General features: G+C 39.2%; 1 protein-coding gene across 4 annotated transcripts; it reads right to left on the reverse strand.

Annotated features, from left to right (window-relative positions):
- Window positions 1–2,844: 2,844 nt before the first annotated feature.
- Window positions 2,845–49,677, reverse strand: WDR35 (WD repeat domain 35). Of its 4 annotated transcripts, none has more exons than XM_039338550.1 (28): window positions 49,091–49,677; window positions 45,287–45,404; window positions 42,230–42,298; window positions 38,352–38,444; window positions 37,582–37,710; window positions 35,955–36,085; window positions 35,266–35,431; window positions 33,953–34,098; window positions 32,790–32,915; window positions 32,216–32,401; window positions 31,110–31,142; window positions 23,945–24,005; window positions 23,182–23,326; window positions 22,670–22,739; window positions 22,262–22,315; window positions 21,315–21,424; window positions 20,772–20,982; window positions 19,949–20,029; window positions 19,712–19,848; window positions 14,761–14,964; window positions 13,696–13,842; window positions 13,122–13,254; window positions 12,097–12,207; window positions 9,570–9,734; window positions 8,545–8,685; window positions 6,702–6,858; window positions 6,016–6,256; window positions 2,845–4,142 (listed from the first exon to the last, which is right to left on the reverse strand). In XM_039338550.1, the coding sequence occupies exons 1-28, from the start codon at window positions 49,112–49,114 to the stop codon at window positions 3,989–3,991; spliced, it is 3,543 nt and encodes a 1,180-aa protein (XP_039194484.1). In that variant the 5' UTR covers window positions 49,115–49,677; the 3' UTR covers window positions 2,845–3,988. The 4 variants fall into 4 exon arrangements, with proteins under 4 accessions (XP_039194484.1, XP_039194483.1, XP_039194486.1 ...); XM_039338549.1 differs by having other exon boundaries at window positions 42,230–42,301; window positions 49,091–49,675; XM_039338552.1 differs by lacking the exon at window positions 45,287–45,404 and having other exon boundaries at window positions 42,230–42,301; window positions 49,091–49,674.
- Window positions 49,678–72,089: the final 22,412 nt, after the last annotated feature.

Genomic DNA, 72,089 nt, shown 5'->3' on the forward strand with positions numbered 1-72,089 from the left:
TCTGTGTGCTGCCTGCATCCCACAGATGGGGCTTTGCTTGTTTGTGTGGACCAGTTGTTGGCATGCTGCAGCCCGGTACCGCTCCACGCACCAGGGGTTGGGGATCCCTGGCCTAGGGTATGGTCAGAGAAGAAACAGTGTAGCTGTATAGAACAAGATGTGCAGGAGGGACCCTGTCTTGTTTTTTGGGTGATGGCGGGAGAACCTACTTTCAGATTTGTAAAATCCTATTAACGTAACTTACAATAAAGTAGAATTAGCTTTTGCGGTCCTGTTTCCTATTTGGTCTCCCTGTAAGGTTGACAACGGCTATATTTTGGCTGCTTCTTTATTTGTGTGTGCATATGCATATATTTAGCTGCTTCTCTGACAGCCAACTGGTAACATTTTAATTTCAGGAAGCAGGCCAACTTGAAGATAACATATGGCAAAATATTGCCATAAATTTAATTGTTTCTCTTCTGTCATGAACTAGAAGAAAAACAAATTAAGAGACATAGGTTGTCAGTATATCTTATTTCCTGCTGATGCAGCCTTTTAATTGGTAAGTTATTGACCTCTGAAAAATTGAAGTACGTAATGAAATAGTGACATCTTGTAAATCAAATGGGTTGCTTAGGTAGTGAGGATTGTAATTATGGGGACATAAATATTCTTCAGCTATTCCTTTGCAAGAGCAGAGGCAAGCCACCCGAAACCACTGTATGTCATGGAATTAACTATTGAGAGGAATGACATCCTTGAATTTTGGTTGTTCTGATACTGTGCATTCTCCAAGTTATCAAAGGTAAATACTACTTTCATTTATTATTTCTTTGACATTTGTGCTTCATGCAAAAAAGAAAACATACTTGGTAGAGCTCCTATTTAAATTATATGTTTATACCAATAAAAACATCCACACTTGAAAAATATAGGCTGAGGCCCAGAATTTGAGGGAAAATTTTTATAAAATGTTTTATAGATGGCATCTGGATCCTAAAAAGCTGTCCTGTATGTACCCAAACCTGCAACCTAAATGTTGGAAATGTGGTTCCTTGGATGCAATCTATTTTCATGTTTGGTGGACTTGTAAAGTTATTAAAGCCTTCTGGATTATGATTTGGTGGAACATTCAAAAGGTTTTTAAAAGGAAGATTAAGTTTACTCCCCAACTGTTTCTTTTGGGAATTTTTGTGAATTTTAATATTAAAGAAACTATTTTAATGTTGAATTTAATAACAGCAGCAAGATTACTGCTGGGTCAATATTGGAAGAAGGATACTCTGCCTTCTTTAGAAGAATGGGTATTTAAGGTTTCTAATTTAGCAGAAATGGCTAAAATTTCTGCTTATTTAAAGGACCATTCACAAGAGGATATTTTAACATATGGAGAAGATGGATAGAATATGTTCAGAAGAAATATGGAACTACAAAGTTTCACTTATTCTATGAGTAATGATTTTGTTTATAAACTTACGTTAAAATTTGAAGAGAGTTAAGGGTTTTTATGATTTTGTTCATTGTATAATTAGTAAACTTAAATAGATTATGTTTAATATGTTTGCATAATCCTGTATTTTGCTCTGGGAAGTCGGGGGGAGGTGGGTGGGGGGAGAGGGGTGGGGGCTGGATGGGTTGAAGTTTAAGTAGTTCAGATAAAGTAGAAATAGTCTTATTGCATATAATATTAATGTTTTAATTTTGAGAGAGGAACTGCTCGGGCATTTCCCCTGGACCGCATCAAGAGGGAGAAGAAGGTGAGAAGTAAGTAGGAAGGTGGAGGTGAAGGAGGAGAGGGGGTGAGTGAAGAAAAAGAGGGAAAGAAGTAAGTTGGTTTGAGGTGGGATGCGGTTTGGGGGGAAATGGGCGGGCAAGACCGAATGTGGCGTGTATCAATTTGTTTTATTTTTTATCTGATTTGTAAGATTGTTATGTATTGTAAAATTGAAAATAAAATTTTTTACAAAGATATATAGGCTGAGTGCAGTCTTTCTTAAGCATTCCAATTTTCTCCTACGTCTTGAGTACTATTGAGAAGGGCTTTGAAGATTCTAACTTCTATCGTCAGTCCCAATGATGTTCTGCTGTTATGAGCAGAGAAAGGGACACCAAGACTGGATCCCCTACCTACAAGATCAAAATATCATTGTTCTTTCATCTTCCGCTCTATAGAATCCCATTTTAGGTTCTAAAGCAGTGGTTCTCAACCTTTCTAATGCCGCGACCCCATAATACAGTTCCCCATGTTGTGGTGACCCCCAACCACTTATACATCACCGGGTGCCAGGGGCGTGGCCAAAGAAAAGGGGGGGAAATGGCGGACAGCCTTGTTTGGCGACCCCCGTGAAATGGTCATTCGACACCAAATGGGGTCCCGACCCACAGGTTGAGAACCACTGCTCTAAAGCTTTCCATTCAGCTTCTAACGATCTTGCACATCTTAAAAGTTCATCATTAATGCACAGTAGCTAAATTGATTTCTTTTGGGTTTTCATTAAAAGAAATTCCCAAGCTTTGAGTTATTTCTGTCCCCATGATCAGGAGGTTATTCTTACCATGTGTCCAGTATAGGCACCTATGTATTTCCACAAAGTTTCTACCCCAAACTAACGCTAACGTTATTAATGTAGAAATATAGGACTGCTACAGACTGTTAGAGAGTTGGGCCTGAACAGTAATTATATAGCAATTTAAAACATAACCACTGAAAGTTTTAATAGTAATTTTCAGTAGTTATGTATTGCTCAATAATATGTAATCTGATATAATTTACATATAAGAGAAATAATGGAAGGCATACACAGGAATTCCTATTTTCCATTAATACATTCATTGTGTAAACAGAAACACAACAGGTTTTTATGTTTAATTTATTGAAAAATGAACTCAAACAATACATACAAACAGAATAGGAAATTCAGAATATATCTGGAAATTATTTTAATTATTAAATAAATTATTTCCAGGGCGATATGGAATGATATTTTATGTAATAAAGCATGCATTTGTCCATACCACTTTTTATTTTGATTGATGCATTTTATCATTTAGTTTTCTACAGTTACAGTTGTTTCTTCATGGAAAAATATAATACTGTATTATTACAAAAAAGAAAGGTAGGTTATATAAATATTGCTTTAAAAATAAACAATTCTTTTTTCATATAAAGCAACAAACATAAACAAAATTCTGGAGCAAGTGGTTATGTACAAATGGATCATCTTTTCCATGTAGGAAATGTGTTTCTATTAAACATTCAACTGATCAAGAATTTAGTCTCAGCTTTTATACAAAATTACTGTTAGCTATGCTGTTTTACTTCAGTAGTTAATGTTGCACAATTCTTTGCTGCTTTTGGAGATAATGTTATGAAAAAGCAAAGTGCTGAAGGAAGGGTCAGAGTAGGAAAAAGGGAGCAAAAAGGCTAACAGGCTTTGAATATTCTGAATCAAGCATTTCCTCTTGTTATAGTTCTCTCCCAGACTTTTCCCAGAAGAGGTTATGCCTTGAATTTGACCGAGAACCCTGCATGTAAAATCTAAGCTATTTCAGAAGGCTTGGATTTCTGCCATCAATGCCCAAACAGCTGATCAAAGAGACTGTAATATTTTGATAGTGCTTCAAGTGTAGCACTAACCAACCCACGCATGTTATTTGGGTCACGTACCCATATTTCAAAATTGTAGACTAAACTGTGATATCTTTTCAGCGAAGAGCTGAAAAAGTGGCATGCCTGTATTTATTTTGTACACATATTACTGTGAACGTCAGTGCAAAAGTGACCATGACTGTTGCCAAGACTATTAACGGTAGTTCGTTCCCACAAAACTTCAGCCCTGTTTTTCCCACAATCTTTTCCGAAAATGCTCTACTTCACTTACAGAATATAATGCTCGCGCAAAGAAATATTGCAAAGCTCTGCAAAGAATAAATCAAGAAAGCAAATATTTGTTTATATCAAGTACCCCCAATTAAAGGACACAGAGGGTTGCTTTCACCTCAAAATTTAATAGGCCACTGAACTGTGGCAGAGTGGGCAGAAGTTATAGTTGCTGATTTCTTGAGCTTGGACACAGTGCTTGCATATATTGCACATCCAAAACTGATATTCTGTGATGGGCCTTCCTGTAGCAACACATGTGGGAAGCTTTCCTTCTCCCCTAAAAAATGTAAGGAAGAAAAATAGTATCACAATATGCCAAGGTTATACAACTACATTAGTCATTCATTCAAATTTAAGATTACAAGCGCGGGTTACAAACATTTCAACAATATACAACAGATCAAACTGATTTAAAAAAAGAAACTTGCACAGCAATAGAATTATTTTTAAAATTAAAAATGCAATGTGCAGGTAAGATGAAGGCTCTCAAATGAGTATTATTTCTAGATCAATTTATATTATGAGAGGGATTCCAATTTATATATGTGACAAATATTTCCAGGAAATAATTTTTTGGGTTTAGAAAAGCTGTATCATATGCTTATCTATTGTTAAGCATTAAATAATGAACCAACAATTAATGTTAATTTTCCAAATTAGACAACGTTGAATATACATATATAGCATTTTTGATTGGATGTTTTGGGGGAAATTAGCAGGCTATATAAATGTGGGACAAAAGCTAAAATTTTGGAGGAGGAAAAAGCATCGGTTGTCTACAGAGTACACTGCAAGGATTGCCGTTGTAACTACATGGGAGAGACAGCCAAACAGATAAAAACCAACCAGAATACACGAACACAAACTGGCCGTCAAAAGGCAGGAGCAGTACTCCCAAATATGGACACATATGGTCAACAATGGGCACTCGTTTGACTTCAAGGGGGCAGAAGCCATTACCCAGGATACCTCCAAAGGAGGACGCCTATTGAAGGAGGCCTGGCTCTCGAATGCGGGTTCAGTTAACCGACATATAGAATTGCGCCCGGCATACCAGGCATTAAAAGCATATGAGGAGCAAGCGATGATGCGGATGGCGCTCACAGGGGCAGAACTGGTGAAGGCAATTATCACATGGCTAGGCAAAAAAGGGATTCGGAGGGAACAGGGCCAGTAGGGATAGATAGCATAAGACCAGAACAACGAATGGATGGATGAGATAAAAAAGGGGGGAGAGTAACAATGGAGAATTATCGATGGTGCTAGGCTCGAGCGCACAACCCAGAACGATCACGAGGGTCGGGTTAGAGACACATCAATGACGACGACGCTAGGAAGGATAGGGGCAATAAGGATGAGAGAGAGGGAATCTGGGAGGGAGTCAGCAGGCAGCTTAGCTGACCATGGACAGACGAGGTGGGGCAATAGGATGCGCATAGGGAAATCAGAAGAAATAGGGCCAGTAGGGATAGATGGTGGAAAGCTCGACGAACGTTTAGATCAATACCAACTGGGGGGGGGGAATAGGAATGGGAAGGCATCTGGCATGCCGGACCCAACCGTACGACCCAAAATATGTAGAGGGGTAGGAATGGAGGGTGTATCAGGGACAATGACACCAGGAAAGATAGGATCAGCAAAAAGGGGGGAAGGTGGAACTGAGGCAACAGGTGGTTCGGTTGAGCATGGACGCATGAAGCAGAAAGATAGGACGTGGCTGTGCACACGCAGGGCCAGGCATGCAGAAAGTTCGGAAGCAATGGAGCCCGGAGGGACGAACAGGGGGAGGTTAAAACAGCGAGTGGATCAACAGGATAAGACAGAGAAGGAGCTGCGAAGGTTGTAAATGCAAGGACTGGGTTGCAAAGTTACTTTTTCATCCCTGTCATAACTGTGAATGGTCGCTAAAGGAGGACCAACTTGTATAAAGAAAAATTCTCAACATTGTATAAGAAGGTCTTTGCAAAGGGAGAATCTTCTTTTCTCCTTCTCCCATTTTTCCCCCCCTTAATCCAACTAGACTTTGGGAACAGGCAAAATTGCAGGGTAAAAGAGAATATGTACCACGTACCATGCTTTTTTCCTGCTGAACCACTGTTTCCCACCAAACCCAGGATATTGTAATGTAATTACAAGAACACCATGCTTACTCTTCGAGAAGGCCATCCAATTCTGACTTTTTGCTATCTTTAGGATAGTGTTTTGTGAATATTTGCAGGGCAAGTTCTTCATATTGCTGCTTCTGGTCTGGACTAAGATTTTCTAAAGATTCCAGTTTAACAAAAGCTTTTGAACAGGTACCGAATGCTCTGTTAGCACATGCACAAAGAGCCAACAGGGAATAGATTTCTACTGCAGGAATAACGTCTTCGTAATCCCTCAAGTGAAGAGCTGTTAATGTAGAAAGCAATAGATTCAGAACATATCCATCTGTTAAATTAAATAAGCAGTTTTGTTACATGAGTACTGTTACGTTAATGTATTGAAATCATTGGCTGACACCCAATTGTTGTGATCCACAGTATGAAGTGGCTTAATGCACACAACAGGAAAGATCTACATACAAGAGAAGATTTATACTAAATCCCCAAACTGGAAGAAATATGTTCAATATCTGGAATACAATAGTTGACTACTTAAGTAGTCAATAATCATAAATGATTCAGGCTAAGAGTTTTAGATCTTTAGTGATTTCAGCGAGGGTTCTTTTGAGGAAAGCGTTTCCTCAGATATACAGAATATAATAGGAACATTGAAAACATTTGCTTAAGGACTGGATATGTAATGGAAAAATTGCCCCATGAATCCAAAGTGAAAAAAAAAGGCAGCATCGTACCTGTTTTCATTGCCGTATCCACATAACCTTCATACAGCTGCCTTTGGGCAAGTATGAAAAAATGGTAAGCCTCAGCTCCCCGCCAAGCGTTATCGATCAGGCGACTGTCTGTGGAAAGAACATCTTCCTCTAGCAAGCCAGCTAGGGCTGAAGTAGCCTGGGATAAAAGATGTAATCAAAGAAAATAAACAAGTGACAGCATGCCTATTATTTACATTAAGTTAGTATGCATTTCATGCATTGCAATAATGCACTTCATGATACGTAACAATGTTAAGTTGTACAGCAGTGAACTATAAACAGGAAAAGCTTTTAAAGGGAAGTAAGTCCATCTTTATTTCTTGAATTGCACGTTCATCATAAAAACCAAACATATTTAGCAATAGCACTTAGACCAGGGGTTCTCAACTTTGGCAACTTTAAGACTTGTGGACTTCAACTTGCTGGCTGAGGAATTCTGGGAGTTGAAGTCCACAAGTCTTAAAATTGCCAAGGTTGAGAACCCCTGACTTAGACTTATATATTGTTTCATACTGCTTTACAGCCCTCTCTAAGCAGTTCTACAGAGTCAGCGTATTGCCCCCAACTATCTGGGTCCTCATTTTACTGACCTCGGAAGGATGGAAGGCTGAGTCAACCTTGAGCCGGTGAGACTCGAACTGCCAAACTGCTGGTAGCTGGCAGTCAGCAGAATTAGCCTGCAGTACTGCATTCCAACCACTGAGTACCACGGCTCTTGGATAATGGTCCGATGCACAGAACTTATTCATTTCAGAAGGGGGAGGCCACATTGTATACAATCAAATATCAATAACAGGGACCAAGAAGCTGCTTTACCCAAGGTTTTCCTCCTACTAATTAGAATTTTTCTTAAAGGAAATTCTGTGATTTTCCTTTGTTCTATGGAAGACGTAAACGAAGGAAAACTGTGTGAGGAGCAGCATTGGCTTCTGAAAGATGGTGAATATGGAATAAGTGTTTTGACTGTGCATCAGTTGTCACAAGCATGCACAAAAAGGGGCAGGACATGGTCCATAATGCTGTGTCCACCACCTTGCAGATACTAATGTCAACGCTGCAAATATTGTATATTCTTGCTTTTGACAATATGCAGAATTGTCTGGTAACTATGGGGTTAATAAAGAGCAGAAGGGGCATTGGGGGTAAAGCCCGGAAAATTGCTCAGAGGAAGAGAACTTAGATCCTACCATCCCTCCTTTGTGCCTGTGCCGACATTTTATTTATTTATTTATTTATTTATTTATTTATTTATTTATTTATTTATTTATGTGACTTATATACCGCTTTAAGTACAAGCATTCTCTAAGCGGTGTACACCAGTAAGCAATGTATATATATATATATATTTACATTGCCCCCAACAATCTGGGTCCTCATTTTACCCACCCCGGAAGGATGGAAGGCTGAGTCAACCTTGAGCCGGTGAGATTTGAACCGCTGACCTGCTGAACACAGTCAGCTAAAGTGGCCTGCAGTACTGCACTCTAACTGCTGCGCCACCTCAGCTCATTTTGTAACAATAAAAGACTTTTAGGAAAATAAATGCCTGGAAGTTCTTTGGAATGTTTGATTAGCCGGAACCACATCAACTAACCTCTCACTCCAAAATGCCTATGGTGAGGTATATATCCTATTTTAACATATAACTTTGACTGGATACATTTGTAAAACCATTTCCCAAAGGGTGTTCTAAATATTTTGGGATAACATTGATAGGAAATATGAGCTGGAATGTGAGCATTATGGAAACACTTCACAACTCCATCTTGATAGGTATTCCTTGCAGTCACACTGGAAATGATGAAACCGTCTGAAACTTTACCTCTGAAGTCTTTCCTTTGACCTTTCCTCTCTGCGAATTTTTTATTTGTTCATGGTATTGTTCAACAAGTAAAGCCGACATGACATATAGCTTTTTAACCCGTAAAGGTTTGGTCTTCTTTTTAGCTTCTTCATCTGCAATCTTTAAAAGGCAAACATTACAAATTAGCTTTATTTTCTAATTACAAAACTAAAGCAGTAAAAGTGTTTTGCACATCAAATAGATTTATATTCTACTCAGACATCTGTAAAAAACTGACAATACTCCAAGCTGTTTTCCCCTTAATAATTTTCTCTCTTGCCTGAAAGTGAAGGATTTCTTAATAAGAGTCTTTTTTGCATTCTTATTAAGTTGAATATAACCCATAAGAAACACGGTTGCAGAATGGAAAACTGAGCATAAGATGGATCTCTTTGAAGGGAGTGAGAACATCTCTCCTTTTTTTTTTAGTTAAGAACTAAATGCTAATTTGGGTGTGAAAAGTAAATTTAATCAAGTTTCATATCACAGGCATACAACATTAAATATATCTTCATAAGCCTTCATCCCCAAAAGTGCATATCAAAACCCCACATGTGGTTAGTCTTCATGCTCCTGGCCTGGAGTCTCAGAAAAATATAGGAAAAAACAAACTGTAAAAGTAGCTTCTAATTCAATACGATACAACTATTGCTGAACAAACAGATAAAAGCCGATTATGTGCTCCAAATCTCCTTTAAGCATATAAAGGCTCTAATAGATAAAATATATAGTACGACAAGAGAAATATGTATATTTATTCCTAGTAATAGAACCATCAATGGGCAAAGTGAAAAATCTACCAGGAATAAAAACTGTCAGCTTCTTAAATAGTTAGCATCGAGCTACTGTATGCCAGTATTACACCAGTAGGCTTTTGTATCCACCAAAACATGTCCTAAATCTTCTGCAGCAGAAAGAGAAGAATCTATTCCATCAGATATTTTTGGAACATCATTCTTTACACCATCTCTCTCTTTTTTCCAGATATCCTTTAACAACAGTACCTTGAACATAAGTTTCGCAGCATCAAAGAAATAATTGGCTTTACGATATAGTTCAACAGCATCAAGAGGTTTATTCTTTTCCAATAACTGAGACGCATATCTAGCTAGAAGAGAACCAATCTCTTTCATATTGTGTTCCTTGGCTAGTTCAACTGCTTTACTCCACTGGAAGAAAAAGCAACAGCCATGAATCAATGCAAATCCAAATTTAGGAACAAAGTCTTAAATAAATGTGCTCTCTTTATCAGAGAAAATAATCGAGGGGACTTTAAGATTACAGTACTAGGACATGGGTACATTTCATTTTGTAGGGATGTATTGGGACTGTAATCTTGTGGAACAGTTGCCACAGTTATGGGAAAGTAGGCCTAAATTAAATTAATTAATGTTTCAACCTAGAGCAGAAAATAAGACAAGTACGTGTGATGTTTCTTCAGTGGTTAAATGTATTTATGTATAAATATTAAAAAATGATAATGATGATATTAAAGATATATTTGTCAGGGACAGGAATGTACATATTGAATGCAAATGATGCCATGTTGTTAGTCAAATGCTAGATGCAACAAAGAATATGGATCTGAAAATTAACTTTTAGTCTGACAGGAAAATGGCGTGAACAATTATCAAAATTATCAATAGCGAAAATAGAGGATAGGTAGTCCCCGGCTTACAACAGCACTTGGGACTGGAATTGCTAAGTAAACTGGTCATAAAGCACAACGCCACATGACTGTTGTTTAGTGATGGCAGTTTTGCCGTTCCAGTTGTTATCATTAGGTAAGGATTACACATGACCATAACTTCCGTCTTCCTCCTGGCTTCACCACTGAATTTGCTCGTGGGAAGTTGGCAGGGAATGGTGGAAATTGACACTCAGTTCTCAGTCACGTGCTGCAGGGATGCTGCGACAACCAGAGCTTTGAGGACTAGTAAATCCCCCTAGTTCAGCACCATCGTAATTTTGAACAGTCGCTGAGAGAATGGACATAACCCAAGGATCACCTATATTTGAATTAATTTGTGTACCTTAGCAGAATATTTACTAAATGCTGGCAGAAAGGATGTTTATCAGAAGGAGGGGGAAAGGTTGCCTATAATAGCCTGTTTGTCTGTATTTTTTATATGAAAATCGGAATTTGGTAAGCTAGGAAAGACATAACGGCAAGATGAAAGCAGTGAATGTGCGGTGCATCACATTTGTGTGTAATAAAACAAGAAGAGAATAGTGGGTGTAATAAACTTAAGGAAAATAGACCCAGAGTGAAAGAGAGTGTGCATTGTATGTATGTGTGTGAGTGACCAGTACAAAAGAAATACATTAAGGTGGTCTAGAGACATATACAGAGAATGAATGAAGATTGAATTGCAGAATAAATATACAGAGAGGAGAATGAGTTGAAAGGAAATGAAAAACCAACAAATCTATGGTTGGATGAAGTAATGGATATTCTCAAAAGGAGAGCAATGAGTTGCTTGAAGAAATTTAATAATAATAAAATGCCCATGAGAACCAATATATATTTGTGTTGCTACTGCATTAATCTCTTTGCTAACTAACAAAGTAATTCCAGCTCTAGCTGAAATCTCCATTTTTTTTTTGGTATTTGTCTATTCATCTACCAGTCTAATACTTGCTGTAGTACCTACTTTTGAAGGTAATAATTTTGTCACACAGGGAAGCAGGGACATGGTTGATACAATCATTAAATTTCAGCTGCTTTATCGTTTAGGGAGATGAGTGTTTTTAAGAGGTGAAATTGGTTCTTTAAACACTTTCTCCTTTAGCATTCCACATCAAATGGGGGGGGAGCCTAAGTTTGGGGTTATTTAGACAGCAAAATGGGTGCTTTTTCCTTTATATTCTTCCAACCTCCACAACAATGGGTTGATTAACTATTTTGTTCCCACTGACTCAGCGAGTGTACTTGAGGCTGCAAATGGGATGGAGGCAGGAAGTTGCATATGATCCCTGGATTACCTTCCCATAGTTTAGCTGCAGTATCTTTTCTTTCTCCCCAACAACATATTTTAAACAAGTAGCCAAACCAGACAAGAGATACCTAAATTGGACCTCCTTTATGTTTCTAAAATTAGTTGTGCAAGAGCTTTTGAATGGAACCATGGAAGAAGAGAATTAATTTCCCCCCTATGTTAATTGTCTGAGAATCTGTGTAGTCCCCTGAAAAATAGCTGGAGTGTGTATTTGATATTTGGGGATTGGCCCGTGGGAAAAAAATCAAGTTTTTCAAACTGGTCCCTGATGAAAACTGTGTTCCCCAATCATGCTACCTCTTTTTAGACAGCAGGAGATCTGATTATACATTTCTTATGTAATTTCTGAATTGGCCATTAAAGACACAGAACTTGAGGACACATAAATCCCTAGGTAGATATATTTGTTATATATTCAATCTCTTAGTTGCCAGCTGAAGCTGCAAGGGAAGTTATATTGAAATCAGCCATTCCATTAATATGAACAAGCTCCCCTCAAATAATGTCTCCTATATTATGCTTATATTTTTACCTGGTTGAGATTAACACAGACATCTACTGCATCCTTTGGTCTGTTACATTTCAGAAAGGCAGCTACAGCTTGTTCACACATCCCCACAGTAACAAACTTATGGCTTATGTCCTAAAAGGTATGGAAAGGTATTATTACATTCTAGAATAGTAGCAGCATACAATATCAAAACTCCTTAATTTCTAACAAATTGACTGTGGCCACGTGCTGGCAAAGAACCTCACTTGGCACGCAAGAAATACAAAATATGAGATAGTCGTAACCCAGATTAATCAGGGTAATTATTACTACCATCTTTTCCAGTGTTTTATTGTTTATATTGTTGATATATCTATAGAAATATATCAAGTTAACATAAACATATCAAGTTTTAGAAATTTGAAATGTAAACTATGCTATACTGCTTTTGCTTTGCTATGTACAGACGACCATTTCACAATCACAGCCCTTTTGGGTATTTAGTCTTAAAAATGTGTTAAGAGTATGGCTGAGGTTATTCTGTCCTAAAGGTCATATACGATAAGAAATATCATTTATTATATGGCATTATATTTTTTACCAGATTTTCCTTTCAACACGAGAAACAGCCTGATTTTTAAACTTTCCTTTTATGTCTTCAGTATGTTACCCTCAGTAGAATCAAGGATTTATTTTTTCAGATAAAAAAACTTGCCCAAATCAATAAAATAGAGAATACAATCATAAGCATATGTAACGAGAAACAAGTTTCCCAGAAATTAGCAATAGCACTTAGACTTATATACCGCTTCACAGTGCTTTACAGCCCTCTCTAAGCAGTTTACAGAGTCAGCATATTGCCCCCAGCAATCTGGGTCCTCATTTTACCGACCTTGGAAGGACTGAAGGCTGAGTCAATCTTGAGCAGGTCAGGATTCAACTCCTGGCTGTGGGCAGAGTCAGCCTGCAATGCTGCATTCTAACCACTGCGCCACCAGGGCTTAATATCATCCAAGATAAGCAGCTTATAGTAACTAATCCCAAGAAGCAGCTCTTTTTATACTCACTGGAAGTAACTTGTTATTTTCTGGAAGCGAGTTAGCCAAATTTTCTAGTGCTTGATAGTCTTCCAGCATATAATAACATTCAGCCAAACGTTCATGGTTTCTGCCTTGTACAAAATAGGGAACTGCATTCGCCCTACAATGGTGAAAAACAAAGAGAGAGAGAGAGAGAGAGAGAGAGAGAGAGAGAGAGAGAGAGAGAGAGAGAGAGAGAGAGAGAGAGAGAGAGAGAGAGAGACAGAGAGAGAGGTGGCTGATGATCTGTGAATATTGTTAAATGTGTAAGGAACACTCAGGGTATAATCAAGCAAAGGCATGGTTTCTGAAAAAAATGTCCGGTTATTTATAATTCTGTATTGTCAGTGCTTGAACAGAATTTTAACAGATGTTGCACTAGGGTCATTTTGTACTTCAATTTCCCCAAAGAATATTTCTCTATTTTCCTGCAAATAATGTATTTAATTAAAATCGCAGTCAAAGGAACACATGCACTATTCCAGTTTCATCCTTTGCACTGCAAAATGCAAACATGCTCCATCTAAGTAAGCCGCAATCGCAAGTGGTTACAACCGCATACCATTTCTGTCTGTCTGCAAAGTACTCTCCAATTTCATTGTGCGCTTGTTCAAGGAGGCTGTCATCTCCGTGGCCTGAGCCTGTTTGCAACAGCTGCACTACTCGAAACCCATTGCCTAGTTTCATTCGTAGGTCAACCGCAAGATCTCTGTAAATGTGACAAATATGTAACTTTAGCAGCAGAAACAGTGCTATTTCATGTTTATCTTAGTGGTCAAGGCATCAGACTAGAAACTGGGAGATCGTGATCTCTAATCCCGCCTTAGGCACAAAGCTCCTTGGGTGACCTTGGGCCAGCCACTTTCTCTCAGCCCTAGGAAGGAGGCAAGGGCAAGTGACTTCTGAAAAACCTTGCCAAGAAAACTGCACCGACTTGTCTCTAGGCAGTCTCCAAGAATCAGATATGACTGAATGGGGGGTGGGGTGGGAAAGGGTAGCAAATATTATTGATTCAAATCTCATCTCAATGGAGACTCAAGATCTCATCTCTTTGGCTTTGGCATCGTTTGCAATAACATGGTCTGTTTTATATAACAGAAGTCTTAGAAATTAGTGGATTTCAGAAATGCTCTGAAATTTTGTAAAGCTATGTCAAAGCTACAGAAAATATTCAGTTTTAAATAACAAAGCTGATAATCAAGGGGGGGGAGGCGACAAATGACAAAGGCAGTGTTTATGTTGTTGTACCACAACTCCACCTGTTCTGTACATGAGTCAAGATGTCACACAGATGTACAAAAGGAGCACAGCCTGAAGGGAGAAACAACATGAAGCTGCTTCTGTTATTCAGACATCTCTGGACACCTCTGAAAACAACTTTATGTCAAGCAAAAAAAAAAAAAAATGAATGCTGCAAATTGAAATTGGCTAGCTTGACCTTTCTGCAATCCTTCTTCATGCTTCATGTTCTTATTAGTCTTTCTAAGGAGTCCAGTTTGGGAAATGTAATTTATGTATACACTAACATTTTTAAATTAATCAGTTCAAAAACATGTCTTCCCACCATCAAATGCTATTATATACTTGAGATTTTGTACTCTTAACTGAATTTATCTAGGGCAATTACCTTCTATCCATGTCCAAGTACATTCTTTCAGCTTCTTCAAATTTTCCAAAATAAACCGCCACTTCAGCTTGCCTAAGTGCTTCGCTCTGGAGATTGTGAAGGCGTTTTACAAACTTAATACCCTGATAATTTTTATAACGTACAAAAGCTTGCTCAGCAGTGTGAAGATCAAGTTTTTGGAGAGCTGTTTCAGCCAGTAGACGCCTGTATAAAGTACACATATTTTATATCTATATAGATATCCTCTTTATTAGGAATACAGATAGTCCTTGACTTATGAACATTTGTTTAGCAACTGTTCAGAATTATGATGGTGTTGAGACTTATGAGCCAGTCCCCAATGTTACGGTCTTTACAATGCCCCCACTGTCATGTGATTAAGATCTGGGCACTTGGTAATGCAGTCACACTTACAACTAGTTGCCAAATGTCCTGTGATCATCATTTGCAATCTTCTCTGCTGGCTTCCCCAGAAAGTCAATAGGGAAGCTGACAGGGAAGATCACAAGCCAGTGCCACTTTGTAAAAAGATCCCTCCTGTCTTTAGGGGCTAGCTGAAAAAGCTCTGTGCTGAAATCCGGGAAGAGTTTGGCATCAGGGATTTCAGCCAGCTGAATCAAGAGTTGCTGAAAATCAAGAAGGATTTTTTTTTTATTGAAAGTTTTTAAATTTTACAAAACAAATCCCTTCCCAAAACCCCCACCCTCCCATACCCTCCCCCATCTTCCCCAAACCTCCCATACCCTCCCTCAATCTTCCCAGAGCTGAGTACAGGCTTAATTAAAATTTTCAAGGAAAATAAAAAATAGAAAAAAACTTAAAACACATATAAATCCTAAACAAATCTAAATACCTTAAATTAAACAAATTATCTTCTCTAAAACATAATAGTTGCAAATATTAAACACACATTATAATATACTTTAAACATTTTCTAGTATTGTACTTATATTATTATCCATCATTCTATATAGAATCCCCAAAACACAAATTTAAACATTACTTTCTTTAAATATCCATACCTACAATATAAGATCTAATCTCCCTCTTTCTTTACTCTAGAGCACAAAAATAAGCATATAAACATTCATTATACCATTAAGACTGGATACTCTTTTGAATAGTTAAACTAAATACTTATATTTAAACTTCTTATCTAAAATTTTCATTCAATCTCCATAATCTTCTCTCCTATCAAGAAAAGAAAAAACTTAAAAAACATATAAATCCTAAACAAATCTAAATACGTTTAATTAAACAAATTAGCTTCTCTTAAAAATAATAATAATAGTAGATCCCATAAACATAACTTAAAACATTAAAATTCCCTTATACCTGTTTAAATCTTTACCAATAACAAATTCCTCCACAGTAAACACATTCCTTCTCTAACCCATAAACTTCTTAAAGGTAATTCCAAAAAGTTTGTAAATCTTAATTCTCCCGCAATCTCAATAGTCTTCTAAATACTTAAACTAAGTACTTAAACTTAAACTTCTTATCTAAAATTTTCATTCGATCTCCATAATCTTCTCTCCAATAGCCAGTTCCATCCACTGTAAACACAATCCTTATCAGTCTCTCTTGTCCATAAATCTCGAAAGAAGTACTTTAAAATCTGCCCTTAAAGGTAGCTCCAAAAAATTTGTAAGTCCTGGTTCTCCCACAAACTCAGGAACCAATACTTGTGAGGCTTCCTTAACCTCCTTCTTCTGTTGGTCTTTCTCTTTACGTTTATATGTTGCACAAGTTGTCCTCTGCTCTTTCATCTCGACTTGTTGAGGCCCCTCAAACTGAAATTTCCCATTTTTAATTAATATAGGCTCTTCACACTGCAATTCTGCCCTTAAAGGTTGCTCCAAAAAGTTTATAAATCCTACTTCTCCCGCAGATTCAGGAACCAATACTTGTGAAACTTCCTTGACCTTCTTCTGTTGATCCTTTTCTTTACAATTATATATTACACCGGTTGTCTTCTGCTCCTCCATCTCTACTTGTTGAGGCCCCTCAAGCTGAAGTTTCCCAATTTTCATAAGTGTAAGCACTTCAGATTGCAATTCTGCCTTTTTATCTTCCAAAGCTTTAAACGTGATAGGTGGCGATGAGCATACCCCCAGGACCAAAGTATAAAAGTCTTTTGCTTTAGAAACAGTATTAAGACTATAACGTATCCCCAGGTAATTCACCACCATTCCAGTCGGAACATCCCATCTAAACAAAATTTGTCTCTTTTTAAGTTCGTCTGCTAAAAAAGCAAACTCCTTTCTTCTTCTTAAAATTTTAGATGGGATCTCCTTTAAAATTATAACATTTTGTGAAGCAATTTGAAACCTCTTCTTATAAAAAGCTTGTATAATTTCATTGCGCAGGGATCTTTTCCCAAAGTAAATTACCACATCTCTTGGCAAATTCTTTTGCTCTGCCACCACAGAGTTAACTCTAAATGTCTGTTCAATTTCACTAAGTATTTCCTCTTTTTCTCTATTCAAAATCACAGCAAAGTCCTTTGCAACCATCTCTCTCAGATCTCCTTGCACAGACTCACCCAAACCTCTGATTCTTAAAGCATATTCCATTTGTTTATATTGAAGCATAAGAATCTCATCTTGAAAATTTTTCATCTCTTTTTCCATACTTTCAAATTTTTCCTTCATCAATTCCACTTTTTCTACTACTTCTTCTACGCGAGAATTCAACTTTTCAAGAACAGAGGCAACTCCTTTCAAAGCCAAAAGTATCTCTTGCCTCAAAGTCTTATTGTTTTCCTCTAGAATCTCTTTCATTTCTCCCCTAATTTGAAGTATAACATCTCCCATCATATCTTGCAAATCCTTCACCATTGTTGACTGTGGCAAAGAAGAAGATGAGGCTATTAATTTAGGTTGTTGCGCTGATGATGGCACTGAAGAAGAAGCCACTTTAGAAGCTGTAGGGATTACTGGACGCTTTGGAGCCATCTTAAAAAAATCTTTACTCCTTCTTAGAAATTGCAAAAATTAAACAAAGGAAAAAAAGAAGTTAACGCCATAAAATAAAAAAAAAATCCTTCAAGAGGAGATCATTATAATAAAAAAGGGAGTTCAAAAAAAAGAAAAGAGAGAAAGAAAAAAGAATAATTAAATAGAAAAAATCCATTCCATTTTTTTAAAAATACAAAAAATACAAAAAACAAACCAAAAAAGTACAAAAATAATAATACTAACACTCCATTCCAATCATTAAAAAAAACAAAAAAAAGGAAAAGGGAAAGGGAAAAAAGAAACCCCCAAAAGCCTGCCGGTCGCCATTCTACCTTCCGAAAAAAAAACACCGAAAGGCTTGCCGATCGCCATTTTACTTTCCCTTTCAACAAAGGAAAAAAAATAAAAAGAGGGAATATAAAAGTAAAAATAAATCTTTGAACTTAAAATCCAAATAAAATCAAAGAAAGCAAAACCTAAATCCTCTACTCAGCTCTGTCCGCTTCTAAAAAAAACTCACCAGTTAACTTTAATCGCGGAGGTGGTTGCAGTGGCTTGTTTTGTCCCCAGGGACAAAAGCAGCTGGGAAGCGGAGACAGTCTGAACTCCGTGGGAGCACTCTTTTCACCCCCCCAAAAAAAACTTTGGGGGTGCATAAGAGGCTCTACCACTATTCAGACACCTCTCTACCCCCCCCCTTTGCCCGGGAGGGGGTTTTTGAACCGCTGAACAGCTGATGTCCGCTGTTCATAGCGATTCAAACACTTACCCAGGAGGACGGCTACAAAGTAGCCGCCATCGCGCGCGCAGATCCACCGGAAGTCCAATCAAGAAGGATTTTCAGCCCTGGAGGATTTTCAGTCCCAGATGGAGAGGCTTCAGAAGCAAGTGGCATGATGACCTACTGATGAAGACATTCACCTCCAACTTGGAAGATTGAGTTCAATCCTAGGTAGCAGCAGAATTTTTTTCTTCTAGGGTGCAAAGAAAAAATATCTGCTGCAAACACTGCATGGCATCAGGAAGGGCATCTGGCTAGTAACACTCAGCTCCATCCAGTCGCCCTGACTGTACCCTGAATTAAGGGATTACAGGGTTGTAAAAAGGGAGGTTTTTGTTATGGAGAAGCTTCAGAAGCCTCTTGGTTCTCGGGCTGAAAATCCAAGAGGCACTGAGGCCCTTGCACACAGAGCCTGACACTCCCCCGTACCCTTGCACATCGTCCCCAAACCATGCTTCTGCACCATACCCCTATCCACTCTCCCTGACCTTCTCATGTACCCCCTTGCTCCCTCCCTCACCCAGCAACGGGTGGGGTTTGCATCTTGCTGCCGGCTTCCCCACTGCCTTGATTGTGGGAAGCTGGCAGGAAGTTGCCTCGCTTAATGGCCAGGGCATTCCTGGTGTGCTGTTGCTTAGCGATGGCAATCACAGTATTCCATGAAAAGCTTCACTTTAGTATTTCAAACTTTTTTAGTTGAGCTCTACCTCTGGGGATGCAAAAGCTAACTGTCAAATTTGAAAAAAAGAGTGGCATGCTGCAATAAGTACCTAAATATATTGTGTGTGTAATTCTTCCAAACTTATTTCCAAAGCATATATAGTTCGATTGAATTGATCCTTCAAAATCACAAAACTGTAAGAAGTCTCAGAAATTTTCTAGTGTACAATTTTCACCTCTGCACATTGTACCCTTTCTTTTGTTTATTCTCTTTTTCTTTTTAAGTGGGATAATTTAAGTTACTGGGGGGAAAAAAACCTCTGCCTGCCAATTAGAGAATAATGGATAGTCATTATAGAATAACTATCCATAGTTTAGGAGGAATAAATAGCCCTCCAAATTTTTCCATAATTTCTCTATGTCTAATATTCTCTGCTAGTAATGCTTATTATAAGAATGTAATAGGAATTACTACATAACTACTATTATGAATCATTATACTGATAACACATAAAAGCTGTAGGAAATAAAATGGAAATAAATTTTTTACCAAAGTCTTGGATGTGAATTTTCTTCAATGAACTGGGAAGATTCTGCAATCCCTGCCTCTTTAACAATTGCCTGAGCATCTCGTAGCGATCTAATATCAAAATGTATTATGCAGTCCTTATTAGGGTGTTCAGGATTCTATTCAAATAGAAAAAAAAATCTCTTATTCATTTCCAATCAAGCTATTTTCTTCCCGCACATGGCAATTTCTTCGACTAAAAGAATTTTTTTTACTTACCTTTAATATTTCATCCAATAAGACAGATTTGATTTCTAAATCTTCAAAGTTGCAAATATATCCAGACGTTTGAATGGGCTCCTTAGAATACATAAAGGTAATTAATGGTTTAAAAAAAAACTTAAATGCATTTTGGAAGTGCTACACAAAGTCTCTTTGAATCCTGCTTAGAAGATTTTTATCCAGGCTACTATAGTTTCTACACCTGCAATTAGAGTGCTCAAGGGGTTGAACACCTTGTGTACAACTCCCCTCCCCCAAATATTTGAAACTTTTTACTTTTAAATCAATGACTAAGGGAGATCTATGAGAATAAAAAGTTAAAACAGATATGACTGTAATTGTTCTGAAGGGTAATCAAAGATGACTTTAAAGACAATTCAGGCAATTGGAAGGTATTCAATTGGTAATAGCCAAAAGATGTGAAGACAAGTTAATTCTTTCTTACCACATGGTTAGGGTAAAATCAAACAGAGAAATCACCTTTATACTTTACTTATGACCTTCTAAATGATACACCTATCTTGAAAGTTACACAATGCTATACCAAATGTTGCTATTGTTCAGTACTCTTATGTCCAACAAATGAATGTTTAATTCATTTATCACTTTATAAATGGTCAGGTAGAGGGGCAAGAAAGGGGTGGCAGTGGCAAAAATCAAAAGAACAATTCCTTGAAAATGATTATTTCACTGAACTTTTAGCCCATTTAAATGAACTTCACTTATTTTCTTTTTGGGTCCCCATTTGAATTCAAATTCAAATATGATGATCGTGATCATAATTAAATTAATATTTTTCCATTATTGTTAATTACTCTACCTCAGGATCCAGGTTTCTAAACACATACATTCTTGTTTTCTCCATCATGGCAAACAAATCTGGATTATCTTTGGCCCATTTCATATCCCAAACATCTCTGCGTTCCAGTTTGAGTTGTTCACCAACTCCTTGGCATCCTGAACCATCTGTTACTCGTGTATCCAAGTCAAAGAAAACCAGCATTCCTAACATGTCTATGATAGCAAGACGACTACAAACATAACAAAGGCAGAGTAGAAAAAAAATACTTTTGATTAATATTTCAGTATTAGATTAAAAACGAACATTTTCTCTGGATACATCTTCAGCAAAAAATGAAAAGAATTTTACACTGAACTTTGTTCTGTAATACAAATATAGAGACTGGGAATATTTGTTTAAACAAAACCTGTCATTCCCATCAGAGTTGTTCTTTACCTGTTTTATAATCTTGTTTTTAGTATAGTACATTATCTACAATCCTTCAAGATCCTTTAATCAATTTATAAGAACTGTAAATAAAAAATTGAGAATCGTTTTAATAACAAACCTTTCTTTTCTTACCTTGACTTGCAATTCAAGGACATTTGATAGGGCCGGTAGTTTAGGAGATATTTTCGAATTAAACCAACATTGGGCAGCCTGTAACTCTGAATAGTGCCCGATTCTCTTCCCTAGGCAAAAATAAATAGCAAGGCACTATGAAGCAAAACGTTTCCTCATTAGAGGCACTTAGTAAGGCATGTAGTATATCATGTCATTTAATAAACTTTTGCTGCACTTCGGAAAGGCTTCTGTATTAATATTCTGATTAAATTAGTAACTGGCTAAATGAACAATTGGTGGATTCTGGCAAGCATGTCAGCCTAACAAACTGACACGGGAGATCTTTTGCCTGCGCATCTATCATTCCTCTCTTCAAAATCCATAATATTATAAAGGCTATTTTAATTAAAAAATATAGTTATTACATTTGGTATAAGTCAGGTTCTTAAACTACAAAATGCAAAATGGTTGTGCAGATTTTCTCTTATAAAACTTAAGTTAGTTCCCTGAACTGGGTCACTGTGTTTCTCTTCTACGTTTTCTCTATCAATTTCTCTATATACAAATAATGCATAGCTCTAATTCTGTATTTCTGAACTGTTTTTTAATTATCATCCAGAAAAATATTTAATGTGTAAAATTCTTCATCTAAGTGGTTGCACTGTGCTTTTATGTAAGATGTTGTAATCTCTGCTGGAGTTAGGCGGGAACACTTGCCCTCCAATTTTCAAATGTACTATACTTTGTGTATGTGTGTTGTTGCAGATTACCTTTCATATAATTTTCCCCTATTCCTATCCTACTACAATTGTTTTCTTATGTACAATATATAAATTCAAATCCATCACAGCCAGATACACTATTTATTTTAAACTAATTTTACTCTTCTCAACTACTTTAAGATTTATATTTGAAAAGCAAAGAACAAATATTGTAAAACAAAAAAAAAATTCTCTATTACTTACAATAATCAGTGTCTTATCCGATGCAGTTATTGCACAAATAGGATCCCTTGTGCCCTGAAACCATATAAATAATAACAGTGCAATAGCCCAAATTTAACTTATTTCTCTAGAACAGGGGTGACAAACTGCCGGCCCGCGGGCTGGTTGCATCATACAGAGGCCGCGCCCACCACAGCTCCAGCAATGCAAAAAAAGTCGCAATACGTCACAACACGTCAGATGACGCGTAGAACAAAATGCAAAGCAAACCACAAGGTTAAATGAAATAACATTAAGAAATGTTGATGAGTTATAAAACAGAATGTGTCTTTTTAAATTAAAAAGCGACTTCACATTTAAGATGGAAATAGTAATCCATAAACAAACTTGGCATCTGGAATTCAGCTACGGATTAAAAGGGAAACTTACTTGTAGGACCTTCGCATAGTCAAGAGCTCCATCACCTGCTCCAGAAGGACTATCATCCACATGGTAAATCCTGAAAGAAACCAAGCAAATATTGCACTGAAGTTACACTGAAAAAGTGTACCACAATATGGGAAAACTTATTTCAAAAAAAGAGTTTTGAATTCCAATTATTATTTCTGGCATCAGCATACTTTCATTTTACAAAAGAGATCAACTTACAAGTAACACATTATTTCAACTGCATTAGCTCTTATTCATAAAACAGCTGTTTTAATTGTTTTTAGAAAAAAGGTAAACATTCCTTTAAGATGCTTTTGCTCTGTGGGTGACGACATGGACACAGTCACGTAAGTTCTTGGCATCAATGTGGGTGTGATTTTCTGCAACCTTTTCTTAGAAAGTATTTTTTTTCCTTCTGACAAGATTATTAATCAAATGTCATAAAATCACTGCTAAGTGGTAAGATATACAGCACAGGAAAAAGAAGTAAAAAAGCAAAACAATGGACAAACCTTTCTTTGCCTTCTTTTCTGGTCCGTGCTACCTGATTAATTTCCATTGCTGTGAGCTTCTTGTCTACACGATATTGCCAGATATAAAATGCTTCTTTTGAAGCTGCTATGACCTGGGTTTTAGTCATTGTAACAAACAGTGGGGCTATTATAAAATCCAAACAAAAAAAAAAACATAAATTAAAGAGTCACCCTACAAAAGAGATGGGTGGCATAAATATTTAATAATGAATAAAATAAATAATAATTAGCCCTTTCAATACTTCGATGCAAATTCATCTCGCATTAGATGTGAACAACAAACAGCAACACTGAATAGTTTTGCAAAATTGTTCTGCTTAAACAAACATATTAGGCAGCATAAGTTCTTTTAAAAAGCATAAATATTTTTGTAGCCAAAGGGCTGAGTTGCAGTTTGGAAAAATAACCTGTCATTTCATCTTATCCACCAATTCATAAGATTAGTGTAAATGATATTAGCTATATCAGAACCTGTTGACAGGAAGAATGTAATATTATTGTCCATCATTATTATTATAACTTTATCTAGTTTATTCTATACTGAATATCATGTACTGTGTCAGTTTTGGAACTGGGTCTAGGGAAATATATTTAAAAAGAATGCAGAAATCAGAAAAAAACCTAAGTAAAGCAACTTGTAACTTGCAACAAAAAAGTCTACCAAATAACTAGTGTTAATGAGGACAGAAGACTGAGAATGTTCGTACAAAAATATGCAGATATACTTTAAATATTTGCTTACCAATATCTATATATTTTGGATCCAAGGGTGTGCCAATGGAATTACAAAGAACAAGTACATACTAGAGAAAAATAAAAACACATACAATTATCACAAGACAAATCCAACACTCTCTAATATAAGGCAAGATTCTGGATGGATTATATAAAGATGTATGTGAACAATTTATTATTTGAACATATAGTCATATTTTTAATCAGTTAGAGAAGAAAAAAAGCAGCAATACCTATACTTTTGTATTACGTTACTTTGTATTACGTTAGAGGCTTTTCAAGTTAAAAAATAACCACAGAATGAAAAGACTCCTTCTCATACATAGAAGCACCAGTATTATGTAAAGAAAGCCATCAGCCTTTTCCTTTGTACTACAATATATATAATATATTCTTGCACAATACAAAACCCCCCAATTTTCTTTATCGGTTCCATAATCGAAAGAAGTATAAAATCTCAAATGACAAAAATGAAATCTCATAAAATATGACAATCTTGCAAAGTGGAGGCTTTTCCAGGATTGTATTAATTTCAAGATTTCCCCACCAGAGGCCTTTCACCCCTTCTCCAATGGTGGGATTCAAATAATTTAACAACTGGCTCTCTCTGAAATCACAGAACCCTTTAAGAGCCAGTTGTTAAATTTAAGAGGTGCACACGTAAAAACCAAGTCAGGGCAGGGGTGTGTGGGGGGGGGTGGAGCTGCCCCACGGGCCTCACACCTGCTTACTTCAGGGCCCATGCTCCCAGGCCACTCCCCACTTGGTGACCTCCCCACTCCGGTTCAATGACCTGGCTGCCTGCCCGCCTCTTTCCTTTCACTCCCCTCCTGAGCTGGACTGCCACGCTACACAGGATGGACCTTACCCAGTCCCTCTCCGCCGTTTCGGAGCCAGGGGAGAGTGATGGTGAAAGGCTCTGCCACTGCAGTGCAACAGCAACGTCTGCCACTGGAGGGGCTTTCTTTGGCCTCCGCCACTCCTGCGTCGCCCCACAGATCATCTGCTTGGCAGCAGCCACCACCTCCTTCTCTTCCACCAACTCTCCCGTGGCTTGCACCATAACCGTGTGTGTGTGTGCAAGTCTCCCCTGCCACCTCCCTCTGTCACAGCCACGGTGCTCCTGCTTGCATGAAGCAGCAGCCCATATGGGCTGCCTTCTTCCCAGCCAAGAAAGAAAGGCGGCTTATGGTAGCTTCCTTCACCTCCCCAGGATGTCCTTAAGTCTTCCTTTCTTCCTTCTGCTGGTCAGCACTTTCTTGCTGCCCTACATCTCCCTTCTCCATTCTGGAAATGGCAGGTCTGTTTTCTGCCACTTTCCTCCCGGCAGAAGGGAGGGAAGGAAGGACACTTTGTATGGAAGGGCACTAAGCTCCGGGTAAACTACTCCAGCTGGAGCTGGGCAAGGAAGGCCAGGCTCCCCTTCCCCAATGGTTCTGCAAAGCCCTTGAGGACGAGATCCGTTTCCTGCAGGTTTAGCCTCAGTACCCTCTTCGGATGGCAAACAGAAGAGCTTTGCTCTTTTTCTCCAGGCTCTTTGAAATTGCTCCTCACCCTCCCCCCCCCACACACACCTTCGCTTTTCTGCCTTAAAATCCAGAGCAGACACTCAACTTCTTAGGAAAAAATCATACCGGCAGCTACTGTATCCTCAGCTGATCGGGAGGAAAATGTGTCTGTTCTGGATTTTAAGGCAGAAAAGTGAAAAGGGGGGGTTCAATTTCAAAAGGCCTCCGGGAGGAAAAGAGCAAAGCTCTTCTATTTGCCATCCAAAGTGGGTGCCGAGACAGCCATTTGTCTAAAATGGTATAGGGCAGGGGTGTCAAACTCAATTTCACTGAGGGCTGCATCAGTATTGTGGTTGCCCTTGGGGGGGGGCGGGTGGGTGTGGCCAGAGTGGGTTCAGCCTACTAGGTGGGCGTGGATGGAGTGGGTGTGGCCTATTGGGTGGGCATGGCCAGTTCTACATCATTCGCATCAAGGGTGCCTGTGGGGGCCTGGGCAGGAGTGGGACAGATCTGAGGGTCTCTGGCAGAAAGGGGTGGGACCGGAGCAAGTGCCAAGATGGCCACCACAAAATTGTACATTGGCTCCCGGCTGGCCTGGGCCAGGCCCAAGGCAGTGGGGGCCGTTCCCTCACTGTTTCCAGGTTGGCTTCGCGGGCCACATGAAATTACTTCGCGGGCCGCATCCGGCTCCCGGGCCTTGTGTTTGACATGTCTGGTATAGGGTTTCCTGCCTGAGCAGGGGGTTGGACTAGATGACCTCCAAAGTCCCTTCCAACTTTATTATTATTATTATTATTATTATTATTATTATTATTATTATTATTAATTATTATTGATCATCGCACAGTCAGCCAGATGTTCAGACTGGATTTGGCATTTTGTCTACCTATCGAGTCCTTACCCAGGACCTGGGATAGGCAGATGTGGATGGTTGATGGTATTACAGATATCGTCGCAGGATGGAAGCAGTTCCTAATAAGGCCGCCTTTTGCAATTGACTAATAGCAAATTTGTCAATGCCAATGGTGTTCAAGTGGTGCTCCAGTTGTTTTGGGATTGCACCCAAGGAGCCTATTATTATTGGTACTACCCTTGCTTGTTTTTGCCACAGTCTTTCTATTTCTATTTGTAGGTCTTTGTATTTTGTTATCTTCTCCAGTTCTTTCTCATCTATTCTGCTGTCTCCAGGCACTGCCACGTCCACTATCCAGACTTTTTTGTCTTTCTTATCGACAATTGTTAAGTCTGGGGTGTTATGTTGCAGGTGCTTATTATTAATATTACTATTACTATCAATCATCGCACAGTCAGCCAGATGTTCAGACTGGATTTGGCATTTTGTCTACCTATCGAGTCCTTACTCAGGACCTGGGATAGGCAGATGTGGATGTTTGATGGTATTACAGGTATCGTCGCAGGATGGAAGCAGTTCCTAATAAGGCCACCTTTTGCAATTGACTAGTAGCAAATTTGTCAATGCCAATGGTGTTCAAGTGGTGCTCCAGTTGTTTTGGGATTGCGCCCAAGGAGCCTATGACTATTCGTACTACCCTTGCTTGCTTTTGCCACAGTCTTTCTATTTCTATTTGTAGGTCTTTGTATTTTGTTATCTTCTCCAGTTCTTTCTCTTCTATTATGCTATCTCCAGGCACTGCCACGTCCACTATCCAGACTTTTTTGTCTTTCTTATCGACAATTGTTAAGTCTGGGGTGTTATGTTGCAGGTGCTTGTCTGTTTGAATTCTGAAGTCCCAGAGCAGTTTAATTTTATCATTTTCTATGACTTTCTCTATTTTATGATCCCACCAGTTTTTGCTTACAGGCAAATGATATTTTTTGCAGATCTTCCAATGCACCATTGTTGCTACTTTGTCATGCCGCTGCTTGTAATCAGTCTGTGCAATCTTCTTGCAACAGCTTACCAAGTGGTCCACTGTTTCTTCAGCTTCTTTGCATAGGCGGCACTTACTGTCTGTTGCTGTCTTCTCAATTTTGACTTTGTATGCATTTGATGGTATTACAGGTATCGTCGCAGGATGGAAGCAGTTCCTAGTAAGGCCGTCTTCTGCAATTGACTAATAGCGAATTTGTCAATGCCAATGGTGTTCAAGTGGTGCAGTGAGGCATTACCTTGACGTGGTTGTGGGGCTTGTGTACTCTGAGGAAGATGAGAGCTATGCCAGAGGTTCAACCATACTGGACAGGTCTCATCAGAGGAGTCAGACAAAGAGTGTCTCTCCCATAAAAAATATGGTGAGACGTAAATTTCAGAATGCCATACCGGCTCGGACGTCGCCCGGGTTAACAAGGTCCGCGCTAGATATTGGAGTTCCTGGATATCTGGTGAAAAATGGGTTACAGGACTCAGGACTGTTGGCTGAGCAACCAGGGCCAGCAGCTGCAGAACTACTGGAAGAAAAGGTGTTTACCCGTCGCAGATACACAGTGATGGAAAACAAAGAAATAATGATCTGTTACTACAGATCAAGTCCAACAAGAAGAGGATATCTAAAACGAATGCACCAATTCTGGAAAGAACAACATCCAGAATCAGAAATAACAGAACAGAGACTAGCAGATCAACGCCGATTTATAACACGAAATAAAGTATTTACAGAAACAGAATTGGACGAACTGCAAAGGTTTACCCAGGGCAAAGAAATCAAAGCCTTACAAGAAGTAATTCAGAATGTAGAGGCAAACCAGGGGGAGTTGGCAGTGAAAGAATCCAGTAGAGATATACAACTGTTCTCATTTGGAAACCAGGCACCTCTTCCTCAGGAAGAACAAAACCCTCTAACTAAAGAAATAAAAGAATTGAAACAAAGAATAACTGAGCATCTAGAACAGCACAAAAACAACAGAATAAGGCTGCCTGCATTGAAGCTTGTTTCAAAGAAACAGCTAGCACAAGCACTAAAAGATGCAAATACTGCAATAGCAAGTTTAAGCACCAATTCACTGCAAGAAACAAACCAACTAATGTACAGCACAGCTGCAGTTATAACAGAATACCTGGGATGTAAAATCAACAAAAAAGAAAAACAAACAAACAGTGCACCACAAAAATGGAAGGTTAGACTAGAAAATAAGATCAGCAAGTTAAGATCACATGCAAGCAAGCTAGAACAGATGAAAGAAAAGAAGCTGAAGAACAAGAAGACCAAAGAATACCTAATCAAGAAATACCACTTAGAAACAAGGAAGATCAAGGAAGCACTGGAAATAATAAAGCAACAAATAACAGCTATAGCCAGGAAAATCAGTAGATATGAAGCTCGAATTGCAAACTATAGGCAGAACCTCCAATTTCAATCCAATCAGAAACGTTTCTACCAATCCATCAATGGAGAAACTGCAAGGAATCAGTCAGTACCTGACAAGGAAGAAACAGTGCAGTTCTGGAAGCAGATATGGGATAACCCAAAGAAATACAACAAGGATGCGGCTTGGTTAAAAGAGGTGGATGCAAATAAAACAGAAGTTGAAATGAAAGAACTAGTAATAACAACAAAAATGGTAGAAAAAAGAGCAAAGAAAATCAAAAATTGGTCAGCACCAGGTGAAGATGAACTGCATGGGTTTTGGTTGAAACATCTAACTGTTATACACCCACTCATTGCCAAGCAGTTCAACAATATACTACAAGGAGGAGAAATTGAAAAGTGGCTAACAACTGGGAAAACCTACCTAATAATGAAAAATCCAGCAAAAGGGGCAACACCAGGTAACTACAGGCCAATTACCTGCTTACCAACAACTTTCAAATTACTAACTGGTGTGGTAGCTGATGCAGTACAACAGCATCTAGTTGAAAACAATCTCTTTCCACCTGAGCAGAAAGGAAACCGCCCCAATAGCAGAGGAACAAAAGATCAACTCCTAATAGACAAAATGATCTTGGAAAACTGCAAGAGAAGGAAGACCAACCTGAATGTGGCATGGATTGACTACAAAAAGGCATTTGACTCTCTGCCACATGATTGGATAATCAAGTGCCTAGAAATAACAGGAGTCAGTAGAAACATCAGAAAATTTGTGCAAAGATCGATGGCACAATGGAAGACACAGTTGCAGATCAATGGTGAGAAGCTGGGAGAGGTTAATATCAAGAGAGGAATATTTCAAGGAGATTCATTATCACCATTACTATTTGTTATTGCACTGTTTCCTCTGTCAACAATACTGAATAACTCAGGACATGGTTATCAAACATCAAAAACATCTGCTAGACTATCCCACCTCCTTTACATGGATGATCTGAAGCTGTATGGAAAAACATCATCTGAAATAGAATCGCTGCTCAACACTGTCCGTATATATAGCCAAGATATTGTAATGGAGTTTGTCTTGGACAAATGTGCCACACTTACTATCAAACAAGGAAAAATAATGAAAACTGAAGGAATCAAGATGCCCCACGAAAATAACATTAAGAGTCTGGATGAGGAAGAGTACTACAAATACTTGGGTATCCTTCAAGCTGACAACATCAAGCACACTGAAGTCAAGAAAAAGATTAGAGGTGAATACATCAAGAGAGTGAAGAAGATCTTAAAATCCAAACTCAATGGAGGAAATACCATAAAGGCAATCAACACCTGGGCAATCCCAGTCATTAGGTACACAGCTGGAATAGTGGACTGGACTCAAGCAGAACTAAAAGCAATGGATAGGCAGACCAGAAAAATAATGACAATGAATCATGCCCTTCATCCACGCAGTGACATTGATAGACTTTATCTACCAAGGCAAATAGGTGGGCGTGGAATGCTACAAGTACATCAGATGGTTGAAGAAGAAAAAATGGCTTTGGAAGAATATCTGAAGAACAATGATGAAGATGCACTGAAATTAGTATATCAGGAAGGCTTACTAACTACTGGAGAGACCAAACTGGCCTACAAGAAAGACCAAATGAAGAACAGAATAGAGGCATGGGAAGACAAAGCACTACATGGCCAATACATGAAAAAAATAGCTGGGAAAGCAGATAATAATAAAACCTGGCAATGGCTAAGAGCAGGAAAATTGAAGAAAGAGACCGAGGGACTAATTCTGGCTGCACAAGACCAAGCCTTAAGGACTATTACTATTATTATTATTATTATTATTATTATTATTATTATAACACGGTGAACTAATCCAACACACTGTCCTCCTCCTATTTATTTCACAGCAACATTGTGAGGAGGGTTGCGCTAAAAGAGAGTGATTGGCTCAAGGTCACCCAGCTGGTTTCATGGCTAAGGTGAGAGTAGAATTCATGGTCTAAAAAATCATGTCTTTCTGATCTGTATATTATTTTGTACTTTGCTTCTTGTTTATTTTGCTGTATTTTATTTAGAATGTTTATCATGAAACAGTCTAGAATACTTATTCTGAAGAATTAAAATAAAATAAACAATTTTTACAGAGAACTGTAGACAATTATATGTATATATATATATTAGGACTAGGTATCATTTCAACCCATTTCACCCCACGTAAGTAGATAGTCATTTTTCTCATCTAACAGCTTCTATGAATAAAAAAGAAAGCAATTCCAGAAATTACAACAGTGATATAATCTGTACTAATTACATCCTAAGAAACTGTTATTTTGATAGATATATTTTCATATAACTCTATCAGTTAAGGCATCATTTAAAATCATTGCTTTACCATTCCTCCAGCGGATTCTGTTTCATCCTCCTCCTTTGTAAGCATTGTACAAAAGATATAAGAAATAATGAGGGTTTTTTTCCCCAGAAGATAAAGCAAGTATAGCAGAACATTCTTGCCTGAATCATTTGGATTTCTGAAGTGGATGCTGCTGTATGTGGTAAATTTTACAATTTTCTAAAATGCTGTCACGTACAGAAGGAGTGGACTTGTATTTTGTTGAAATCAAAGGTAGTTCAGGCTGAACACTAGGAGGAATTTCACAATGATAAGTGCAATGTTATGCAGTAGCAATTTGCCTAGAACAGGGGCAGGCAACCTTGGCTCTTTTATGACTCATGGATTTCAACTCCAGAATTCCTGAGCCAGCATGGCTCAGCTTGGAAACCTCTCCCTTTCCCCTCAGCACTGCTGGCTCAGGAATTCTGGGAGTTGAAGTCCACGAGTCATAAAAGAGCCAAGGTTCCCTACCCCTGGCCTAGAAGAATGGAACAGCCTTTGCTGAAGAAATTGGGGTAAGATGGGCATCCATCAAAGATGGCTTAGGGCAGTGATGGCGAACCTTTTAGAGACTGAGTGCCCAAACTGCAACCTAAAACCCACTTATGCATTGTCGAGTGCCGGGTGGGTGTGGCCCATTGGGTGGGTGTGGCCAATTGGGTAGGCATGGCTGCAGTGGTAACGTCAGACTGGGTGGGACTAAAAAGTTCAGTTAATCAATTCCAACTTTGCAAGATTTTTTTCTCGCGAAAAGTTGAAATTAACTGATTGAACCTTTTTTTTTTTTTTTGCACACAGCAGCGGAAGCCTAATGCGAAAAGGTTTTATAAATCCAGCTGAAGGCCTAGGACTGGGGCGATGGCGCATGTGTTCACAGAGAGGGCTCTGAGTGCTGCCTCTGGCACCTGTGCTGTAGGTTTGCCACCACTGGTTTAGGGGATTTCTATACTGAGTGAAGAATTAGACTAGGCAACCTATAATATCCTTTCCAATTCATGTGTTCTATAGTACTAGGAACAATTCAGAATTTCATGATAATTTAATTATAGATCAAGAATGAATAACAATTGGACTAACAGATAAGGTTATAAAATAAGCAATAATACCTGCAGTTGATTTTCATCAGCTTTAGTTGCCAAAATGCAGAAGTCTCCACAGGTTGTTATGGAGATTAAACTCTTGACAAATTTCAAATATTTTTCATTGTTTTTTATATCCCAAAAGACAACACAATATTCTGGACGGTCCGGTCGGGTATATGCATACACTACAGTATTAGTGCAATAACCCCACTGTTAACAAAAACAATAATACTAATATTCCATAATAACATTGTAATACAGTATGTAGAAATATATTTATAAAGTCAACATTGATGAATATCTTTCTCATATTGCTAATTAGTCACATTTAAAATGTTGAATGCTTCAGATAATTATTGTTTGTGAAAATGGTATAGGGTGTTTAAGGAAACATCCTTTCCCCCTCCACTCCCCAAACTAATATTTTGGATCACAATTTCAATAATTAGAATAGAGTTTATGACATTAAAAATAACAATAAATAGTGAAATATAATATACTAAAAACCCACTCAAAAATGTATTAAGCAATATAGTAGTAAGCAGATGCTCAATTAAAACCTGTTCAGCATCTGATAATATTTTAACATGTCTCTTACCTTGTAGTCTGGTCGAATATTTGCAAAATAAATACACTGATCAACAGCTAATGCTATTTTTAAACCGCCTCCTTCCCAAGATAAAGCTGATACTTGTTTCCCTGGAATCTTTAATGTACGCAAATGCTGAAATGACATCAATCATAAATTAGCTGCACTCTATTAGAAGTATTTTGAAAATAGTTATAAATAAATAGCATATTGAATATTTTCTTGGAAGTTACTGAAAGAGGTTAAATTAGCTAAGAAAAACCTTGAGAAATATTTTTTTATTATTCTATTTTTCTTGATCCTTAAATTTTAAAAAATTATATCTCCTAAAAACGTTACATATTTCTGTGAATAAATTACTTGAAAGTTGACTGCTTCCAATTGGATCCTTACTTTTTTGAATACTAATTACAGAACCTCTGGCTGTAAAAAAAAATCAGATCTTAACAGGTTTGAATAAATGCAAAGAAACCCAGATGACAAAAATATTATCTCAATCATGTAAAAATGATTGAGAAAATCACACCTACTGTACATTGGAATTAGCTAAGCACACCACAGTAAAAACAACCTTAACTATTTTAAACAAAACATTAGAAAGGCTAATGTTAGAGGATACAAGTTATTCACAATATCTTCACAATTACTATAACCGAATTATAAATCAAATTCTTTCTGTGCATTCAGTCATTCCATCTGTAAGAATAAGTATATTACATAAGCTGGCAGAAAGATTCAGAGTAGCCTCCACCTCAACCTTACAATACTGACAATCTTTACAGCACACTGACTTTGCAGTATAAGAAGCATTCAGGTTTTTTATTTTTGGAAAACACTGCCCTATTTGTTTTTCTGCCAAACTTGTTAAACATCAGTATCACTTGCATATTAAAAGGATGTTTTTTCATCCATATTTATGTGTACACAAGTTACAAAAGGCAGCCTGTAGGACTTTCGGACTGGTTACACCCCCCCCCCAGATGTTACCGAGGAAAACTGTTAATGGGGCAAGTTAAGTTTCAGGAAAGTTTCTCTGCTTTTACGGTTTCTAACACTTCTCACTTTCCTGGAGCACAGTTTGAAAATTTTGATTTTTTCAACTATCAATATTAGCTTCTTTTATTTTACACTGAATGTAGAAATAGGAAAATCCATAAAATCCATAATTTTACCTCACCAAATGGAGAATAGAACTGTACAACATTTATATCTTTATCTTGCACAGGTATCTTCTGGAAGCCTGCAATAGCCAGCACGTTGCCACAGTGGTTCCACTGGATGCTCACAACATTCAGAGCCGCATCAATTAAGACAGGGTCTGGTTGTTGTTTTAAACAAACAAACAAATATTGACATAAATGGCATATACAAATATATTAATGGAAAGATACTTATTATTACATTTGCCTGTTGAATGGACTATGGAAATGGAATGGAATATTCTTCATTGGCCAAGAAATTTGTCTCCAGTGCATAATCTCTCAATGTACATACAAACAACAAAATGATAAGTCATAGATCATAAATTAAAAGATACAATCATAAATCATAAGATACAAACAAGTGATAAATCATAAGATATTAATAGGAAAAGATAGCAGGAAAGATGAGAAAATGAGAAGGATGAGAAGGATAACAACAGCATTTAGACCAGTGGTTCTCAACCTTTTTAATGCCGCGATCCCCAACCGGTCGTAAGTCGAGGACTACTCAACCAGTCGTAAGTCGAGGACTACTCAACTGGTGCAGCACCGTTTGCAGAATGGGACTTTTGGCGGGCTCAGCAGGGCAGAGCCAATAGAATTAGACTCTATTCAAGAGAGTCTAGTCTATTGGCTTTCAAAAGCCAATAGAATAAAAGGGAGTAGTACAGCTAAGGAAAAGGGGGAAAAAATGGCAGACTGCGTTGTTTGGCGACCCCCATGAAATGGCCATTCGACCCCAAATGGGGTCCCGACCCACAGGTTGAGAACCACTGATTTAGACTTATGTACTTTTTCACCACTGCTTTACAGCTCTCTCTCTACATGGTTTACAGGGTCAACATATTGTCCCCAATAATCTGGGTCCTCATTTTACCGACCTCAGAAGAATGGGAGGCTGAGTCAACCTTGAGCTGGTCAGGACTGAAGTGCCAAACTGCTGGCAGTCGGCAGTCAGCAGAATTAGCCTGCAATACTGCATTCTAACCACTGCGCCACCATGCTGTTTAAAAGCAATACAGGATAATAGCAATGCAGCTCTACTACATGGATACATTTCTTTAAACATAAGACAGTGCTTTGGGAGTTAGGTATTTAGCAGAATGATGGCATGGGGGGAAAAACTTAATTGTTTTAACATGCAATACCCTATAGTGGTGTCCTGAGGGGAGAAGTTGAAACAGTTTATATCCAGAATGTGAGTGGTCTTCAGATATTTTCTCAGCCCTCTTTAGGCAACTTTATGGTACTTCTTTACAATTCTTACCACAAGGCATGCTTACTTTGATCATTCTCATGTCTCGTTATTTGGCATCTTCCATTGTCAAAACAAATTGCAAGGCAAGGACAGTCTGGCTCTACGTATCCCTCTGTTCCTGGGTACCAATGGATTCCTGCAATGCTGAATGCTCCAGTTACATTCACCAAACAGTTCATTTTCATTTTCATCTACAATATTAATTCAATATACATACATAAATATATATTTTCACCAATCTAATTATTGTATGATTGGCTGAAACAATATTTAAACTAACAAACATTTAACTGAGCTAATCTGCAAGTAAGTGAAGAAACCTGAACCACATAATAATAGAATCAGCTTACTATTAATATGTAAATCACAACGATCTTTTAAAAAGTGAATTAAATAGCTTTCTTTTAATATACTTCTTTTTATATAACAAATGTATTATAAGAAATAGCTACCGTTCACAATCAAGATGATGTCCCTTAAACCAACTTCACAAATAGGCTAATTAGCAACCCTGTGTTGTGCTATATTAAATAGTATAATATACTATCTTAAATCCCTATGATTGGAAAAATCTTTTTAAACTTTGCAATTGCAGAATTAAAAATCATTCTATCACTATAGATTAGGCTAGAATGCTTAGAAAAACGTTTCTAACAACTGGATACTAAAGTGTCCAAAAGGTGACTACTTAGTAGAATATATCTCTAAACGTACCATAAAAGTTCCATTTTTGTCATAAATGTGTATTTCTCCATTGGCCATTCCAAAGAGCAGAGTTCTACCATCTGGAGACCATGCAACATGGTGAAGTTGTACTTTTAAATCCTTTCCCCAAATACGATTCCCTTTTAAAGGACAATAAGTTCAATGCATCTCACAACAAAATGTTCAAAACTGAAAACGTTAAAAATGGAAATTTACAAAGAATTTTATCTCTTGAACATGCACAGCAATGAAAGCTTTATTTTTCTTTTCTCAATGCCTCCCTTTAAGCTCCACCTTTTCAAAATTACTGACATACATTCTTGAATATATAAACTTGGATTCAAATATGTGATTCTTACTGTTGATAAGACTACCCTTCAGTCTTCAATTTCTTTTTTGTGCTGTGTTGTTATATACCAGACATGTCAAACTCGACGTATTGGAACTTTTTCCCCATTGCCGGCAATGGGGTGAGTGCGGTTTTGTCGTGATGTGTCTGGCCCGTGGGCCGGCAGTTTGACACCCCTGTTATATACCATTCTGTTCCAGAAGATCATCTCACTCAGCATTAAATGTATAAAAAAACATAAGGGATTGTGGAAGACAGGAAGGTTCCATTCTTGGAACACAACCCTATTCCTTTCATAGAAACTAAATAAATTAATTCATAGAAACTGAATTAGGACATTAACTGCTTTAAGAATATATGACAAAAACTGAAATGGAATTGTAATAAAATCATATTATTTTGGCTTTATTCTTCTTCTAATATTGTACATCCTCACAATTAGACATTAAGGAAAATATATACCTATCTATATTCTAATAAAGATAATTGGGTTATTTAGAAATGATATTCATGTGCTGGGAAAATAAAACTTAAATGTGCCTTAATTTCAAATGTTTCCTTTAATATGGAAACAAATGATAAAGTAAAATATATGGAAACTTCCTTCTCTATAGTCTGACATTGTCAAGTGAATCTAAGTTATTGCAAAATAATAACATATTCTTTTTGGAGAGCAATCACTCCAGTAATGGTAATGTTTCTTGGAACGGAAATGTTTAAAGCAGGGGTCCCCAACCTTCGGGCCATGGACCAGTACCGGGCTGTGGCATGCCAGCAACTGGTCTGCACAAAAAAGCAAAGTCTCATCCATGGAATGTAGGCAGCACACAAAACCATGCACTCTCTGGTCCACGGAAAAACCTCTCTCCATGGAATCGGTCCCTGATGCCCAAAAGGTTGGGGACCTCTGGTTTAAAGTGGTATGTGGGAATACATGGTTTAACAACTTCTGCTTAAAGATGTATGAACATTCACGTCCCCTACACTTTTTTGGGCCTCCCTAGTTTTGTAAATTGAATAGAAAGACCTGGTAGAAAACTGCAGAGTTGAAATAAGTTTTGAATCCTACACAATCTGAAAATTACAGCTATTGGGAAGATCTTAAATACATTCAGCTGAATGTGTGCAAACATACCCTCAGTTCTTCCTATTCAAGATATGGAAACCTAGATATGGAGCTAACGGGGCAACTATGCAAGGGAATGATTTCTGAAGGGAGCTTACACTATAAGAGTTATTAAACCTTTAAAAAAACTGCATATTCTATTAACATAAGTAGTACTTTACCGTCTACAGAACCAACAATTACAGCGCCATCTTCATATATAATGCAAATTTTCTGCCCATCAGCATTCCATCGCATGCTTCTAACCACAGATTTATTTCTATTGTTGATCATCTCCTCATACCAAGCAGCTAAAGCCAAAGGGGAAAAGAATTATCCATATCTACCGTACTCCTATTTTTCATCTGAACTATTCTTATTAAAAGTAATACAAAAGGAATTATTTGCAAACTCAATAACTTCTACTGAGCTGGATATGGTTATTGTGTAACTACCATGAAGTTGCTCTGAAGAGCATTCCAACACTGAAAGATGGAGATGGAGATGGCAAGGAAGGAGCTCTTAAAAACTGCTCTTCTATTCCCCTTCCTTAACAAAAGGAAGTTTTGACCTGTATGTAATAACATATTTTTGTTTATGGCTTTCAGATTTTCTTAAAAATCTCATACAGCTCTAGATTTCATCTGGTTTGCTCCTAATCCGCAGCCTCAGAGGCTGGGAAACTGAAAAATCTTCCCAAATATTCTAGTATCAGGATAACATGGGACCAAAGCAATATATTTAGTTGATGAGAGAATGTCAACATGATATTAATGTAAAAATAAATCTCTTAGAATAAATTGTCATATTAATATTTTTTTGGAATAAATAATTCTTTTTAGAATCTTTTAGCCTACAACTAAAGATCCAAAGGTATATTATATAAATCTCTAAGCCAACTAAAAATTGAAATGCCATAAATATGACAGCCATTCTCCAGCAAGTCACTTACCTTTATACAGCATCCACACTATAATAAGTCCATGCTCATCGCTACTAGTTAGCTTTTGATACTGTTCATTCCAAGTCACTACTTGCACAGCACCTATAAAATTGTATAATGATACTCTTGAGTTACACTAGTAACACCAAGATTATTTGGGAAAAACATAATGCACTTTCTATTAAAGATAAGCATCATATATAAAGACCCATTCAGACCCAGTTTGCAACTTAGGGATTCTTCTGGACTCGCAACTCCTGCTTGATGAACAGGTGGCGGTTATGGCTAGGAGAGCCTTTGCACAGCTTTGGTTTGTGCACCAGCCTCAGCCTTTCCCAGATCAGAACTCCCTGTGTTTGGTTACTCCAACACTAGTTCATCCCTTCTCTGTCTTACTGCAATGTGCTTTACATCGGGCCACCTTGTAATGCATTTAGAAGTTTCCGTTGGTACAAAGTGTGTCAGCACTAGCATTCTTTGAGGCCCCCAGAATGCCCACATTACACCATTGCTTCGTGAGCTGTACTGGCTGCCAGTTTGCTTCTGGGGGAAGTTCAAACTGTTAGTTATGACCTTGAAAGTCCTCCATGGAGCCAGATTACTCGATGAACTGTCTCATCCCGCTAAGACAAGCTTGCCCCATTTATACCAGCCAGAGAAAGCCTGCTGAGGATCTTGTTGGTCAAGGAACTCCAGCTAACAGGGTCCAGAAGAGCCTTGTCGGCTGTAATGCTGGCCCTCTGGAATGTCCTGCCTCCAGCATGAGGTCTGTCTCTATCATCCAGTCCTTCCACAAGGGCAAGACCTGGCCTGGGGACCCAATAGGGGATACCACACTCGAGGTACCTACTGGACTAATTAACTGACCCCTACTGGACTAATTAACTGCTCCGTGCTTCTTGCTCACTCTCTGCCCATCTTTTAATTCATAATATTATATTTTCATTGTTTATCTTTATTGTTTCACTGCTGTGCTATTTTTATGTTTACATTTTTAATCTTTTTTTCTTCTCATTTTACTATTGTAAGCCACCCATAGCCCTAGAGCAGGGGTAGGCAACCTCGGCTCTTTTATGACTCATGGACTTCAACTCCCAGAATTCCTGAGTCAGCATAGCTGGGAGTTGAAGTCCATGAGTCATAAAACAGCTGAGGTTGTCTACCCCTGCCCTGAGCAAGATGGGCGGCAAATAAATTTAACAAAGAAACAAACAATTTTACATTCCTCATAATAAGATTGTGAACTGGCTCGTACATATGCAAACATATCTATGTGTATGTTTATAAAAAATATCTGAATAATTTTATAGAATCAGATTTTGGAGACTAGAAATTTCCTTCCATTAACAAAAATCTCCACTGCCTTAAAGAATTTTACACAAATGTCCCTAACTTGCTCCTAAAATCAGTTGAGCTACTTGTCTCAGGTTGAACATGTTGTCTATATAATAAGGCTGAATCAAAACAAGAATTGTTGATCAGGAATCTGATGAATTTGATGATTGCTCATATATTAAGATGGCATGGTTAAAGTTCAGGCCCTAGGACAGTGATGGCGAACCTTTTAGAGACCGAGTGCCCAAACTGCAACCCAAAACCCACTTATGCATCGTCAGGTGCCGGGTAGGTGTGGCCATTGGGTGGGTGTGGCCCATTGGGTGAGCGTGGCTGTGGTAGTAACAGCAGACTGGGTGGGACTAAAAAGTTCAATCAATCAATTCCAAATTTGCAAGATCTTTTTTTTTCCCACGAGAAGTTGAAATTGACTGATTGATTGAACCTTTTTTTTTGCACACGGCAGCAGAGGCCTAAAATGAAAAGGTTTTATAAAACCCAGCTGAAGGCCTAGGATTGGGGCGACGGCATGTGTGCCCACAGAGAGGGCTCTGAGTGCCGCCTCTGGCACCCGTGCCATAGGTTCGCCACCACTGCCCTGGGAGGTCTTTTGAGATTTATGGAAAGCGCATAAGGAAACCACTAGCCTGCAGTTTCGGCATGTGATCAAAACCACAGAAGGTGAGCTTGACTATTTTTTATAATTTCTATATTTCTTTACCTTATCTGCTATGTGCCAGCTTCCTCTTATGTAACCACACGAAAGCAGAGAGATGCATAAATATCTGCCTCACATTGTGTTCAGGGTTCCTCCACCTTTAGGGAGGACCTGTCTTTATTCAGCTGAATAAATGTGTTTGGCTTATCAAGACAAATCCAGACTCATTCATTTATTTTACTGAGTCACAGCTGACAACCTGCATAACAGAATTAGATGTTCCAATTTTTTTATACCTTTTTCTAATTTCCAGTGCAATCTTAGAACCAGGCTTATCACTTTTTCTTTACTGCCTAACACTGAGGAGTTCCTTTTGTTGTTTTAACCCCTGAGAAGTTTAATTTCATTCTAACATCTATGTGGAGAGTCAGTTTGGTCTAGTGGTTAAAGCACCAGGCTAAGAAGCAGGAGACTGAGCTCAAGTGCTGTTATAGCCATGAGTGACAGCTGGGTGACTTTGGGCCAGTCATTCACTTCGGCCCAACCCATTTGGTTGTGGGGAAAACAGGAGGAGGAAGGTATGTGGGATATGTTCGCTGCCTTGAGGTATTTGTAAAAATAATAAAGGCAGAATAAAAAGTAAATAAATAAAAACAATAGTCTTCCTTTACAGAATCATTACACAATTACTTCCATCCACCCACTTGCCCTGTTATGTACTTCGCTGGTTCTTTTGTTGCCCATGATATTGTTCCAAGAGTAATCTGAATATCTGGCTCAGAGCTTTTTCCATTCACAGAAATTACAGTAACGTCTCTGCATCAGTTATTTAAAGTCTCCACCATGAAGGCCGTTTACAGGATAGTGTAAATTACAAACCAGGAAACCAGTTAACTTTTAGGATATTATAGAACAATTATGTTTTAATAACCTATCTTCCATGATAACATCAAGCTTCAATAATATACACCATTTTATACTCTCTGAAGATTTTTCTGCTGGTAAGAACCTTGAAGGCACAAAAATTTCATAATTTGTACACATGCCCCCAAATGATACGTTTTTCTCTGCTTCAGCAATCTCAGAGTAACTGCAAGTATCTGCTGCTCCCCAACTGGCTTGCTAAATTTCAACCATTTATGTGTTTTGTTGTTTAAGGAAAGCATCGTGACTTTTGAAAGAACTACCTTCTTACATCTTTTGAAATGGCCCCTTTCAAAATCTTGTGCTTACCGTTGTTAACAGGGTAACCTCTGATACTATTTTTTCACTTGCAGAGAGTTGTACTGTCTGGGTACAGCGGGGCTTCCGACATTGTTGAACCTTCTAACACCAGATTCTACAGAAGGCTATTTCTACAATCAATATCTCAGCAAGCGTTAGTGGGGCTTTGGAAAGGCAAGATTTCCTTGTATTGTTCTAGTCTTTTTAGGAGAACTTGAAAGCAATTGTATCAAATGTTCCCAAAAAAAAATCAATTTCTTACTGCTAGCATTTTTGGCATTTTGTTCTGATTATTCTTGCATACTGTGCAAATATATTCTGAACCATGCAGAGGCTATTTTGAAGTTGCAAGGAGAAAATTTTCAGTGTACAATGAGAGCTGAGGTACAAGCATATTTCTACTTTATTTGCAACAATTATTGCATATCCTCATATACGAATAGCACTGAAACAGCACTGAAAGCAGTTTGTTTCCTTGTATATAGACAAAAAAAGATGCTTCTGTAATATTAATATTTCATTTCTAAACATGCCAATTCAAAATTTTATCCCAAGAAATTCATTGGAATTTATCTAGCAAAAATTGAAAGTTCATTACTGAAACCATACCATTTTCTGAATATATTAGTCAAAAAGCAATTTTATTTGACTGAACAATAGTAACTCTTACCAGTGTGACCTTCAAGTGTCTGATTCATTGAGAGATTGCTAGGTGCAGCAAGCCCCTTTAATTTGGCTTCTTCTAAAAACAAACAAAAAAAGCATTTTTGTAAGACATGAATCCTAAATAAAGTAACATTTATAATATTTACTAGCTTACTTTTTCGCTAAATGGTTGCCCCCTTTCAACTAATCATAATATTTAACTAGACATGTTCTGTAGAAACTGATGAGGAACAAGCAGGAATTCCAAAGGAACTGAACTTGTTTCTTTTGCTCATTAAAAAGAAGTTGGAATCCCAAATTCAGCTTCTCTTTTTATTTTTTAAACAGTATTTTGATTATCTAACTGTAGGAGGAACAGTGTTAGAACTTGGGAATGGAGCAATCAGCCTAGAATCACTATATAGCCATAGCAGATGGCATGACAAAGTCCCAAATAGCACAGTCCTGGAATGTGCTGGAATCTCTAGCATGTATACACTACTGAAACAGCGACGTCTATGCAGGCTTGGGCATGTCGTGAGAATGGCTGATGGCTGGATTCTAAAAGATCTCCTGTATGGAGAACTAATGCAGGGAAAGCGCCCCAGAGGGAGACCTGAGCTGAATATAAGGATATCTGCAAGAGGGATCTGAAGGCCTTGGAAATGGACATTAACAGCTGGGAATCCTTGACTCCTGATCGTTCAGCCTGAAGGCTAAAGACGCAGCATAGCCTTCTCCAATTTGAAGAGACACTTGTGGGACAGGCTGAGGCAAAGAGACAGTCCTGGAACCAGCGAAACCTGGGGGCTGGACAGGGGACAGATTGTATCTGCCCTCAGTGTGGAAGGGACTGCCATTCTTGAATTTGCCTTTTTAGTCACACCAGATGCTGCCTTAAAATCTCTTTCCAGAGCACGATACCATAGTCTCTCGAGACTGAAGGATGCCAATGGAATGCATAGTGGATTAAGATCAACCTGCCTTAAATTCCATGGACCTCTATCTAACTGCAAACAGATGCTAACCTTTTTAGCAATAAATCAATTTAATTAGACCAGGGGTGTCAAATTGCCGGCCAGTGGGCTGGATGTGTCACGAGGAAACTGCGCCAACCCCATTGCTGGCAATGAGGAAAAAGTTCTAATACATCGCACGATGTCACGTGACATCGCAAGTTTGACATGTCTGAATTAGACCTTTATGTCTGGACCTGGTACAGACCTAACATAGTAATAGGCAACTTCTTTGTGGCTAGGTTTAATTTCATTTATGTATTTATTTTCATCAACTGATGGCGAGCCATCAAGATATTGTGACTTCACATAAATGGGAGGGAAAACAATTCCCTGCTTTTAAATTCTTTGAACATTTTAAAGAAAAATATATATTTCACATTAGTACTTATAAACTACAAAAGAATACATGAAAAAGAATAAAAGAATGTAACACAAATTAATAAACCACAAATTTTAAAATTTTGTGAAAGCTATGGTTTTCTAATAATTAATTGTAAATCACTAGTAAGCTAAATCACTAGTGAGCTAAAAGTGAATATCAAGAATCAGTATCAGTACAATATGAATCACCGAATGGAATGGTCAATTATAAGTTCATTCCATATTACTAAAATATTTCCATAATTATACCTGAAATCCTGCCCAGCATCAAAAGTTTAAAAAAAATGTTCACAACATTTAGTCCTATCAAAATATATATTGCCTGGTTATCAACTATATTAAGATCTTATTAGACTGTGAATGAAAGGACCTCAATGACTCTGTGACCTAGAAAAGACATCCTTCATTCATACCTTTGATACTGAGTACTTTATATTCAGGCCTTTCACCATTGAGCCAATTTTGCATACACGTAGTCCCCAATTAACAACAGCAATAAGGACTGGAATTTCTGCCACTAAGTGATATGGTCATAAAGGGTGATGCCGCTTCGCCCCATTGCTTGGCGCCTATCCCTGCAGTTCCCACTGCCATCATTAAGTGAGGGTTGTAGGTCGATAAGCACCTTCCTGCCAGCTTCCAATGACCAAAATCTGTGGGGAAACCAGCAGGAAGCTGCAAGTCCGAAGGGATTTACAAGCACTCAGGTACAGTAAGTAGCTACTGCTGGGTGAAGGATGGTATGCAAGGTGAGCAGGTGGTTGGCTAGACACAGTAGAGTCGGCGGTGCCTACTGTCGGGTGAGTGAGGTTGTGTGAGGGTGCAATGAGCCCCAGAGCTGTGGGGTCCCATCTCCCCATGCATGGCCAGGGATGGTAAGCCCAGCAGAGGGAGACAAATGAAGATGATCATCTGCTGGGGGAGGTGGCAGAAGTGGCAGGATGTATGTGTGATCATAAATGCGGTTTGGCTCAATTTTTGTATTATGTGACCGCAGGAGCACTGTGATGGTCATAATGATCGGGTCACAATTCCCTTTTTAAGCACAGTCGTAAGTTTGAATAGTTGCAGAACAGGCATTAAGTGGGGACTACTTGTACTCTATATGAATAGGAAAATGGTAAAATACCCAATTCTCTTATGTAAATATACAGGGAATTTTAATAAAATTTGTCTCAAATGCCCTCAGTTAGGATTGTTGAGGTTTGTTTTTAATATTTGGAACATTAGACCAGTGATTCTCAACCTTTTTAATGCCACGACCCGCAACTGGTCGTAAGTTGAGGACTACTCAACCGGTCGTAAGTCATGGACTACTCAACTGGTGCAGCACCGTTTGCAGAATGGGACTTTTGGCGGGCTCAGCAGGGCAGAGACAGCCTGGACAATTCCTATTGGCTTTTGAAAGCCAATAGAATTAGACTCTATTCAAGAGAGTCTATTCTATTGGCTTTCAAAAGCCAATAGAATAAAAGGGAGTAGCACAGCTAAGGAAAAGGGGGAAAAAATGGCGGACTGGGTTGTTTGGCGACCCCCTTGAAATGGTCGTTCGACCCCAAATGGGGTCCCGACCCACAGGTTGAGAACCACTGCATTAGACTATATAATACAGTGAAAAAGAAAAAAAATCATTATATGCCCTAGGTTAGCAACAAATTTATATTGATACAAATGTCATTTACCTGTTTTTATTTCTAACTTTAAAACTTTCAGTAGACCATCTTCACCTCCACAGGCTATATAGCCTTGATCTTTGCTCCAACAAATAGATCTAAGTCTAACATTACCAGGGATTGTAATCTGAAATAAATACATTTTTTAAAAAAATATGAAAACAATAACAACACTGAAACTGAACAGAAATTAATTTAACTGAAACCAAATCTAGCTTATTTTTTTATGTACAAAATGTTTTACAGAATATATACAAAGAACACGCCTGCAACAATTAGTAACTATTTCTAAAAGTAAAAGTAGAAAGTAATATCTGACACAATACATAATTTTACTTCAAGATCAACAAAGTTTTTTGATTGGCAAGAAAGTACGGTATGGCAGTTCTGAAAATGTCTGCAAAATCAAATAAACATTTTAACATTTTTCAGTTTTAATTTCTAATACAGAATAATATTGATAGATATAAATCAAAACTTTTTGTGTATACAATCATTTTTAATAATGAGACCAAATTGTTTGAGAATTGCTGCTATATGGAATCACTTATTCCATATATATATATATATATATATATATATATATATATATATATATGTAATTTTATTAATATTATATTATTAGATTTTTATTATTCTACCATATAGTCTTTGGCAGGTTTCCAAATGGCTGGTAGGCGGGAGGTATCATCTTGTTTGTTCATGCTGTGTGGGCGTTTTTCTATCTCAACGGCTTCTCTGATTATTCTGTTATTAAAGTGTTCAGTTTTGGCAATAGTTCTGGTCTTTTTAAAGTCAATTTCATGTCCTGTGATTTTAAGGTGTTGGACCAAGGAAGAAGTTGGTTCCTCTTTTTTGACTGAGTTCTTATGTTCTTCAATGCATGCACTTATTCTTCTGTTGGTTTGTCCGATGTATGTGGTGGGATAAGCGGTGCATGGGATTTCGTATATTCCTTGATTTTCTAATTCAATTTTGTCTTTGGGGTTTCTTAGGATGGTGGATATTTTTCTGTTTGTGCAGAATGCTGTCTTAATGTTGTGTTTGTGGAGGATCTTACTGATTCTGTCTGTGGTGCCTTTTATGTAAGGGAGGAGGGCTTTGCCGTTTTCTTGTTCTCTGTCTTGGATTTTAGTGGGGGTTTCTTTTTGGATTAGTTTGGTAATCTTATTTCTTTGGAATCCATTGGATGTAAGTACATTAGTGAGAGTGTGTAGTTCGGTTTTTAGGTGTTGTTCATCAGCTAAGCGTTTTGTTCTACAGATGAGTGTCTTGGCTACGGAGTTGATCTGTGCTGGGTGGTGGTGTGAGAGAGTGTGCAGATAGCGATTTGTGTGTGTTTTCTTCTGGTAGATGGTGTGTCCTAGAGAGCCATTGGATTTCTTGTAGACTAAGACATCCAGGAAGGGAAATTGGTTATTAGCTTCTGTTTCCATGGTGAACTGTATTTTGGGGTGTAGGCTGTTGAGGTGTGTGAGGAAGTTGTCCTGTTTTTCTTTCCCATGTGGCCAGATTATGAAGGTGTCGTCTACATATCTGAGCCAGAGTTTGGGTTTGTGATCCGATTTTTCTAGAGCTTGAGTTTCAAAGTGTTCCATGTAGAGGTTTGCAATGACAGGTGAGAGGGGTAATCCCATGGGTGCTCCTTCTATTTGTTTGTATTTTTGTCCGTTATAGATGAAGTATGTGTTGGATAGGCAGTGGTTGGTCAGATCTAGGATGTGTTTGGGGGGTTATATTTGTTTTGGATAGCTATCAAGGCTTCTTTGATTGGCACTTGGGTGAAGAAGGATATGACATCGAAGCTCATGAGTAGGTTGCTGGGCTGTAAGTTTTGTTTCTTTATGATCTCTAAGAAATGGAATGATTTTTTTACGTGTGAGGTGATGGATTCTGCATAGGGCTGTAGTTGTTTGGCGAGAAATTTGGCTAGGTTTTGTAGAGGTGAGCCTATGGAGCTGACTATGGGTCTAAGTGGGGTTCCTTCTTTGTGTATCTTGGGGAGTCCATATAGCTTAGGGCATCTGGATGATTTCTCTCTGGGAATGATTCTTTGCTGGATCTCTTCGCTAAGGGGGAGGCTTTTATTTTGGATCTGGTGGTTTTTTCCAGGTAGGTGGTGGGATCTGAATTCATAATGCTTTGAAACTAGCAGTCATGTCATAAATTGACATCAACAAACATTAAAAATCTGAAGGAAAAATTGTAGAATTTTCTCCCTGCAAGAATCATGAAATTGAAATATGGGAGAATATTAGATATGATACACATACATATCTATTCTCTCCATATGCATACATATGTGCCAAGATTGGTTACATTACACATCATTGTGAAGATCATTGTGGGGATGGAGAAATCGCAATGAACTCTTTGAGAAAAATGTAGGACAAAAACATAGATTATTCATACATGTAAAAAAAAGTTGAATTCATTCATATCTATAAGTACTGTGATGGTTTCACTTATTGCCAAGGATATGGATCCAATACGCAGTTACAAAATTATGACTATACAGGTAGTCCTTGACTTACGACCACAATTGAGTCCTAAATTTATGTTGCTAAGTGAGGTTTTTTTAAGTGGGTTTTGCCCCATTTTATGACCTTTTTTGCCACAGATGTTAGGTGAACCACTGCAGTTGTTCAGTTAGTAGCATGGTTATTAAGTAAACATGCCTCCCCCAATTGAGTTTGCTTGTCAGAAGGTTGCAAAAACTGATCACATGATCCTGGGACACTGTAACCATCATAAATATGAACCATCTGAATTTTGCTCATATGACCGTAGAACAGAATAGCATAGCATAGAATAAAAACTTTATTGCCGCTTTAAATGTATACTACTCAGCATACATTAAAATGAAATTTCATTGCATTCAGCTCTCAAAAAATACCATTATGCATATACCCGCCTAAACACACATGTATGACACAGAGAAACATACACAGAGAGGGAGAAAAAATCCTGAGAATTTACAAGAGGGATGGCATAAGGAACAAAGCTATTACAGAATCTAGTAGTTCTGCTATAAATACTTCGAAACCTCCTCCCAGAGGGGAGCAACAGAAACAGACCATGAAGTGGGTGTGTGAGGGCTCTAACAATGCTTTGAGTTTAAAAGCACATAGCACTTTTAAGCAGGGTCCTGAAGAACAGGAAGCGAACTTCCTATAATCTTCTCGGCTGTCCTTACCACTCTCTGTATGGATCGTCTATCTGAGGCACTGCTACCACCAAATCAGTGGTGCAGTTTGTTAAGATTCTCTCAATCATGCCTCTGTAAAAAGTGGCCAGGATAGAAGGAGAAAGATGTGCTCTCTTCATCCGATGCAGGAAATGCAAAGCTGGTTTGTATGCTTCACTATGGAGACGCTGTAATGGTTGTTAAGTGTGAAAAATGGTCATAAGTCACTTTTCGCAGTGCCATTGTAACTTTGAACAGTCACTAAATAAAGGGTTGTAGGTCGAGGACTACCTGTATACAGTATAAATATTTCTATATAAAGAGGCAGGGTTAACCACTGGAAGCACAAATTGTTGCAACTTCCTTCCCCCCCCCCCTTTTAATCTGCACTGAGATTAATACATACACTTAATACATTTCAGGCGATTTAGAAATTAAATACGAGCTACAACCAAGTCAAAAATCGTTAAGCTACATGCGGCGAGTTATTTAAGTAAGACATTCTGACCGCATCAAATTGGCCGCTACGGATTTAGACGACTAAACTTTTCCTGCAAAAATGGGGGGGGGGGTTGGGGAAGGACGAAGGAAGCAAACAAAAAACAAAAAAACACCACCGATCCCACCTTCTTGCTCAAGTAGACAAACATCCTGTCCGTTTTTATCGCTCCTTGTCTCTGCGCCGCCTGGTCCTCCGCGCCAGCAGGATAGGCGCTTCAATTCGCCCGAGCCGCTGTCTCCATGACAACAAAGAGCGCCGAAGTGCGGCCGCCGTGGCAACCGACCCTAAACCGGAAACATAATATAAAGGCGTATCACAACGCTTCCGGGTTAAGGGAAATGGAAGGATTCGCCCGTTTGAATTGTTATGTATTAAGCGGCCTTCTATCTATCGTAGAGTAAGAGTCTCCACCTTGACAACTTTAAGACTTATGGACTTCGGCATGGCTGAGGAATTCTGGGAGTTGAAGTCTTAAAGTTGCCAGGATTGAAGACCGCTGTTCTAGAGCGCTGTTCGGGTGGATTCTCTGCTTGGGAGAACGGACAGAGTGGAGTATTCGGTGTCTTTTTCCTTTATGGGTTTCCTTGGAAGTTCCTGCTTCTGAACTATAACAAAAAAGAGAAGCGCCGAAATAGAAAGATTGGATCCTTGGAAAAATCTTGTTTCCTGCAATTTGGGCAGGATTAATAAATATTACATTTATATGTCGCCGGGACTCCTTGCGACTCTGTTTGGTTTTGCAACGGTAGCCACTCTCAGTCTAATTGTTGTTTTTGGACTCTTTTTTTTTTTTATCCTGTTCAAGCTCTGAGTAAAAACCGGTGAGACAGAAATTCAATAGGAGCGAATACATTTTGTCCCTAACACGCTTTTCTTTTACCTTCATTCCAAATTTGAAGGAAGAGAGGTTTGATTAGGGAAAGTGTGTGTGTGGGCTAATATTAATTAGCCCATATTCATCATTGCCCCAACTGTTCTGAAGTTTCCCTACCCTCCGGTTTGTTTTTCCTTAGTTCCCAGCTGATCTTGTAAAGGTTAAACCTGGTTCCTAAGTAAATGGGAGACCCAGAGAGAACACCAAAGTTAGAGTAAGTATTGAAAAAGCAGAGGCAACCAATATTGATCAGATTTCCAGGAACTGGGAAAAAAGAATAAACAAGTTGTGATCGCTGGAATGTGCTTTTCCTCTGCACAGTTATGGCAGGATCTCAAAAGTCATGCTTTGTTTTCTTCATCTCTCTTGGTTAAGTATTGGATCTTGCTTGTTTGATCACTATCTCCATAGTAATGGAACTGCTGGTCTTTAGGAATATTATAAAAATGGGGTTTTCCCAGCAGTTTTCTCATTTGAAAGATTTGCCACGCTATACCTTTTTTTCTCTAATAAATTTTACTAATGAATTCAAAGAGACTTGTATGTCGATCGTTTTCAGTACTGATTATTAGGGAAACCTGACAATGTCAAAGACTAAGGAAGAGAGCAAGAAAAGCCTTTAGAAAAAAGGAGGGGGGGGAGGTCTCCGGATCAAATTAAAGCTGGTTGTTATTCAGTTAAGCAGGAGTTTTAATTTTTTTGAGTGGGGGATACAATTTTGCATCCAATCATCCCTGGTTTTATTTAGCTATAAAAGCCAAAGGATAAATGTATTTCAGATTTTGAAAAATCTAGAATTCTGAATCCTTTTGCTTCTCGCTCACTTTTATTTCTTCCAGCTCAATGGAATATTATAAAGAAATATACAAAGGTGCTTTTATAAAGAATTGTTTCACTTGAAGCTCATTTGAATCCTTCACATCTCAAAGGTGAATTGAATTGAATCTTGGCTAGTTCTCACATTTATTGAAACGTGACTTGGTTTATTTTAGGTCTAGATGATAAATAATTTGAAACCTAACTAAAGTCCTGTTATTTTATAAACAACAGTTTTAATAATAAATAATAAGCCAGTGATGTCAATGTGACTTAAAATGTGTAATATAGAAGCATCAATCATTTTGCTCCCCTATTTATAATAGATCATTTAATTTTTGAATGCTTGTAATTATCAAATATGCAGAAAATTGAGTTTATTGCCCTACTAGGAAATCTAGGTTTATCTAGGACCTTAACCCAGTTGTATGCTTGGCATCATTTTATTTTTACCTTGTTCTCAGCCCATGAGTGAGATAGCCCTACGTTTGTTGTGGCTGTAATCTCCTTTATTCTGACACTGTCCAAGATCAGTCATTATGTAAAAAAATGATAATTATCATTATCTTGGAAGATTGTGATTGCAGTAACTCGGAACAGGTGTGAGGTAGAATATGGATTGACAATAGAGAGCAAATTGCCTCCATAATTTTCTACTGACTTAAGGATAAATGGATAGCACTATAATTAGGACATCCAGCCAGTTTGGTGTAGTGCTTAATGCATCAGGCTAGAAACTGGAAACTATGAGCCCTAGTTGTGCCTTAGGCACATGCTAGCTGGTTGACCTTGGGCAGTCATTTTCTCAGCCAATGTCAATCCACTTATTAAAAACCTTGCCAATAAAAGTTCAAGGACATGTCTAGACAGTCACCTAGATTTAGAGTTAATTGAAGGGGGGGGAGGACAAAAGCAAATCCTATAGAGGTCCATTTATTTTAAGGCAATGTTGAAATCAGTTGCCTTACTTGTGTTCTTCAGCTAATACAATAAAAATGTTTAAGAGCTATTAATTATATTTTTCCAATTGCTACTTATGACTGTGAAACTTGGACTCTGAAAAAGGCAGAGAGGAGAAGGGTGGATGTCTTTGAACTGTGGTGCTGGAGGTGATTATTATGCATGGACTGCAAAAATAACAAAGTCTGTTAGAGAATTTTAATTTCTCTATTGGTGAAAAATAAATCAGAAGCTCTCACAGTTGACTGCATTTAGCTGATTCAAATAACTTTATATTTATATAAAAATATTTACAATACCATTCTTCTTTACAGCAACATAGCTTAATGAAGACTTCTTACATAGACCAGAGACAAAACCTTGAGACTGGAAATCCAGCTCCTAATAGTAATAGTAATAGTAGTAAAGTTGGAAGGGACCTTGGAGGTCATCTAGTCCAACCCCCTGCTCGGGCAGGAAACCCTACACCATTTCGGACAAATGGCTGTCCAGTCTCTTCTTAAAAACTTCCAGTGTTGGAGCATTTACTGCTTCTGGAGGCAGGCTGTTCCACTGATTATTTGTTCTCACTGTCAGGAAGTTTCTCCTTAGTTCTAGGTTGCTTCTCTCCTTGATGAGTTTCCACCCGTTGCTTCTTGTCCTGCCTTCAGGTGCTTTGGAAAATAGCTTAATTCCCTCTTCTTTATGGCAGCCCCTGAGATATTGGAATACTGCTATCATGTCCCCCCTTGTCCTTCTCTTCGTTAAACTAGACATACCCAATTCTAGCAACCGTTCCTTATATGTTTTAGCCTCCAGTCCCCTAATCATCTTTGTTGCTCTTCTCTGTACTCTTTCTAGAGTCTCAACATCTTTTTTACATCGTGGTGACCAAAACTGGATGCAGTATTCCAAGTGTGGCCTTACCAAGGCATTGAAGAGTGGTATTAATACTTCACGTGATCTTGATTCTATCCCTCTGTTAATGCAGCCTAGCACTGTGTTGGCCTTTTTGGCAGCTGCAGCACACTGCTGGCTCATATTTAAGTGATTGTCTACTAGGACTCCGAGGTCCCTCTCACAGTTACTACTATTGAGCATGGTGCCACCTATGCTGTACTTGTGCATTTGGTTTTTCTTGCCTAAATGTAGAACCTTGCTTTTTTCACCATTGAATTTCATTTTGTTAGTTAGTGCCCAGTGTTCAAGTCTGTCCAGATCCTTATGTATCTGAAGCCTGTCTTCTGGAGTGTTGGCTATTCCTGCCAGCTTGGTGTCGTCTGCAAATTTGATGAGTTCCCCATCTATCCCTTCATCCAAATCGTTGATGAAGATGTTGAAGAGTACTGGGCCCAGAACAGAGCCCTGGGGCACCCCACTACACACTTCCCTCCATATAGATGCAGTTCCATTGAGGACCACTCGCTGAGTACGGCCGGTCAGCCAGCTACGGATCCATCTGGTGGTGGTTCTGTCTACCCCACATTTTTCTATCTTGTCAAGTAGTAGGTTGTGATCTACTTTATCAAATGCCTTACTGAAGTCCAAGTAAATTATGTCCACAGCATTCCTCTGATCCACTAATTTTGTCACTTGGTCAAAGAATGCAATAAGATTTGTCTGGCATGATCTATTTTTGACAAACCCATGTTGGCTTTTAGTAATGACTTTGTTTGCCTCTAGGTGTTCGTTGATTCGTTGTTTGATTATCTTTTCCAGGATCTTCCCAGGTATTGAGGTCAGGCTGATAGGTCTGTAATTTCCTGGATCCATTTTTTTTCCTTTTTTGAGGATGGGAACTACATCAGCTCTTTTCCAGTCCTCTGGTAGTTCCCCTGTAGCACTTTCCTCACATTGGCTGACTGAGTTACCACATGACTCTTCCTGCTCATGAATATTCCAACAAAGTCCTAGAGACCAAACCTCACCAAAGATATCACTTGAAGCCAAGATCATCAAACAGAGGCTGCCATGCTTTGGTCATGTCACGCAAGCTGATTCACTGGAAAAGTCAGTCATGCTGGGAGTGATCAGCAAAAAAATGGAGAAGGAGCTGCCCTAGCACTTGCTGGTTGGATACTATAAAGGATGCCTCCAAGCTGACCATGACAGATGTGAAGGAAGCAGTGTGAGACAGAGGGGCATGGAGAGTACTGATTCACAGGGTGGCTGAGGTTTGGACATGACTAAATGACTGACAACAACAAAAACACTGTACTGGGACTTAATGAGCTCACCCAATATCTTGAATGAACCTCTCTCTGCCCTAGGTCTGCAGTAGGATTCAGTTAGTCAGTACCTTGTAACAGTTCTTTCAGGTTTTCCATATTAGCAGTCCTATCCTCCAATATTTACCAAATTTGGCCCAAAGATATTTGTGGTACCAGATTAATCCTAAAATACCATAATTTTTAATGGATATCTTTACCAAGTCTGCCGTGCCAACAATAATAATAATTCCATAATCCATTATAATAATAATTATAAATTCCATCAGATTGGTTCCTAAGACATTTTAAGAATGTGTCCTATGATTTATACACATCATATGAATATATAAATACGTAGAATCTAAATATCACTCTTTACAAATGTTTAATGAAATTGTATCATCCTTATCTGACAGTAAATACTGAAAATAGAATTAATTTGAATGCCCTGGAAATTTAACTATTAATAAGGATATATTTCATGTACAGATTTTATTAAAGAAATACAGTGTGGGGAAAAGTGTTGATTTCTCCAACTGATTAAATGGATTTTTCTTATAACTACTTAGCTGAATTTTTGCAGTGCCATGTCAGGGTGCTTTGGAGTCACAGGTTGTGGGGCAGAGGTTGTTTCTCCTTAAATTAGACTAAAACGTGGGTGGGTAATTTATGGCTGTGCTTTGTATGCTTTATTTGCTTTAGCAAAGGTTAATTTAGCTTAATGAACATGGACCCAACAAAATCCAACAAAATTAGAGGTAACTGTGCATGTATGTACTTATGGTTCCATTGATCTAGATCAGTTTTAAGAGCCACCTCATCTTCCAATATTTAAATGAAGATGATGCATATTGTGTTCTTTGCAAGAACCCATTCTTAATCCCTCTGACAGAAAAATGATTATCCTTACAGTTCTTTGAGGCTAAACCCAATAAATGCTCTTTTAAAGCAAGTGCAGAGGTATAAACACACACTTTGCTTATTTTATGGAGAAAGATAATGCTGATTTTTTTTTAATTTTCCTGTCTACCTTTTTCCAAGTATATTGGCTAAAGTTTCCATTAAACCTAAGTCCAAAACTCATTAACAGCTAATGTCCTGCAACATCATTAAATCGTTTCATCTAAAAAGAATCATGGGCTCAGTGAAAATTGTCCATTAGGCAGGGTTGGGAGGAGAGAGTACCGAAAGATAATGTAGCTTCAGAAATCCAAAGATATACTATGATATGTCTTTTCCATTCTTTGAATTTTTATAGAGTCCACCTATTTTTCTTCTTAAACAAAGTCCTTTGAATGATTCAGACAGGTGTTTAAGGTCTGTGGGCCATATCGTATAAATTTCAGAATATACTGATTATCCAGTATCTAAAACTGTTAAACTATAAAACTTAACAAAGCTAGATAGCACCATTTTTTTCCTCCAAGGCTTTTGATCAAAGTTAGATTTATTAACTGGGTGGGCTTTTGAAGTTAGGGAAAGACCCATTTACAGCTTTGTGGCTATAGGGCTACACATGGCCACCTTGGATTCTCAATCCTCCAAAGTGAGTTCAGTTTCCAACATTGCCACTTTTGCATAAATGATGTTATAAACAGCCTACCTGAGTACTTTTCACATCTAAATTCCAGTACAGTTATTTTACCATTAATTGTTTCCCTGCAAGTACGGGGTCTCCTTTTTTCAAATCACCTGAATGTTGATCCATTGGTTGCAACAAGATGTGACTGACCAGCTTGTCACCCAAGCCTGACATCGTGGGCTGAGAGATAGTGAGTGGCCCACGATCAGCCAGCCAGCTTTCAGGCCTAAGGAGGGATCACAACTCACAAATTCCTGGTTTCTAGCCTAGAGCCTTGATATTACACTAGACCAGAGGTTCCCAACCGGGGCTGTTTGCACCCCCTGGGGAGCGAGATGATATTCCAGGGGGTGCGAAAACTTGAGTTTTCAAAATTATAGTGTATATGCCTAATTCTTTGCCGTTATTTCGAACTTTTCTAAGGGATGCAAAAATATATCAGAAGCGTTCTAGGGGTGCAGGGTATAGAAAAGGGAGCCACTGCACTAGACCAAACTGACTCTCTGTCTTTCCTAAATAACAGCTTATTTGTGTTTGATTGTACTTTTAAATTTATTTCTTGGATTTATATTCTGCATTTCCTACAGAAGCTCAAGGTGACAGGCATAGTATTCCTCCATTTTTTTTTTTCACCTATAGCCTTAATAAAGCAGTTTGGGCTGTGCAGGAATGATTGACTCAACCTCATCCAGTGAACCTCTGTGGCTGAAAGTAAACTTGAATGTTGGAGATCTTTCCAGCTTTAATCTAATACTTCTATGTGAAGAAAAGCATGTTCACATAACAAGATAGTTATACTACATTCTTGGCTGTAGTATGGGCTGGCTGATGTCTTCTTTCCATGCTAGTTCTTTATGATTTGGGATCCTTTTCTTGCTGGAGTTGAACCTTTTCTTGTAGATTTAATGTAATTTTTTGCATTTACAGGTAGTCCTAGACCTACAACAGTTCATTTAGTGACCGTTCAAAGTTGCAACGGCACTGAAGAATGTGACTTATGACCGTTTTCACAGTTACGACCTTGGGAGCATCCCCATGATCATGTGGTCAAAATTCAAATGCTTGGCAACTGGTTCATATTTATGACCATTGCGGTGTCCCAAGGTCACGTGATCATCTTTGGCAACGTCCTCAAAAGCAAAGTCAATGGAAAAGCCAGATTCAGTTAATAGCTGGGTTACTAACTTATTAGCTGCAGTGATTTACTTAAGAACTGTGGCAAAAAAGTCATAAAATGGCGCAAAACTCATTTAACTGAAATTCTGGGCTCAATTGTAGTTGTAAGTTGAGGTCTACCTGTATATGGCTACTCATTTTACTAAAAGTGACTGGGTGGTGTACCACAATCAGTAAAAGCAACAAATATATATAAAAATCATATAAAATATTATACGTTAAACTAAAACTGCAACAATTTAAAATATAATTTTCTTATTGTCACAGAATGTATTAGAGTTCCCTGTGGCAACATACAATCACTATTATAGCAATACAGAAAGTTGCTTTCTGCCTATTCAACCATTGGGCCTTTTAGTTTAGCAATATTGATCCTATCTGGCTTTCTAGAGGTTAAGAGGCCATGTTCTTGTCTCATGAAGGGTTATAAAGAGATTCTTTATTATACTTTCAGCGCTATTTGTAGGTCTTATGTATCCAGGACATGTAAAAATAAATTCACAAGTTCCATTGTTTACTTTTGGAATTAAGCTTTCAGTGCTTCAGACACAGACATATTTACAACACAAAATCTAGCTAGTTGTCAGTTGAGAAAAATCAAGGCAGGATGCCCATCATATGTAGTTGGTGTGTCCAACCTGTGGCATCCAGACCACATGTGGCCCTGGACAGCTAGTAATGCAGCATCACAAGATTGTAAGCTTTTAACATTAATATATGATTTATATACTTGAACTGTATTATATATTTTATATGCAGCCCAAGACAATTTCTCTTTACTCAATGCGAACAAGGCAAGACGAAAAGTTAGACCCCCCCATGATATATAGCAGTGGTGGCGAACCTATGGCACACGTGCCAGAGGCGGCACTCAGAGCCCTCTCTGTGGGCACGTGCACCGTTGCCTCAGTCCCGCCTTCCTCCACGGCCCCCTCCTCACCAGCAGCCCCCCTGGAGGAAAGTCGCTCCTGGACGCGGCCTGCACAGAGCAGCGCAGCCAAGGACATAGGCAGCAGGGACAAGACTCCGCCTTTGTGCCTCATAGTGTGCAAATGATGCTGCAGGGTGTGGGCAGAGGGTGTGGTTGCCATGGTGCTGCAGGCTGCCTGGGCGATCTGTGGCGGGCCATGGAGGCAGTGCATGGTCCTGTGGGCAGGCGGGACAGGAGGCGGGCAGGGGCAGAGCAGGCAGGACGGGAGGCAGAGCAGGGGCAAGGGGTGGTTTTTGGGCACTCGGTCTCTAAAAGGTTTGCCATCACTGATCTATAGTATTTCATTATTTGTGATGGCTCTCAAATAATTAATCCACTCTTATACTTTCTGACAATTTTAATTACTCTTGCCTTTCTATTTTTCCGCCTGAGCACCATTTTCTTATTCAGCTCATTTGAGAACAATTTCTTGTTTTGTGACTGTCTGCTTTTAAGTTTTCTTAGAGATCTTTATCTAGTATTTTTCCAGATGCTGCATACCTACCAAAATAAACTCTTCGGCTTCTACAGCTTGCTTTGAATGGATCTCATCTTTGATTGATTGATTATGTATCAGTACGACAGTATCAAGTCTTAGTAACCAGACACATTTTTTTTTAACTGTTAACTGTCCTTAACTTGGTCCTTCAGTCTTCCAATAGTGCATTCATTGCCACCAAGTGCATTTCCGTTGCTCCTCATTGTCCTCTTCTTTTTACTCAAAACTGACTTTTGGAGATGAAGGACAGACCATTAATTCCAAATGTTAAAACATATTTGTAATTGTAATTTTCCAATATTCCTATAAGTCATTAGACGTAACTGAATATAAAAATCATTTAAAACCTGAAAATCATTATTAAACACAATTATATAAATATCAAGGGCAATAGACAACACAATATGAATCATAAAATAAAATTACAAACTGCAATATTTTTTAAACTACCAATATACAAAAAATATAAAAATATAAAAAATCAAATAAAAATCAATAAAAACATTTTTAAGAAACTACTCTATTTGCAAATTATATTCTTCCTTCTTTTTGTATCCTGTCTGTTATTTCAAGTCCATATATTTGTAATTATTAGGAATTATTTCTGATTTTTAGTTAGGTCTTTTCAATTTTTTTCCTTAGAAACTGTATTCTAAATATCTAAGTTTGCCTTGCATTATGTAATATATGATATATAAGGGGGGCACTCTTGCCTGAATTTGATTACTCTTCTGTTGTGAATATATAGTATACAATGAGTTTTGCCACTTGCTGCATATTATCCAAGTTTAATTTCCCAATCTGATATTGTCTGCAAAAATAGGCTACTGTTTTTGACATTTAATACTGTTAAGTAAGCTCACAATATTTCAACTGCTTCTACTGTAGAAGTCCTCTCCAAGCCAAACTTCCACAATTCAAACTAATTCAAACCAGTATTTCCAGTGAAAGATACTCAAAAGATGCAGAAATGAATTATTAGGTCCCTTTAGATGCTGTTCTAGGAGTGGATAATCTATTTTCCACATTTTTTGTCTGGAGCCACAATTGAATGGTCAAAATTCATCAGCAAAAGGCTAGATCAGTGGTTCTCAACCTTTCTAATGCCGCGACCCCATAATACAGTTCCCCATGTTGTGGTGACCCCCAACCACTTATACATCACTGGGTGCCAGGGGTGTGGCCAAAGAAAAGGGGGAAAAAATGGTGGACTGCGTTGTTTGGCGACCCCCGTGAAATGGTCGCTCGACCCTAAATGGGGTCCCGACTTACAGGTTGAGAACCACTGTTCTAACCAGAGAGGCCTGAAATTCAAGATGCATTGAGTTGTTCTTGCTCCCAAGGTACTCCAAAATCTAGAAGACAAAGTATAGTAACCCATGACTGATTGGCTAAAGATTATACATGCCTGGCTAAAGACTGCAGAAAACAGGAATTTTAAGCAGCTGACAGAGGAAAAAGCTATTCATAAGCTTCTATCCAAAGCTTGTGAATATGAAATATTCTCCCCAGATGACACCATAAAATAATACTGTTGTTTCTACATTAATCTAAATGGAGTATAAATCAACAATATGTTTTGAAATTCTGATTAGTCTCTGCTTGTAATTTATTGAGCTCCAGCTGCTGCTAGTATCTAGTAAGTAATTGCTCCTTTTTTGTTGTTTTTGGTGACATCCTATTGGGCTGTTACCAATTTCAGTAGAGTCCTGCAATTTATTAAAGGATTTGTATCTAACTTTTGCTGCTTTCATTCTGAACAAACAATCCCATATAAACCATTTTCTTCTTCTCTTCCCAGAACCATATTTCAGCTGGTCTCAGAGTGATCATAATATAGGAGTCACTGAATCCCTGGCTTTGCAGTTCATACTGATTCTTGGAAAGAAGTGAAGGAGAATGTGACCACAGAATATAGTCCCTGACACTCTTAACTTTTATTTATGTTTTTTTTTAAAGCAATGTCATAACTTTTAAGGATGCAAACCCAGAACTGGATATAACTGTGTAGGACAAATGAAATCCCAGTAATCCACTGAGATGGGTCTCGATAGCCTTTCCCCTCCCCTGTAATCGGTGAAAGAAATTGTGAAACATAAACTCTACTATATAAAAAAAAGAGAGAGAGAGTTAGGCTGGTTTATTTATTAATCAAATTTTATTTATTAATCAAATATGTAACTGCCCATCTTACTGAAGACAACTCTGGGCAGCACACATCAGTAGATAAAAAAGCATAAACATAGCAAATGCAAATATAAAAATCATAGTAATAAATATCCTAAAAATCCAAATACAGCCACAAATAAAAGGAGAATAAAAATGGCCCTCTCAACAATGGAGCCACCTAAACAAGTCTCTGGTTTAGTTGTTTAAGTGACCATATTCAAAATTGGGAGACCGTGAGTTCTAGTCCCGCCAGCCAGCTATGTGATCTTGGGCCAGTCAGTTCCTTCAGTCCTAGGGAAAAGGCAGTAGCAAAACACTTGTGTTAAAAAAGAAATTACAATTTTGGCATTGCATAATCTAGAATAATTACTAGAATAGTTCATATGGGTTATTAAAACCTAAAAAGTTTATAATTTTATATAAATATATAGATCTGGTGTTGTTTAGACTGTGAAAAATGACTCCTAATAGAAGTGATGACTGGAGCAACCAAAGGCCAAGTTCAAATCTCACCTTTGAAACCTGAAGCTCCAATCTAGTCTCCTAATCTAGCAATTTCAAAGTCTTGAGGATAAAATAAAAAACTAAAGAGCATCTGTATTCTTCCCACATCTTTGGAGTAAGAGGATATTAATACCTGTAATAACATTAAATGTTCCCCACACTTAGAAATTTCACAGAGAAGCTTAGAATCCATGGCATATGAATTTCATTTTTAATGTGAGTAATAGTTTTGTTCAAGGCAGAACACTAAAATAACTTCATCATACAGAATGGAATAATAATAATAATAGTAATACAATTAGGAACAGTTTGTTTGATTCTTTTACTGTTTATGCATAGCAGTCAATAGACTATCCAAGTTCAAGAAGCATAACCTGCAGATATATTATGCCCACAGTAAAACTCTAGTCATGGCGTGGATAAAGTGCCATGCTATGTTATTTTCTGTGCTTTACTTTCTGTGTTAGTTTCTTTTTAAACTTAAAGAAAACTGATTTAAGAAGATGATTCTTTAATAGACTGGCAGCTGTGAGGACAGTCAAACTGAGGTACTTTTACACTCTGAAAATTTAATACTACATCAAAATGTGGAATAATAAAATATTCAATAACCTCGCTTCTCACGATGAGAGATCAAACTGAGAGATAATAAAGATGTACAAACGTGAAAGGAGACATTAATCCGATTCTCAAGTACCAATGGAGTGGCAATAGTTCCATACCAGGAAAAACAAAATTGAAGTTCAGAAGTACTGATTAGATGCTATGAATCTGGCAGGTCGAAAGTTGGCATCTTGGATGGAAATATCCCAAGGCTGGGAGTGAAGCTGGAAAGGGTCAGAGAATGTCTAGCAGTGATGGGGCAGACTTTTTGGCCCCTATTCTCCAGGTTGTTGGGACTGGAGATTTGAATTTATTCTGAAAAAAAGACACATTAATTCTATCAGCTGCTTAATGCAGGTTTTAATGCACTAAAGAAAATAGAATGTCTGCTCTTTCTCCAAATTTCATGCAGCATTTTTCTCCAGAAATGCAGCTTTTCATTTTTAATGGGAATCCAAACCTCCTTGCAAAGAAGCCTTATGATTAAAATGGCCTGAGGGAGCTGAAATTGCCATGAAAGAAAATAATTGTCCAGTTTCAGCTGGGAAGACTCATAGTCTTCTCCACAGTTCTGATGTTTTGGCAGATGATGGTATCTCTTCAGTTGCTAAGAGATTCTGAGATGTGATCCTTCTCTGTAAAACCACAATATTTACTCTTAGTGATCATGGGGTCTAAAGAACATTTTTTTCTGAGGCATAGGATTGCAATGAAGATTAGGTGCTTGGTTGAACCCATAAAAGATGATAGTTCCTTGCAGAAACAAAACACCAGAACAAACAAAATATGAAATTTTTCTATACTGTAGTAAGGGAAATACTGAAACAGGGCAACGGTAGGGTTTTTTTGGTTTTGTTTTTACTTTACTTTTTTACTTTAAATGAATAGAAAACTAAATCACATTCTCAGAAAGGACGGTGGCTGTGTCATCTCCAAATTCTGTAATGAAACTGAAAATAATATGGGAAGTTACTGCAACTTTATGGCGGGAAGTTAATCTTCTTTGGCCTGAGGCTGTATCAAATGCTGTTATATTCAGTTTCTGCTTCAACTGATAAGTTGCATTGCTTTAATTTAACTCAGGTGTTCAGGACAGCCTTTTTCCTGTTTAAGAGGAAAAAATTACTTTCAAATCTTCACTCCGTTCATTTAGCTTCTGGCCCATCTTATGCTAAATTGTTGAGAAAAGTAATTAAGGAAAGAAATACGTACTTTTTTAAAAAAGAAATCAGCACCTGTTGTTATTTGAATGCTTGAAGTAAATCCCACTTTGGCTTAATCCTGGTTGCCAGGAATACACTGTGCAGGTAAGTATCTCAGATAGTGGCTTATATGAGTGTAGACAAGCCCCCGAATCTAACAGAAAACAGACTGCATACCAATTTCATTTTCACTCATGTCAATGTTCAGTGGTTCGTGCCCTGATTATTTCTTCATGCATTTCCCTTTATCTTAATGAGGAAAAAGTATTAATAATTAATCCATTAAGTGCCATAAATAGTATTTTTAGACTCTTTTGATAACTTCATAATGAAGCAGTATATACCAGGTAGTATTGCAATGGAGTCTGAAAGCTGTAAAAGATCTGACAAATTGATGCTGACAATAGCTAATTATTACCAATAATCTATGGGTAAATATAGAAAATTTCCTGGATTGTCTTAGATTGGTGGGATTTGATAATAGATTGTGTAAATGCTCAGAAAATACCCTTTGGCCTGATTTGAAATTGAGGCTGTTGGAAAGCATCACAAAAATTCTGCCTTTCCAGAGTTTCATGGCCAGATGTTAATGATTTTACTGGCATAGTAATATCACTGTCCTCAATGGATCAGTATTTCATTTTGCCTACACTTCATGCACTGAGCACTTGCTAGGTCAAAGAGCTGCCCAAAAATTCAGCATATCATTCCCGTCCCCCCCCCCCAAAGATACAGCTGCAAGAATGTGTTAGATCTAGATCAGTGGTTCTCAACCTGTGGGTTGGGACCCCATTTGGGGTCGAACGACCATTTCACGGGGGTCGCCAAACAAGGCTGTCCGCCATTTTTTCCCCCTTTTCTTTGGCCACGCCCCTGGCACCCGGTGATGTATAAGTGGTTGGGGGTCACCACAACATGGGGAACTGTATTATGGGGTCGTGGCATTAGAAAGGTTGAGAACCACTGATCTAGATGACAAGTAGCAACAAAGGGAAACAATGCAAGGAACAGCCAAGTGAAGAAAATAGTACAAGAAGCAGACCAAATAAGTGAGTTTTTGGTTGAAGTCACACAGTTCATCACAATCAGTGGGACTTAATAAGCAATGATTATTAAAGAAATATGCCACAATAAAGCATCTGGCTTTTTAAAAATCACATTGCTTCATAGCTAGGTGACTTCTGTAGCTGAAGACTTGAAAGAGTTCTCTAGGCCAGGGGTCCCCAACCTCTGGTCCGTGGACTAGTACCAGGCTGTGGTATGCCAGCAACCAGTCCACACAAACAAGCAAAGCCGCATCCAAGAGATGCAGGCAGCACACAAAACCACGCACTCTCCAGTCCGCGGAAAAACCTCTCTCCATGGAACCGGTCCCTGGTGCCCAAAAGGTTGGGGACCTCTGCTCTAGGCCAATGTTTCTCAGTCTTGGCAAATGTGTGGACTTTAACTCCAGAATTCCTCAGCCAACATGCTGGGCCTACCCATCTTAAAAGCTGCCAAGGTTGAGAAACGTTGCTCTGGGCTATCAGATTCACCCTTTTGCTCTGAGAGCAGGCTCCAAATTAAACTATGCAAATCATATAGTTCTTTGGCCTTTAAATGCACACAGCGAAGAAGATATCCATCATATTCCCTCTCCAGACTAACATTTGAAAATCTTGTCACCCTCTCTTCAGAGGAGCAAGGTTTTTGAGCCCTGATGCTTCCCTTCTTTGAATAGGTACCGATTTCTCTAAATTGTGGTACCTGGGGCTCAACACTTTCAATAGGTTTTGACCACCGTAGTAGCATCTACTGAGATGGTTGAAAAAAGCAAGATTTTGTGGCATTGTGATTGAAATTCCATCCCTTTTGTATGTATATGTATTCTGTGATTTTCAAAGCACACTTCCAAGGATGGAGCTTAATATTCCATTTGCGGGTTTTTTTTTTGTTTTCAGCCAACTCATACTGGTGACTCATAATCAATTTATAGTAGTCCTTGCTTAACACTAATTGAGATCAGAAACCCTATCATTAAATGAGTGGTCATAATTTGAAAAACCACATGACTGTGCCACTTGGTGATGACATTTCTTGCAGTTCCAGTTGCTGTTAATTGAGAACTGTGCTGGGCATTAAATGAGGACTTCATGTGCCCATGATTTGCAACTTCCTGCTGGCTTTCCCATTGATTTTGCCTGTTGGAAGCTGGCAAAGATGCACCAATTTTTTGGTCTCAGAAGAAACTGTGATGTTATATTTTAACTAGAGGTGGTTATCCCAATCCAGATGGTTGGAAATAGTTGTCTTGAACCTTATCAGTGGAGGGATTCATGTTAAGAATGACACAAGGCATGCTTCAAGTGTGTGGGGGAAATATAATGATGCTGCACATGGGGAGGAATGAAACAATGATAGAGGACCGTCTCAGTGTGCAGAAGGTTCCAGGTTTAATCATCTATGCTCAAATGGAGAATCTGGAGAATTGATGCCATCACCACTAGGTAGATGAACTATACTATACTTGTATAATTAATCAGCCTTAATTAATCAGTTACTGGGAAAAGGAAGCTATCAGAGAAGAAGCATGAAACATTGATTTGATCTGAAAGATTTTTTTTAAAAAATGTTCTTAACATTATATCATGTATTTATTCATCCTAATGGTAAACCTCATTTCAGAAGCCTACTGGATACCGTATATGTTTCCATGCTGCCTTTGATTATAATCCATTTATTTGGATTAGAAAGACATGTTGTGGTTCAAATATATACAACCAACGTGTTTTATCTATAGAAGTTAGTAGAAATTTGGCAATAGGTAGTCATATGACTGAGAACAAGAATAAGGTGTTCTTTGATCCTGAAAGAGAAGCTGCATAATTTATAAAATCTAAAGGCATAAGAGAAATTCTGTTTTCCTGCAGGCTTCATAAGCTTCAAGGCTCTAGCAATTATTGTTGTGTCTCCTTGAGCTGGTAAGGATTCAGCAATAAAACTAATTAGTTATGATAGAAGCTACAAATACATCTCAGATAATTCTAAATAATGCAAAGGGCCAAACTATCACCAGTCCTATCACACCTAAGAGTTTGGTTATATATCTTCATGCAAAATATATCCCACTCCCAAGTTATGCATGTTGTTCATAACCTGAAACAAAATAAATTCAGCCCAATTCCAGTAAGTTAAAGAGACAGAGACAGACACTATATAGACACATGTGCACACAGAGAAATACTGCACCGCACTTCCCTCCATGTAGATGCAGTTCCATTGAGGACCACACACTGAGAACGGTCGATCAGCCAGCTACGAATCCATCTGGTGATGATGCTGTCTGTTATGTCCCGAGCCTTGCAAACGGCTCGGGCGTTTGCAGGCAGTCCCGGGCAGGTGCAAAGCTGCCCGGGACCAGACAGGCTGTCGCCAGCACCGTGCGCATGCGCGGGTGCTGGCGCGGGAAAAGTATCGCATTTACCCGGGAAATGTCTATATAAGAAGTTGGGAGGTTTTGGGAGCTGCTGAAGCCATCTACTTGTAAGCTGAACGCAGAATAAAGAAAACTGAGAACTTCAACTGCTTCTCGTGTCTGCTTCCGCCATGGACTCAACACTGTCTAACTCACATTTTTCTATCTTATCAAGAAGTAGGTTGTGGTCTACTTTATCAAATGTCTTACTGAAGTCCAAGTAAATGTTGACAAAGGAGAATACCATTGGAAGAAGGGAAGATCAAGGAAAGATATTATTAATATATTGATTATGGCATTACAGAAATTAATTATTGTTTTTTTCAGATATATGAACCCAGACAACAGCTGTTTACTAAGCAATAAGGATTGTTATTGCAAAAAATCTATAAAATATATTTTTAAAAAAGGAGAGCTTATGCCAATTGGAGTAAATGAAAACCCAGACAAACGTTTTCTATTATAAATTGGCTGGCTTCATGGCAAAGGACCATGTTCAGAACACAGTGAGGTGCTTAAAGAATTGAACTTGCATTGAACTCTTTCCTCTTTCCTCTTTGAATTCCAAAAAGGAGCTGGAGTTGGATCCTAGCTGAAAAGACTTTAATTGCTGTAGGTATATGTTATGTCCCGAGCCTTGCAAACGGCTCGGGCGTTTGCAGGCAGTCCCGGGCAGGTGCAAAGCTGCCCGGGACCAGACAGGCTGTCGCCAGCGCCGTGCGCATGCGCGGGTGCTGGCGCGGGAAAAGTAACCCATTTACCCGGGAGTTGCCTATATAAGAGGCTGTGAGGCGTTTGGGCTGAGCTGAAGCCATCTTCCTGTAAGCTGAACGCTGAATAAAAGAACCTGAGAACTCCAGCTGCTTCTCGTGTCTGTTTTCCCGCCAAGGACGCAACACTGGCGACGAAGGTGGGATGCCTTGCACTACCTGGAAAGGAAAAAGTGTAAGCTTACCCAAGGAGTCCTGAGCGGCGGAAGAGGAACGGTGTTGACTCAGCAGCTGCCCGCCAATCCAGTGCGCATTCGGGGGTAGGCTGGCTGATAGACCCGTCTCCTGAAGATCCGAAGATGGCGAAAATCGGAAGGCTTGCGGAATTCGACGTCTCACATCCAGAGCGGTGGGAGTCCTACGTATCCAGAATGGAGAACTACTTCAAGGCAAACCAAGTGAGGGAAGATAGCTTGAAGGCTGCCACCCTGCTTTGCGCTTGCGGCCAAGACGCCTTCGAAATCGCAGAAAACCTTGCAGCACCTGTTCCAGTAGAGTCTGTAAGCTACGCAGACCTGAAGAAGCTGCTGAAGGACCACTTCCACCCCAAGGTGTCCGTTATCTCATGGCGCCACACCTTCGAGCAGAGGGATCAACGGTCCGGGGAGTCAGCCAAGGAGTACATCGCCGCGTTACGGAAGGCCGCCAAGCCCTGCGAGTTCAAGGACCTCGAGGAACGACTGAGGGACCGATTCGTGTGCGGGTTGAGGCATCGAGAGCTACAACAGAGACTTTTCGCTAAGGAAGAATTATCCTTCCAAGACGCTTTAAGGGAAGCCACCGCGGAAGAAGCAGCAGGCGGCGCCGTCAAGAACATGCGGCCGATCAGAAGCAGTGCAGAGGGTGCGTCCGTGCACCAAGAAGACGTCCGACGAAACTCCGAGGAGGATCCGGACGAAGAAGTCGACCGTCTACACCCCGCGAAGGGAGGAAATCAGAAGGAAAGCTCTTCAGCTCCGCTCAAGTGCATCGCTTGTGATGCATCCCCCTACGGGGTTGGAGCTGTCCTGAGTCACCTCAGGTCTGATGGAACTCAGGTTCCTATTGCATACTACTCCAGAACATTGTCTTCTGCCGAGCGCAACTACGCTCAGATAGACAGGGAGGCTCTGGCTGTTGTTGCTGGAATTAAAAAATTCCACGATTTTCTATATGGCAGGCATTTCACGGTCTTCACTGACCATAAGCCTCTGCTGGGACTGTTTACCACACGTAAGCAGACTCCCCACATCATTTCCCCTAGAATGCTTAGGTGGTCTATTTTCTTGTCTGCATATGATTTTTCATTACTCCACAAGCCTGGGAAAGAAATGGGCCATGCTGATGGCCTCAGTAGGTTGCCTCTGCCAGTAGTAGAAGCTGACCCCGCGCCAGCTGTCAACATTCTATCAATCCAAGCCTTGCCCGAGCTTCCTCTTAGTGCCAGGGATGTTACCGCTGAAACAGGTACAGATCACACACTTTCACGTGTCCGCTCCTGGGTCCTGTCCGGGTGGCCTGAGCACTGCCCTAGTCCTGAGTTTCAGAGTTTCTGGTCCAAAAGGAACGAATTGTCCCTTTCTCAGGGTTGTTTGCTTTGGGGAAACAGAGTTGTCATTCCCACCTCAATGAGGACTAGGGTCTTAGAATCCCTCCACGAGGGTCATCCTGGCATTGTTCGTATGAAGGCTCTTGCACGCAGCCACTTGTGGTGGCCTGCTTTAGATAAAGATATTGAGGCTAAGGTACACGCATGCCACATGTGCCAACGATCTCGCCCAGAGATGCCCCAAGCTCCTGTGCATAAATGGGAGGAAACACAGTCCCCATGGTCTAGGGTGCACATTGACTACGCTGGGCCCTTTCAGGGCCAGTTCTTCTTGGTCCTTGTTGACAGCCATTCAAAATGGCTTGAGGTTGTGCCTGTCTCGTCCACCACCACTGCAAAGACTATTCAGGTACTGAGGGGGATTTTTGCTGCACACGGGCTGCCAGATGTCATTGTGTCTGACAACGGCCCTCAATTCACCTCCTCCGAATTCCAAGCTTTCTTACAGGCAAACCTGATTCGTCATGCCACATCTGCGCCTTTTCACCCTTCCACCAACGGTATGGCTGAACGCATGGTGCGCATCGCAAAGGACGCCTTGAAGAGACTCACCTACGGGGACTGGCATCACAGGTTGGCTGACTTTCTCCTTTCTTATCGCACCACACCGTCCACTTCTACAGGGAGAAGTCCAGCTGAACTTCGTTGGGGGCGCCAACTTACTACTAGACTTGACCGGTTGCATCCGGACAGACTGCCTTCATCTACCTCACATCCTAGGGCACCTAGACAACTACTTGTGGGTGCCCCGGTTTGGGCTCGCAATTACGGGCCTGGTCATACATGGGTCCCCGCTTCTGTGTCCAGGATCACAGGTCCTCTCTCCTACGAGGTTGCCCTGGACAACGGTCGTGTCCTGCGTCGGCACATCGACCAACTCCGCTCTAGGCGGGACTTTTCTGCTGAAACTCCTGGGTCTTTTCCAGGGGGGGAGGGGGACCCTTTGGAGCAAAGGGAAGGGCAAGAGCTACTGCCCATCGCCACTGAGGGAGCCACAAACGGCTCGTCCCAAGGTTCTGCAATTGCTCCGAAAAGGAAGTCATGGAGCTTACCCACACAACAGGCACTCACGCCTACTCCAGCCAGGGAGTCACCCCGGGGGCATACTCACTTTCCACACACATCACACAGCACTCCAGCAACGGAGGATACCCGGGGGCATCCCAACAAATCATTCCCCGCAAGAGAGCTGGCACACAATTCCCAAGGTTGGCCTGACCTTACCCCAAATCCTACAGGGGGTCAAACATACACAGAGCTAGTCGAGGAACCAAGTCCCGACTACAACACCCCTAGCACAAATCAGGGGACACCTGAGTTTTGGGAGAGTACAGAAACCCACACGAGCCCAAACACAGAATGGGGTTCAGGGAATAGACAGCCTCCTGACAGGTCTTGGACTGACCTAGGGGGTTCTACAGAGACGCCCAGCAGTGGCTATCACTTCAAGGGGCCTGAGGGTCTACAGCTAGGTAGGACAACCAGGTCACAAAGCAACAGAAGCCCTGGCCTGACGAGCCCGGTGGGCAAGCAAGCAGGCCAGGCATCGGGGCACAGTCCTTGGAAGACACCAGGGCACAGTAGAGAGAACAGGCTCATGCCTCCCTCCAGTCAGGGGACTTATGCCAGTAACCCAGAGCTAAGAAGGTCACAGAGAGCAAAGAAATCTCCTAAGTACCTAGAAGATTACATAACATTGTTGGCAAGACAGAAGCCAGTAAACAGTGGGAACACTGGGGAGCAAATGTCGTGTAAAATAAATGTTGTATGTTGATAGTAGTTTTAGCCCGGGGGAAAGGGGTGTTATGTCCCGAGCCTTGCAAACGGCTCGGGCGTTTGCAGGCAGTCCCGGGCAGGTGCAAAGCTGCCCGGGACCAGACAGGCTGTCGCCAGCGCCGTGCGCATGCGCGGGTGCTGGCGCGGGAAAAGTAACCCATTTACCCGGGAGTTGCCTATATAAGAGGCTGTGAGGCGTTTGGGCTGAGCTGAAGCCATCTCCTGTAAGCTGAACGCTGAATAAAAGAACCTGAGAACTCCAGCTGCTTCTCGTGTCTGTTTTCCCGCCAAGGACGCAACAGTATATGCTGAGCACCTTTGGAGAACAAGAATGATTGTAAAGCCACTGCTGTTTTTTGTGCGTTTAATTGGCATGAGATTTTTGGTTGCCTGTAGCATGGAAAGCTAGTTTCAGTTATTTAAAACTCTTGCCTTGCACTATTGAATTATTATTTAGCTGCTAGTCATGTGCCTTGGGGTACTTAGAAGAAAACATGATCTTGGTTTTGGAATAATTAATTTCTAGTCATTCTTCTTGACAGTGTTTAGCAAATAAACAGTATAAAGTAATGTGTTTCGTTGAAAACAAGACCTTATTTTTTTTGCCTCCTAAAGAGGCACCAGGTCTTATTTTGGGGGGGGGGAGGTGTGTCTTTTATATTCACCTCTGGCACTGACAGCCCTGCCCAACTGGTCCACTTCTTCTGCGGCCGAAGGAGTAGCTTCATTCTACAGGTGGGAATGGAGCTCGAGCCTGCATTTTGCAGTTAGGCCTTTCTGGAAGGCCACTGCAGCTGATTATTGAGCTATGGATCGAATCCATAGCTCGGTTCTCGGCTGTAGAGGCCTTCTGGAAAGGCCTGTGAGTGAGAAATGCAAGCCTGGCTGCAGAAGACGCCGCAGAAGAAGTGGGCCAGCGAGGAGAGGCCTGGCTGCAAAATAAATGGGTGTGGGGCACATGGGGCAGCTTCACACCCCTACCCCGGCCTAGTTTGATTTTTAGGTGTGTGCCTCTCCCCCAAACTAGGGCTTATTTTCACGGTAGACCTTGCTTTCAGGAAAGCACGGTATCTGTTTCAAGCCAATCTGTGTCTGAGAAAGCAGCACGGTGTCACCTGCATACAAAATAATAGAAATGTGTTTGTCAATTTTGGTGGATGAAGAAATGGACTTTTCAGTTTGTCTATAAAAGAGTTATATATAGATTAAAAAGAAGGGGGGGCAGAATACAGCCTTGTCTCAATCCCCTATTGACAGGAATTTCCTTGGTGCAGTGTCCTTGTGCATTACAGCTTCATCCAGGTGAAGCCTGTATATAAGGACAAGTAATCTTGTATTAATTGAGGAGGAATTCAATCTCTCCCAAAGTTTGGATTTAGAGGTGAGATCAAAAGCCCTTTTAAAATAAATAAGCGCTGCACAGAGGAGAGCAAGCTTTGGAGAACTATTTTTCAGCTAGATGTTGTTTGTAGAATTCCTTGAAAGAAATTCAGAGACGAGGTTCGGAGTAGCAGAATAAAGTTTCTTTTATTATCAAAAATCAAGTTTAGCAGAAAAGACGGTTTGCAAAGCGTGGTGGACTTAACCCGTACTCACAAGAGTTGCAGGGAAAAGCCACACCTCCTACAGAAGCGTAACAGCAGTTATACCCCTCCCTATCTCCTCCTATACCTACGTCAGCTATTCCTGACGTGGCAGGTTACAAACCTATCAGACGACACAATTATCCTACCTTACCTCCTACCTTACCATATATGGGTATTCTTTTGTTCTCTACATGTGGACATTCCATACCTAGTTCCAGGCACGTACTCAGGTTTTCCCGCACATGCTCAGTGAGCCTGTTGCTGAGTAGAAAATTTTAAACTTTTCTAGAACCTTCTCATTCAATTCCCCCATTTCTTATTTGGTCACTAGTTTAATATTTTCTTTTATTTCATTTAACCTACTAGTTTCTTCTTTGGTAGTTTTCATTGGATGTGAAGTATTCA

Source organism: Crotalus tigris, unplaced genomic scaffold (assembly GCF_016545835.1).
Source record: "Crotalus tigris isolate CLP2741 ecotype Arizona unplaced genomic scaffold, ASM1654583v1 scf7180000017704.940997, whole genome shotgun sequence".
Classification (NCBI taxonomy): domain Eukaryota; kingdom Metazoa; phylum Chordata; class Lepidosauria; order Squamata; family Viperidae; genus Crotalus; species Crotalus tigris.

Bases quoted from the DNA above. Each gene is read 5' to 3' on its own strand.
- WDR35 (XM_039338549.1), bottom strand. From the start codon at position 49,114: ATGTTTGTCTACTTGAGCAAGAAG. The intron at 34,099-35,265 runs GTAAGCATGCCT...AACAACAACCAG, and splicing joins GAGACATGAGAATGATCAAA to ACCCTGTCTTAATTGATGCG. The intron at 32,916-33,952 runs GTAAAATTATGG...ATGTCATTTCAG, and splicing joins TCTATTCTCCATTTGGTGAG to CATTTGCGTACATTAAAGAT.